This window comes from Paroedura picta, chromosome 5, assembly GCF_049243985.1.
Source record: "Paroedura picta isolate Pp20150507F chromosome 5, Ppicta_v3.0, whole genome shotgun sequence".
NCBI lineage: Eukaryota > Metazoa > Chordata > Lepidosauria > Squamata > Gekkonidae > Paroedura > Paroedura picta.
Window position 1 is genome coordinate 87,656,043 of NC_135373.1, and position 60,948 is coordinate 87,716,990.

Consider the following 60,948-nt stretch of genomic DNA (forward strand, 5'->3'; position numbering starts at 1 on the left):
TAAATTTGTTAATCTTCATTCCACTAACACTGCCATGTGGGATCTATAGAATCTGAACTACTGTGCTGCAGTTTGGAAACTGGACCTCCAACAGGAAGGTGGCAGCAGAGCTGATCATTCTTCAATGATTCAAGCAAAGCAAGCCACACTGTCCTATGTGTGTTATGTGCTGTCACTTCACATCCAATGTATAGTGACCCTATGAATTGATGACCTCCAAAACATCCCATCAGTTTGCTCACATCTTGCAAACTGAAGGCATCTTGCAAACAATCTTGTGTTGGGGCTTCCTTGGTTCCTTCCATCCTCAACATTTCCTAGCCTTATGCAGTACTTGAGAATACACAAGCAAATGCTTCCCCCTCATCTGAGTGATCACAAACCAATCTAACTTGGAAGAAAATCTCCTAACACTTGGCAATCAGTCAGACATACATCCTATCAAGTTCTTTCACACAGGATAGTTGTATGAGGGCTTAAAGGTAAAGGTAAAGGTATCCCCTGTGCAAGCACCGAGTCATGTCTGACCCTTGGGGTGACGCCCTCTAGCGTTTTCATGGCAGACTCAATACGGGGTGGTTTGCCAGTGCCTTCCCCAGTCATTACCGTTTACCCCCCAGCAAGCTGGGTACTCATTTTACCGACCTCGGAAGGATGGAAGGCTGAGTCAACCTTGAGCCGGCTGCTGGGATTGAACTCCCAGCCTCATGGGCAAAGCTTTCAGATGGCTGCCTTACCACTCTGTGCCACAAGAGGCTCATATGAGGGCTTAGGAATGGACATTTATCCTAAGTTTCCTGTGTTGTGTTTGAATATCACTCTGTGGTGGCTCAGAGTCAATGTGACTGAATTAGGAGCTGTAGTTCGAATAGTGACGAAACTCCCCTCTTCTCTGTTTCAGGCTGAATGCAACAGCCCCAGATGGTCCAGGAGAAACAGCTCTTATGACAACATCTACTGGTCTGATCTCCACCATGGTAAGGTTCGAGGCCCCTTCTAGCATAAGGCCACATCAAATTTGATGATTCCCATCTGGGAGGTTCAGCAACCATGGAATCCCAGAGCATTTATCCACAGATCTTTGAAAGCTCTAATTAAATTTGTAATCACGAAACATTTCACAATAAAAATGCCCAGGGTGGTATGCAACAATTGGGTATCATCTTTTTTCACTGAATGCCGTTTCTTTCTTCCCCTTCCCAGTCTACTCCGCAGAGGCGAGTACGGCTCTGTCCAGCCTGGATTGCTTATCCAGTATAGTGGATCGCATCTCTTCCTCGGCTCAGCCTGAGCTGCCCTTACAGGACTTGGCTTCTCTTTCTCCCGGTGCCAGCCCTGAATCCCAGCCAGGCACTCCAGAGCCTCCTCATCCCAGGCTCATCTATCATGTACTATGAGCTGCCTGAGCCTTGAAACCAATTTGGAGGACGTTGTTTGGGCATGTCAAGGCCTTCCCAGCAGCTGCAAGCGGAGAGCTCTCCACGAAGCGCAAGGTCCTTGGGAAATGGGACTGCCCCACGAATATGTATATAGGGAGAAGTCACTTTAAATTGTGTACATTTGTGAAAAGTTTTATAAGGGGATTAAAATGTGTATGATCAAGCCTCCATATTTTGATGTTATATATCATATGTTGTTTTTTAAATTGTATTACACTAAAATCTGTTCCACTATATATTTATGGTAAGGCCTTGGAAGAGGAGCGTGTCTCATGGCTTAAGTGCACTTAACAACCAATCAGGGCGGCTGTCCTGCCACTGAGTGCCTCCTCCTCCAAACAGCTTGCCTTCCATCCCCCCCCCCCCGACTCCCCCTCCTTCCACTTCCCTCTGGGGCTTGGAGGCTGCAGATCCCTGCCATGTGAGAGCTGCCCCTGCTGGTGAGTTCCCTAACAGCTGCTTGCAGCCTTTCCAGGCCCTGGGGGGAGAGAGAGGCCATGTGCAGAGTTCATCCACCTCACCCCCCAATCCAGCACCCATTGTTTTGAATGCAACGGGCTTGGCTCCTAGTCTCATCATCATTTGGAAGCAATAGACTCAGAAGACACTCCGATGTGTAATTTTTTTGAGGTTCTCCACTTCCCACATGCAATTGGACAGATTATATTTTTATATGTGTATTTTATCTCCTAATAAAGACCAGTTGTGCTGGATTGTTTACCTGCCAAAGAACAGTCCATAACATTAACCTAGTGCCAACCAAAGCAAGGTAATATGTTTTAGGGTCCATATTTTGGGATGCTACAGAAGGACAGAGCCTTGCCAATTGTTATATCTTTACATTTTTACAAATGAGTGTACCTTTTATTTGGCCTTGGTCATCCTGAGCAGTTCATGACTTCCGAATCATTACACAAAACACTTTAGAAATTCTGCATTCTTGTTTGCATTCAGGTTTTCTCTCAGTATGGGCTAACCTACTGAGATTGCAAATTTAATTCTGGCTTTTATTTTTATAGTCATGCTTTCAATAAATTGCCTTTACTGAACACTTGTGTACTCATGTTTGTATTGAAGGAATGCAAAACCCTAGAAGATCCTTGGTATAACTTGTAAACATGAGCAGCTCTTCAATGCAATGTAGGGATTCTTTAAAGCCAGAGGGCTCTTAATATTTCAAAGCACTTTTAATCTCTGTGGAACTCGGAGCCTGGGACATAACTGACACGCTGATCCTGTGAAAGGCATGTACATAAAGCTTTATGGTGGTGAATGGTTCTTCAGAGACCAGCTAAGCACTGCATGGTGGACAGGTCTTATGGAGTCAGTGTGTAAATATGTCTGCTGCAGACCTCTCAATTTATATGTAAAATTCTGCTCTGTGTGATTCTTTTTGACTTGGGGGTGGGAAAAATTGACTTGATCTCCTCCCTCGTCTTTTTCCAATTAAGGCTACAGGTTTCAAATTTTGTATCACCTATATCTATAATTAATAACCTTTATAACTACATGTAGCACCAAACAAGCACATTACCAACTCTAAATTAATGCTAAATAGGTAACAAGAAACAAGAATACTAGCAGGATGCCTTGACTGAATCAAGAAGGGCCCAGGTTCAAGCTCTGACATCTCCATCTTAATGGTTCTCAGATAACAGATGCTGGGAAAGACCCTTAGAGAAACTGCTGCCAACCAGGGAAATCACTCTGTTTCTTATGTTCAAAGCTGTATCTGGGAAAAAAGGCCACTCACAATTCTACACCAGATGTCAGAGGACTAACAAATAGAAGTGTAAAATAATTCCCTTAGGTGTCAATAACATAGCTAGCTTCAAAACAGCCCTTTCTCTATTAACATATGTTACTTCCTTGGTGGCTGTCAGGAAGCAGCTCATGATTTTGCTATGTACATACAGCAGTCCAAATTATGATTTGAGTTCTCAAATTTAGGGTTGAAGAGTACCTAGGATTCCATTAACCACCAATAAGGGGATCTTCCAATAGTGCTGGGGTAGGATTGGAGCCAGGGACAAAATTATCATGGTAATTTCAGATTTCTATGGAAAGTTAATTTGGGTCAAATACTGTCCAAAATATGAGGTATTTGTGCCACATCAATTTCCATTTGGGTTATTGAATATAAGGATAAGGAAGTATTACAGGCTATTTAATCCTCTGGGTCCAGGTAAGAAATAAAATGAACACTGAACTTAGCATGTGTACAACTTGAATCTACTGAGATAGCTTAATTCATAGTGACCAGCAGCATTTTATGACACAAATGTATAAAACCCTTAGTTTCCGTCTGGGGCTGCCATGACCTTGGCCAATGACCTTTTTCAAAGCATACAGTATAACACTGACAAATCACATGCTCGAAATATACACCACTTTCTGGCTAGCTGGCATTTCAACAGTCACAGCCAAAGTCAACACCTCGTTTTTTATTGGTGCAGGGTCTGCTGTGCATTGCTTAATATCCTGAAACAGCTGCAATGTTGAATCTTTGCTGGAGGAATATTTGCAACCCAGCCGAGGTAACCAAGGTGCTATATTGCAGAAGACTCCACATAGAAGTCGATATAACTGGCCATTCTCCCCTTCCCCCAGGCATGTTTTTGCCCATTTATTTAAAGTTAGGGAGAATTCCTGGGACAAATGACAGCTGTATTTCTATAGGGTGGCCAACCATCAAGAGATACCCAACATGGTATTAATATCTGTAGCTGAAAAAGGATGACGTGAAGAAGCCCAAACAAGGATTGCTGTCCAGTTTGGAGATGTGGAAGCCCGTGTCTTTCTGTATAATCCTAACATGACTGAATCCAGAAGTTTTAAGCTCACGCATTTTGAATCTGTCATTCCCTAGAGCTCAAATAATTCTTCCCTTTCTCTTTCCTCCACAATTAATTTTTCAAAAAGAATGGCTTTGTATATGAGATATCTTGACTTCTAGCTCAACATTTTTACAGTGGTCTCTAACTAAAAGTTTTACACACATACAGCCATACTATATATGTTAATTCCTCTTGCTTGAAGGGTATATAAGTACCTATTTAAGCAGCTATGGGAATAATTTTAAATTTAAGCAGTAATTGCTTTTACTCTTGGGCTACTGAAGAAACTCTTCAGAACCATGAAATCTCTGTTCATTTAATTGTGGGTGCCAATACCCAGGGCTATTATTCAAGTTAGCATATGGTAAAAGGTAAAGGTAAAGGTATCCCCTGTGCAAGCACCGGGTCATGTCTGACCCTTGGGGTGATGCCCTCTAGCGTTTTCATAGCAGACTCAATAAGGGGTGGTTTGCCAGTGCCTTCCCCAGTCATTACCGTTTACCCCCCAGCAAGCAAGCTGGTTACTCATTTTACCGACCTCGGAAGGATGGAAGGCTGAGTCAACCTTGAGCCGGCTGCTGGGATCGAACTCCCAGCCTCATGGTCAGAGCTTTCAGACTGCATGTCTGCTGCCTTACCACTCTGCGCCACAATAGGCTCTTTTAGCATATGGTACATGTGACAAAATTCAGTCACGGATCTAGAGTTATTGCTAATGATAAAGTTGAGCATGACTGTGATCAGCTAACACCTATTATTTGTTTCCACCCATATTCTTCAAGACTGAGGTGGCAAGGAGCCCATTTGCTCATTTTCCTGTCACTCATTTACTTCTTATTTAATTAGAATGTTGGAAATGTCAGGCCTAAAAATATTTCCTGGAACTATTCTTGTGATCTCAGAAAAACAACAACAGCTGAATTAATTTTAGGATTTGGTTCTAGGAGCATGTGGACTTCTCAATACTCCTGTTTATTTTTATGAGCCTTTCTGGGTAATCATTCAATAAATTATATCCGTATGCACCATAGCTGTGATGCAGTTTTTGCTGGCAACCCAACGTCTTTTCCACAGCCAGCATATGCTGCATCTCATAAGATCTAGCAGCTAATGGAGTTGTGTTTAAGTGTCATGGGCATCTGGGCTTGCTTGGATTTCCAGAAGCCCACATCTATGCATGAGTGCCACTACATAGAGAGAATGCTTGAATCATGCCCCACAATTGTGGGAAAGGAAGATTGTGGCACATATTGATTTCCTGAACATAAATGCCATGTGGTTGTGTTCTTACCTTCATATTCCTTAACTGATTATAACATTCTAAAACAGCCTACCTTCCGCCTCAGAGTTTGGTGGGCACCACTGAAGCCTGGTCAGGTGGCGGCGGGGCTCTTAGCTCTATAGGCGGACCCAGGTGGGCACTGCCGCAGCTCTGGCCTCCCTAGGCCAGTTCACCTGACTGCCAGCTCTTCATGGGGTGGAAGTTGGAGGGGGTCGGGGACAGGGTGTCTCCTACCTGATTGGTCCTCCGGGGGGGGGGTCAATGACATCCCTGAGGGACAATCAGGTAGCAAATGTGTTAGGTGCATACATCCTGGACATTATATGGAATTATGATGACAAAACTATTATATCTTGATGGTAACAATAATAAAACAGCTAGATTCTGTCATATTTTATACAGCCAGTTTTGTGAAGTGGTTAAGAGTGGTGATGTCTAATCTGAAGAACCGGGTTTGATTCTCCATTCCTCCACATGCAGTTAGCTGGGTGGCCTTGGGCCAGCCTCACCTACTTCACTGGGTTTCTCTTGCGGGGAAAGGAGGGGAAAGAAACTATAAACCATTTTGAAAACCCTTTGGGTAGTGAAAAGCAGGGTATAAAACCAACTCTTCTTCTTTTATGGTTGTCTGTTGCACTTGGCAGAAGCTGCCCTGAGATCCTTGGCAAAGCTAGTCTTCTGTTTTAATCATGACAGAAAGCGACACCTACTGGTAAGATCTAGCATTGTTACTCTGAGTTGACATGACAGCTTGTTAGTGTAGAGCAGGGGTAGTCAAACTGCGGCCCTCCAGATGTCCATGGACTACAATTCCCATGAGCCCCTGCCAGCATTCGCTGGCATTCGCTGGCAGGGGCTCATGGGAATTGTTGTCCATGGACATCTGGAGGGCCGCAGTTTGACTACCCCTGGTGTAGAGGCTCATGTCAGAAGGTGAAAGGCATGCGCTAACTCTGGGATTTATACAGATAAAAATGTGCTTTAACTTGGTAGCTGCTCTTGCTAATTTTGTTTGACTTCTAGAAAGTGCTGTTACTGCAACACCTTTTTCTTCCTTCTTCAGTGGGATTATGCCTAGGCTTAGGCCTCTTGGAAGGCGGTGCCTGTAAAGCTCCCCAGACACTTAGGTTTTTTTACTACCCAGGTCTTTTGTGGGCATCATACAACATAAACTCCAAACAACAATCCTGAATGTATCAATGATTTTTGACAGGGTTTTTTTGGGGAAAGAAAGCAAACTAGTTCAAGACTAGGGGAGTTATTGGGGAAAACCCAGGACTTTTATGCGATGATTAGGTCCCCTGCTTTACAACATACTCAAGATGTTCTTCACATGGGTTGTAAATGGAGTGTCACTGTGAATTATGGTGGTTTGTTTTATTCATAATATTGTAAAATTATTCTATGCAAAAACAATATTAATGTAAAAGCTATTTGGCTGATCTTTTGTGAGAATTTTGTCATGCTGCTTGTGCAGTTGCTTGTGCAGCAAAAAGCTGAATACTTTGGTGGTTTTGCTTGGTTGCAGTCCTGAGCAGGTCTACTCCAAATGCTATCAAAGTATACTCAATGGGGCTTTCTTCCATGAAAGTATCCTTAGGGTTGCACTGAGAAACACATATTGTCCTCTGTTGGAACTTCACCACACCATTTTTCACTCCATGAAGATGGAAATAATCTCTTTCCAGAAAATGCAGAAGTTATTACACCAAAGAAAATAGTTTCAAATCAGTACTTCACATTCTTGATTGTACAGAAAATGACACACTAAGGTCATAATGTGAGACCATATCAACAAGAATATTACTTAGTCTGTATTCATAAGAATGCCTTCCTCATTGGATAAAATGGGGCTTTTTTCTAAGTAGACCTTAGATTGGGATTTCTCTCTGAATTTATATTCATGTTTGGAGGTATCTATTCTAGAATCATTTCCCCAGCAAGCAGGCTTCAGATGGTTTACAATAAAAAATAATATAGATAAGACCCATACCCCTCCTGCCTCCTAATTTCCTCTGCCAGACTAACTGGACTGGGAGAATCCAAAAAACAAGGTGGGGGGAGCCAAGGAGAACGAAGGCCTGTATCATTTCCAGTCAGCCATGGCCTCAACCATAAGCATGGCAGGCCCTGCAGAACATGGGAACATGACAACATGGGAACTAGAAGAGCTGCCCAATCAGGAAACAAGACTTCTGTGTTGTTATGCTAAGAACTTTGATTGTTTTAAAGGTCAAGTGGGTGCTGTGGCTGATATGTTAGGCTAGTATTGAGGAGACCTGGGTGCAAATCTCCACTCTGCCATCGTTTGCTGAGGGATGCGAAACCAGCACATTCTCACAGCATTACCTACCTCACAGGGTTGCTGTGGCAAAGAAGGAAAATGCCATGCGTGCTGCTGTTTGAAGAAAAGGCAGGATAAGCATGTGCCAGATAGGGCTCTTATATCATGCTTGGGAAAAATATATGGAAGCTAGTTTAGCCAATGTAAACTTAACTGAAAAGTTTTATAGGGCTAATTCAACATAATTCTCAGGAATAAAATACAATATTTGCTTTCGTTGATCTCTTCACAATTATAGACAATCTAGAGTTGGAAAGTGTTGATTCTTCATGTGCTATGCTGGCTTTGTGCCACTAGATGGCTGTCATAACATGTTGAATTATTTAGACGTGCTCTGGAGAGTTTTTTTGCTTTGCCCAGTGTGAGCTGATTGGGAACTGCTGTGAGTCCATAGCTTATGCCAACAACGATGAGAGGATCCAAGGCTGCTCTCCACAAACTCCCTGATCCAGAATCCTTAGATTTAAGACAGTTTATCCCCATCAAATATACATTTGCAGTCGTAAAAGGTAACTCGTGAATTCTGCTCTTGGCATCAGGCTGGCTGTCCAACAACCCTCAGTTGAACTAAAATACTCTGACTTAACTTTCTCATGAACTGAGCTTTAATAAATCTTTAAAATCACTCTTTAAACTACAGACGGGGCAAATTGGAATATGAATATGAAGTTTGGTCATGTGGTACCAAAGAAGATGGTTATAGATGCCGCAGTTTGGCTTCCATTAATTTTTTACCTTGTGCATCCCCTAGTCTAAAATTTATCTCCAGCTTTGGAAGCATTTATATTCTTAAAGGGAGACCACTACTTTCCCTGCTTCTTCTGGGATTAAGGCAATGGTTCTCATTGCCGCAACCCTTTCCTCATGTTGTGGTGAACCCCAACCATAAAATTATGCAAGTGTTCTTTCACAGAAATTAAACTGAAACTCACCAATGGCACGAAGATCCATTGGTTATAAATTGTATATAAATTGGCAGGGGCCTTCAGGAGGAGTGGCAACAGTGGCACCCCTCCCCCCCCGGCCAAGCTGCTCGCCCTGCCATGACCCCTGTGAAAGGGTCATCTGATCCCTAGGTTGAGAACCACTGGATTAAGGGGTGCAAAAAAAACAAGAAAATAAAAACAAAACAAAACAAAGGTGCAAGCAGACACCTTTTGCAAAAAGCACATTTTTGGAAAAGAGGAAGGGAGCAAAGCATGATGGGAGAGTGCTTCCATCTGACTCAATGCAGAAAACATGTCATGAATTTCAACCTGGGAAATAAGGGAAGGCCCAAATGTAGAAAGGCTAGAGTCGACTTGCAGCATCCAATGGTACAATTAAAAAAGAATGGATTGTGAATCTTGCCTAACAGATGATAGAGTTGAAATCCTAAATACATTCAATACGATGAGATTTATTTCTTAATAAACACAGTCCCTTGAAATTTAAATATATACCTGCTAATATGTTTTAATTTTAATACATTAAAATTGGGGGCCCTCCAAAAAAGGGCAAGTAAACAGAAAGAGTGTATGAGGGCAGATTCCACCTGCAGCAGAGGATATGCCATTGGCTTCAAATTATATGCAGGGTGCACATACACATCACTGCTTACCAACCAAGCCTCAAACATGAGAAGTAAAATGGCAGCCAGAGGAAGGGAACTGGGCTGGAGGAAGATGTGAGATGGGAAATGCCATAAGGTTCCCTGCTGAGAGAGTACTCAGGGGCCACTCACTGGCTCCTGCAATCACAGAAGTATAAGAAGATTCCTAGCTGGAGTGAGGAAGGAAGAATGCTTTTGCTTGCATCAGCAACCTCACCAGTAACTTTGGAAGCCACTTTGAGGGTGGAACCTTTAGAAATGTTCAGTATGCAAAACTATTTGTATCTCTTTTTTTTGCAAAAATACCAGGCCTTTTACTTGCAAAAGCAGACCTGACATCTCCTGAACCCATTCACACAGCGACTTTACCTTCCTTATATACATATATAGCTTCAACATGGTAATTCATGGAGAGGGGGAATTAAAAAGCTGAGTGGTACGGTTGCCTGAGCTTTGCTGGCTATCAAAGCACCTAGAATGGCCAAAATGCTATTACGGAGGATAAGAACAAGAGGGGGCTGATAAAAGGAACTATGGAGACCAAAACAGTTGTCTTTTTTGCAAGAAAGGGACAGGATGAACAGCCATAGAAGGTGCCTCTGGAGGCCGGAAGAACAGTATGGGTCTGAGAGAAAATGACTTGAGGTTGATAGCCACAAACAAGTAAGTTTGGGAGCCACACAGAAAGAGGCTAGGGGCCTGCGGGCCTCAGGTTGGGGACCCCTGGCTTAGTCTATTGGCTGTTACAATGTAATCCTAAGAAGAACCCATAGACTTCAGTGAATTTAGAAGAGCGTAACTCTGCTTATGATGGCAACTCAATTTTGTTAAAACAGAGTTGGATGGTTTGGCACAGTCCTACATGTACAATATCTGTGTGTAGGTGCTTATTAGTGTGATGGGAACTGATAGGCAGTGCATCAAAATGGTGGTGACACAAGCAGATTGTGGATGAAAGCACATTGGCATGGCCTTCGCAAAACCAAGAAACGTTTATTTATTTAGAAGAACTATTTAGGAGATTTATTTATTAGAGGAATGTACTGATTTACAGAATGTATGTCATTTCTCCTGACACCTACTTGATGAATCTAGATGAAAACTAAGATTGAAACACTGGCCTGAGCATGTTGGTCAATAGTGATGTAACACAGCTTCATTCTACATCATGCTTCAGAAAAGGTGCCTCAATTTAGCATGTGCTGTTCTGCTATGCGTTGTTGTATGATTTTGAGCAGGGTCTTACTAGCACGAGAAATGAGGGCTATTTTATGGTAATTGGAAGAGTTTTTTGAGGCACCTTATTTGGTAGTGGGTTGAACACAGATAGTAGCCCCTTATGGCTGTGAAAGTTGGACGATGAAAAAATCAAACAGAAGAAGAGCTGATTCATTTGAACTCTGGAGAAGGCTTCTGCAGGTTCCATGGACAGCAAAAGTCACAAGCAAGGAAATACTACAGCATATAAAATCTGATATATAATTGGTAGGCAAAATGCTAAATTATGCTTACTGGATCACTGGTGCAGTTGTGATAGTTCAGATTCATGAATCCAGAGTCGCTACTCTTGCTTATTATATAATGTAAAAGACAGGAACATTTTTCCCCTTGATCAAGCAGCTCTTTTGAAATTGAAACTTTTTGGATTAATTCTTGAGTCACCAACTGAGCTAGAAGAAATCTGACAGGCTCAACTTAATCTCTCTGTGTCAAGCCATGCTTTAGTCCAGCAACTCTGCACTTGAGGCTTAATTTTGTATTGTGCAGTTTTGTAACTAGCATCAGAGAAATCTTATGCACCATAAATATACAAATGTACAAAACTGAAGTCTTGGCTGTCAGGGCTACCCAGTTATAGAGGTGGGTGATTCAGTGTGACAATATTTCAGGCTTAATGCCTTGGTTATTAGACAGAGTTGCAGCATGCCCTATTTTGGTAGCATTAGGACACAGCCTGTTTGATAGCAGGGACAATCCACATTCTGATCTCCTAGGGCAGGTTTTCTCTTTTGAGAAACCCTGGGGTTCCTTGATGGGCCTGGAAGGGTTTCCCAAATGGGTGGGAGTTAATTAATTTTAAAATTTGTTAAACATTTATTACATGATATGTATGGTCATGTCAACCCATGCCCCCCTCCCAAAATGGCTTGGAAGGGGTGGGAAGGTGAGGGGCCCTGGGTGAGTGTATATACAGCTATGCTTCCCAACTATATTCTGCGTGATTGTGACACTTCTGGGGTTTCTTGTAGCCTGAAGAATGTTTCAGGGGTTTCTGAATGGTAAAAAGATTGGGAAAGGGCACAGACATGGTTTTAAAAGGGAACTAATAAAGAAATGACACTCACTGTTTCAATGTAACTGAAGGAGTGTGCATCCACACGGGCCTAGGCTTTTCGCTCCCCCGTCACCAACCGGCTACTGGTCCCTGGCCCAAAAGAAGTTCGCCTGGCCTCAACCAGGGCCAGAGCATTCTCTGTCCTGGCCCCCACCTGGTGGAACAAGCTCCTAGAGGAGATCAGGACCCTGATGGGACTAAGGCAGTGCCGCAGGCCCTGCAAAAGGGAGCTCTTCCACCAGGCATTTGACTGAGGCCAGGCCAACCAACCAACATCTGCAGGGCCCCTGTCCCCCCTCCCCCAAGAAACCCACTAAGATTCCTGTACCTGTTTGAGTTACCACTGTTTATGTTATGATATACTGTTATGTTATACTGTTACCCGGTTTATCATCAATTAATAATATTAATGTTATCATATGTATGGTTTCATGTATAGTTTTAGTTATATGTAAACCGCTCTGAGCCCTCGGGGGGGCGGTATAAAAATATGAATTAAATAAGTAAGTAAGTAAGTAAGTTCCTTCTGGTACCCATCTTCTCCCATCTGTTTGTTAACTCTTGTATTTGTATGGTTATTTACAGCCAGTCACAGATCTTGAAAACCGTCTCCAAACTCAGCTATTATTGTCCAGTTTCTTATGCACCTTGACTCTAGTTACTCCTTCCTGGCAATTAACTCTCCCTTCCTCTCTACCTATACTGTTTTTGTACTATATCAAGGGTAGCCCAAATTCCTTAAATGATGGATTTGCCCAAACTTATTGTGAGGTATGTATTTTATGAGTAACTGTTATACGAGACAAATAATACGCTTAAAATTTATTAAATTACACAATCCAAATAATATTGCCAATACTCCATATTTAAACATGAATCACATTTTACTTATGTAATCTACTTTGTGAAATGTCCATTTCTATTTAACTTTCTAATGTATTTTGGTGATCTGAAATGCAGAAGATGTTATCACATTATGTTTAACACATGAAAACTTTTTACAGGGCATTTGTTATAACTGAGGCTGTATGGTTATAACGTAACCTAAAATGGTTATAATGTAACAGACTGTGTGGACAGTAATAACAGTGTGTATACACTCAAAACCTACATAGACCCTTAAACAATATCATTTAAAAGTTAGATATTTCTTAAGACATGTTACAGTTGGTAACTACAGTGAACTAAAACCTAACAGCAAAACATAGAATTCCATACTTAAGGTTAGGTAACATGGGGATATTAGTTTTAGGCATTTTGAAGCAATTCTATAATATAATTCCATGCAATTGTGGTTTTTCCCCTCCTAATTCTTATAAAGCCATGATCCAAAATATCATGCTTATAAACTGAAGGGCTGTGGCTCTGAATACGGCTTTTAGAAATGATTCATAAAACAATACATGCACAAATCATTCCCTGCCTTTCTTTGAAAGAAAGCCCCCCACCCTGCACTGCTGATGTGAGTCTTTGTTGGTTACAAAAGTAAATCCTTAAGCATATATTTGATAACCAATAAGATTCTATTAAACTTTTTTATAAATTATTTTAATAAGGAAAATGACATTTTTCTATCCAGTCATTCAACATAAGTATTAATATCTAATATTCCTGAAGTAACCGCCATATAAATTTGAACTGACATTTCAGTTTGATTTATTTTGAATTTATAGATTGAATCCAGTCAGAATTTGCATTAAATCTAGGCCAATTCTGCTAGTATGGCCTCCAGCCTACATGGCTTTTGTCCTTGGCATAGTCTTTTGGGATTGATCAAAGGAGACCTTTCCTTCCTTTTTCAGCTGCAGAAAACTTGGTCGGATCCAACCTCATCATATTACAATGGTTTAGATGGCAGCATATACAGTCTGCTACTGATTCGCCTGATGACAGCCAGTACTGATATATCATTTTATACTTCTGGTTCCTGATGGCTATTTGTTTTGTATGTACAAAAGTCCCATGTTAAATCCATGGCATTTTTAGTTGGAGAACATTGGGTATCAGTACTGAGACCTAGGACAGTTGCCACTAGTTCAGTTTCCTCTATCTGGTATGATTCCATAAATGGCAGAAGAATGGAATAGCCCTTCTTAACTATTCATAGCCACTGAATGAGAATTGGTCAACAATGCAGAAGAATTAAGTGGCAGAATCCTGTGTTGACTGAGAGGAGTGTAATTACACTTAGCAGATGTTATTTTTAATGTTCTCATATATTAAAAAATGCCCTGTAAGTAAAAAATCTACAACAATAATCAATTATTGTGCTAGTTTTCTGTTTTCAGAGAGTCACTGAGAAACACTGAAAAATGTTTCTGCAGTCCAGTCTACTAAGGCAGGATTCATAATTAGGTATGTTTTGATTTGATTTTCTAGCCCCAAATTGGCTTCTAAAGGGTTTTGTAGCAATAAAAAAGCTGACTACAAATCACAAAGTTAACCACAAAATATTCCTTGGGGCAGAGTGGGGGATTCCCTACTAAAGCTGTGTCATGGGTTGATGGAAGGGTGACTGCCCCCCCATTCTCTAAATTAAACCTTAGTTGTAAAACTGCAAGGAAACTAACACTACCTTACCAAACAGATGTGGTTCCTTAGGGAGGCCTGCCTCTCCTTTGAGAACAAAGTTGGATTAAGTGACGGTGCATTTAATCTAGAAAAAAACCTCTATGAAATAAATAATGCATTTGAAAAATAGAGAAATACTGAGATACTTGGTTATTTCTACTACCCTCCCCAAAGTTTTCTGTCATTAACATTATCTCAATAACATTTGCAATATAGTAAGCATAGATCCTACTTCTGGAACACATACATTCTGACAATATTTATATATATATTTATATTTTATAAATATACTGTATACTCAGTTATAGATTTCTGGATAATAGCTATAGTAGATATACTAGCAATATCTATATTTAAAAATACAGTTCTAGGGTCCTCATATTTTACTACTAACAAAAGATAGAATCCAACCTGATAAATAGACTATAGGGATACACCAAGAGTAAAAAGCCAAATGCTTCTACAAATGGAATGCTCTATAAATATATTAACAACTTTAAAGGGAAAAAATGGGAGGCTTATTATAAATGGGATTTCATATACAACCCTACAACAATGAGATGTGAAGATGTTATATATGAAGGACTTTCATGTGGTGACATTTAATGATGCAATTTTGCTTTACATTGTTTATCATACACACACACGAATTCACACACACACACACACACACACACATACAGGCCTCAATCCAGTTAGTGTCAGAAGATCTGCACACAAAAAGGGACAGCCACATACCTATCACTAGCTGGAATTACAGGAATGCGGTTTATCCACACATTTATTTTCATGGAAGTTGTGCAATTTAATGCACATTTTCATCTACATTCTGGTGCAGTTAATCACATATACCCCCCACTTGTGAAGCATATATAGAGGGGCACTGGGGCTGACAAACTCTGCACAGTTTTCTTCTTGGCACTGGTTTGTCTTTTATCTGTTTTGACGAATTCCCTATTACCAGTACAGCAGGGTTGGTTCATTCATTCATTCGTTCATTCGTTCGTTCGTTCGTTCACTCACTCACTCAACATTAATACTCAGTTTCATCTTTTCTGAAACAACTCCTTAAATTTTGAAAAATCTTACCATACAACAGGATGAGAGTCAAGTGACCCTTTTTCATCCTAAGACTTCAGTATACCGAAAAGCCTCCAAGAGAGAGTCGATTGTGGTGTTGGCTTGTCAAACAATTCTTTTGGCAGTAATTCACAGTTTGCTGGTGAATGCAATTATTGCATTGCCGGTGCTGCAGCTTCTTCACTCTGTGTTGGAATACGAAGCACAGCTTTGCTGTGAAGTTGCTGAATCATCAGAATTTCTTTCTGGAGAACAATCTATAGTAAAACAACACAAAGCTTCAGGCACACTAAGTAATGTTGAGGAACTGGCACCATGAATTCATCTGCAAGGTTATTCAGAAGGGAAGTCCCACGGAGTTAAAGGGGGGGTTACTTCTAAGTGTTGCATCCTTTCCCCTCTTCCTTTGCTTTCTTCTGCCTTTTTCTTTTCTCAGCTGTCCTGATTTTATACGGTGTGCTCTACTGGGGCTTGGGTGTTAATACTGTGTGTAATGGGAGAAGTTATTAAAATAACGCCATTCATAGTCCAAGAATCATTCATGAAGGGCCCTGGAGTCAATTGACTGTGCTTTTAGAGGAATCTCTTTAAACCAGAATTTAAAGTATGGTGTGGCTGAAATGGAAAATGGAGAGAATCAGAGAGAGGAATGATAGAATACTGTGTATTTGTGTGTGTGTTTGTGAGAGAGACAGAGACAGATGGACAGAGTCAGAAGCTACGGCTGAAGGGGGGACCCAGACAAAAACAGAAAGGAATGGCAGTAGCAGAGTGGTGTGCATTGAGGAATGACAGTAGCAATGACTGAACTGCAAGAAGAGTGAAGGAAACAGAGACATGGCATGACAGTAGCTGCAAAAGTGGGAGTGGGAGTGTGAGGAATGACAGTGGCCATAGTTGAAATGGAAATAAAGAGACAGAAACAGAAAGAAGGAATGACAGTGGAGGGGAGGCAATGGTGAAATGAGTGGGATGGCTGCCCTCCCTCCACCCCAGTTCCTTGTGAATCCCCACTTGACCTGTGAATGTGATGGCTTTCTTTCACTGTTCACCCTTCTTTCTTTTATCTATTGTCTCTACTGGATTGTGGGTCCACAGTACTAGGAAGTACTTTACTAATATAACAATGGGGCCCTCTCTTGAATAATGTGGGTATAAAGTGGTGTTATCAAGATCCACCTGGGAAGCTCCCATCGAATGGCAGCAACCACACTAATGTTAAGAACATACGAAGCAGTCCTGATCATGCCAAATGCTTGTGATGTGCCCGTCCTTTCCAAGGGTTGGCTCAAAGCAAGACCAATGAACACTCTCACCTACGACATATGGTTTTGCTGTGCATTTTGCTGCTGTTGCTGCTGAATTAGCAACTGTTGTTGTTGTCTGCGTCGTGCTGTCCTCAGTTTTTCAAAACGAGCCTCCATTTCTTCTAACACTTTGGGGGTATAGCGCACCACCAGCTTAACACTGTCCTTAGCAGCCTTCAGAAGCTCCACAGCCTTTTCATGGTGTTCTCCTTCCACACTCTGAATACAAAAACAAGACTGCAAGTTTAAAGCCGCAAGTGGTGATGGCAACAAATAAATAAATAAAACCACAAGCAGGAAGAAGCCCTTGAGCGGCTGTGAGATTTTAGATTAGGAGACTTTCTTGATCCTTTTCTCCTTCTGACTATACCTATTCATTGGTTAAGAAAAGTGTATATACCCAGAATAAAACTTTCTGGGTCTTAAAGGTACCATGGGACTCAAGCTTTTATCTTAGTCATTTTATGGTGAAAGAATGGTATATTTTTATGTCAGGAACTAGGTTTCAACATTATTGGTTTGACCACTGAGGCAGGCCAAAGTAGGCTGAAATGTGTTTGGTCAGGGTCAATAGGTGTCACTTTTGGATGTCATTACAATTTGTCAGTAATAACTGAGGCTACTGTAAGGGCCAATATCTGTTTTTAATTAATTGCTTAATGCATTTATTGTATGTGTTAATATTGGTTAATTATTATATTTTCAGCCAGTATTATTTGGCCTGCATGTCTATGTTTTTTTTTTAACCTTCAGGTACTTAACTGAAGAACTGAATGTATCACTGGGGCAGAAAACATCATTCCAGGAGCATGGAAATGATCAGGGCGGGCCACAGACTTCAGAGCTAAAATGATGCCATCTACATACATAAAATTGTGACCATACACCCTGACAAAATGCTGAAGGTTCCTATTGGTGGAATATCCCCCAATCAAGGCCAATTGCTGCTCTTGCTCAGGATTCTGCACACACACCCCGCCCCCATTACTTCAGGGCTGTTGTAAGGAAGCCTCTAACAGCCCCTGATTGAGCTGAGAATGTGTTTCAGAGAGCAACGCAGGGGAGTCTGTGGGGGGAAAGCTTTCCCCTTCAGCCTAACCATTGGCTGACAAGGAGTTCAGAGAAAAGCCCCTTCCCACTTAAAGTATTGCAGTAGCCAGCCTCGCTGCTGGAGGGAAGACACAGCCAAGCCATGCATGTCTCTTCTCTGCCACTCTCTGAACATTTGAGGCCTACTGCACAAGGCTGTTGCGAAGATGAAACTGCATGCTGTTGCAGGGGTTCTTTTGCCTCCTGTTTCATCTGCACAACAACCCTGTGCAGTAGGCCTCAATTGTTTCATCTCCATAACAACCTGTATGGGAGGCCTCAAGTGTCTCTTTTGCACAACCCTCCAAAGTAGCGAGTTTTGCGAGGAGAGCTGATCTTTATAGTCTAGAGATGAGCAGCAATAATAGAGACAATGGTAGAGGCGTCCCTTACCAGCAACAGTTTGTATTTTTTGTGCAGACAGACAGACCAACTGGATAGTAGAGATGATGACAGAGGCTTTCAGGCTGAGGTTGGGATGGAGAGATGTAAGTGTGTCCCACTTGGGCTATGGGCTCTGGCTAGCCCTTACCAGCAACAGTTTTTATTTTTTGGTGCAGACAGAGAGACACACCAACAAGGATCCCACGAGTCTGGAAAGTGCAGGAAGATCTAAATAAGGAATATTTAGACCCTGTAACTGTAAATGGTGAACAAGCAACTAGCTGATGAGCCATAAGGGCTGAAGTAACTTTGGTCAAGTCTGGCCTGATAAATAAAAATCAGAATTTGTTACGAAGGTCCTATGAAATATAAGGCATGCGGTCCAGAATTTCAAGTGGAGTTAGTTTGGGAGTTTGCATACAAAGGGCTTACAGGAAAGCAGACCATGAGAATTTGGGGGGAACAAGGTTTTCCAGTTTTATTAGGCAACAATTTGGCTTTGTGGACAATAAGAGGAATACAGTTGCCGGCAGTAGGCCTCAGGCTTCAGAAAAGCAGACATCACCAGCCAAACAGCAGACTGTGCTAGCTGAGCCCAGTGAAAGCAAGGTTTGGAAGTGAGGCTTCAAAAGGGTACTATGGCTCGGAATCCATCCTCCAAGGCAGCCATTTCTGCCTGGGGAGCTGATCTTTATAGTCTGTAGATTAGAAGTAATTCCAGGAGATCTCCAGGTTGGCTACCACTGGGCTGGAAATATTCCTTGAGGTCTGAAAGTGGGGCCTCAAAAGGGTATAATTCTCCGCAACTACCCAACCAGCCATATAGTTCCTCCGGCCTATTTTGGGTCAAGAAAACATTGCAGAAAGGAGGTAAGGTTGCCAGATAGGATAGGTTCATGTTTTGGAATTCCATTCTTCCTCGGTGTGCTTGAACCTGACTTGGGTCAGGACTGTGGTGCACAGCAAGACCTCATCTTAGGGTTGCCAGCTTCCAAGAGAGGCACCAAACTATGAGCTAGTGCTTGTTGCCTGTTGCACACAACGGCCTTTACTACTAGTCTTACCATAAAATCTGGGTGCCCACATGAAGAACCAAGATTTGTGTATCATGAATAAAACATGACACATAAAATCAGCTTTACACAGGAATAGTAAAAGAACTGCTTGGCTGAAACTGCCACTGTCTTCAAGGGAATTTGCTTCCAGGAAAGACATGGTTTGGGCTGCAGAGGTACAGAACATCACTTTATGGTTCTAAGCATTGTCTCTTGAAGCATTTTCCTTTGGAAGACATTCCAGGTACTTCAGATGTTCAGTCAAAAGAGATACGAACAAGCAAAGCCAGAAATCTGTGACATGTGTCCACGTACCACTCCATTAACAGAAAGCAGCTGGTCTCCACGTTTGAGTCCTCCATGCCTTTCTGCTACTCCTCCAGGAATGATGCGAGAAATATAAATAGGAGAATTTTGTTCTTTTCCCCCCATCACATTAAAACCAAGGCCTTCATCAGTCTTTGGCAGTTCTACCACTCGAGGGTGTGAATGGCCTTCACTTGCTGCAAAGGCAGCAACAGTTGCCTAGAAGGAAATGATATATTTAGCAATACAGATTGCAGAATTGCAAACACATTTGCTGATTTTGTCTGACAGGTTTGTTCACACAAAGTCATATTTTGTATTTCTTATGTGTTGCTTACAAACAGTGCATCACCTCTTTGATTAAAAAGCATTAATATATATGTTAGAAAATGTGTGCTCCACACCTTCATGCCCAGTTATGTGCTAGCTGAATAATTAGGGTGCCTTAATCCCAACGTGCAAGGATTTCAGGCACAGGGGTCCCTTTCACATTAACGTGTTCGCTGCACAGAAAAGGAATAGAAGCACCAATTGGCTCCTTGCACTGCTGCAGCCTTTATAGGCAGTGGAAATTTATGTGTGGATTTGAGTTTCATATTTAAGAGGAGTTTCCAGAGGGCAAGTGCAAAATTCTGCTATGTTCTCTAGACTGTGACTTCCTTACAACACCTGCAACTTTATGAATGTAAATGCTTACTGACTGCTGTGAAAGTAAGAGGAAAAAACCATTTTCTAGTTGATTTTAGTGTAAAGCACATTGATTTTTAAATAACATTTGGTTTTCCAAACTCTACGGGTTCTAATTCACACATGGAGCTCCATGCTAGCAAAGACATGCATCACTGATGCAGAATATAGTACCAAACTTCCTGTGTGTGTGCTGGAGAAATTGTACTGGATCACATTGGGTAACTGCAACGTTAAGCAGAGCTGCATCTATGGAACACTGTTTAGCATTGCCCTGTTGGGTTAGGAAATTGTTTGAATATGGAACTTTAATAGCTTTGGGTTACAGAGTTTTAGAAAAGCTATCTCCATAACAACATGTGAAATAAGGAAGCAAATGTAGGTTGCATTATTTGTTTAAAAAACTGAAGGCATACCTTATTTTTTTAAAAAGCAAACCAGTAGGCTTGCATTATAGAAATAATAGAGGAAAAAATTATGCGTGTGTGAAGTGCCATCAAGTCATAGCTGATTTGTGGTGACCCCTCATAGTTTTTTTGAAGCAAGAGATGTTCAGAGGCAGGTTACCATTGCCTGCTTCTGCATAGTATTCTTTGGACTTCATTGGTTGTCTCCCATCCAAGTACTAACAAGGGCCAACCTTGCTTAGCTTCTGAGAGTGGATGAGACCAGGCTAGCCTGATCTATCCAGCCCAGGACTGGAGAAAACACATGCAACTGTTTATTAATGTATTGTATATTTTTGTGTATTGTTGACTATAAATAAAGGGCTGGTATAGTCAAAGCCCCATTGATTTCAGTGCGAGAGACTCAAGCACATACTTAGATTCCCAACTGAATTTAATGAGGCCAAATCTGGCCTGAGAGCCTACAACTTAGATCACTTGGCAAATTTACCTTCTGATAGGGATTTATACTTAATAGATGAATATAAATTTAATTATATATGCAAAACATGTCATCATGCAAACTTTTGCTATCATGCAGACATTAAATGTCAAACATAAATGCACAAGAAGGATGCAATGCAGACAGCCCAGAAAAAACCAGGAAGTATTGTGATATCAAAACATTGTTCTACAATCCTGCTGTTCTATATGAATAAGAAATGAGAATGGCATATCTTCATGAGACTTCTCCCATTTTAACTGTACCACAAGGTGGTAATTTCTGCATTCCTCCATAGCGGAATCAATCTAGAAAACCCTTGTCTAGGGCTGGGGATGATAAACCTTCAATATTTGCAGTGTTCAGGTCAAGCACAAGCCACATAAGAATAATGGCAACATTCTAGTTGATAACAAAATGGGCACCTTTTTCTTGAATACATTTAAGGATAGGTATAACTATGTTAAAAGTGCTGTGTGGCTGAGTTTCTAGCTGCTTCAGTGCTATAATGTTTCCACTACGTTAAATCTTGGCTTATCTCTATTCAAAGCCAGTGGAATTCTTTCACTGGCCCTAACCCAAAGGAACATCAGTATTTATTATTCTGATTTGCTAGGAACAACCTTTTCAAATGGTATATGAAAAGTCCAAACAATTTTGTTAGTTTTCCTTTTTCTATATTATTCCTTTCTTACCAAAGCAAAAGAAAAAATTACAATTTATTAAGGAGTTTTAAAAAAGGGATTATTCCATGATGACATCACCATGGCGCTGTTTCTAAACAGGGAACATTCAAAAGTGCATTTCAGATCTCAGTACAAAGGGCATATTTGTTCTTGATACAGACAGCCTATATGGATTTGTAAGGCGATTTCATGAAATTTCACCAACTGATTGCATGTTTTTCAGACATGATGGGTACTACCATCCTGTTAACGTTATGTGTACTCAGCACATCTGAAAATAGACTTCTTGAAGTCTCTTCTGAGCTAATCCCAGGACCAGCCACATACAGTGAGGAAAAAAAAAGAAGAAGAGAAACACTATAGGAGAATTAAGTTGCAGAAGCACCACTAGTCAGGAGGGTGGATCCAACCAATCTTTTTTCACTTAATCCCCACTTTCTCTCGTTGCTACAGCACCTGTCTCACATAGCTTTCATGCATGGAGAGCCCAAGTTCCCAAGCATAGCCTCATACCTTCCTACCTTCTTCATCAGTGGAAAAGATGGTTGGACTCACCTGACTGTATGCAATGAGCTGGCAGATCCAATTTGGAAGCTGACTCCCCCTTCCACACAAACTTCTGAACTCTATAAAGCATTCTCTTTTCTTAAGCTACAGAAGCAGCACAAAGGTTGAATTTTCCATTACGATTGTTACCTGGAAGTAGCACTGGTTCTAGACTCTGGGCTGCCACTGATGTCTAAATTTTCTTACAGTGTACACACGAATACCTGAAACATACACGCGCACAGTCAATTACTAGGCCACTTCAGTAGTGTGTATTTTTAAAGATTGTAGTATCCTACCTTTGCAGTAGCCCTGGCACGAAATTCCGGGCAGCCATTAGCGTTTATGGTTTCATGCATATACTGGTATACCTAAAGGGATAAGATAAAATAGATAGAGACTAAGAATAATTGTTTACGGACCAGTTTGTTTAATTACCGGAATTAAGTGTGCAATACTCTAGAGGTGTTTCGTATCTTGGCAATTTTTCTTTGTACGAAATGTTGGTTTTCCAAGGATACTTAGCGGAATCTAGTTTGTACAATCCAATTGGCCTACTCTCATGACTCGACTGGTGTTGATATTACTAACTTCCAAGCATATCATCACTGACATTTTGTTGGACAGTGTTTGACTTGTTCAGTGATAAGCATCATGCTGCCTCTCTTTCTCTCTATGCATGTCATTTTCTATATAATTAGCCATTGGATAGTACTAGCTAAACAAAGCAAACCTAGATTCAAATTCCCATTTAGCTCTTGACTCTGAGTGAGTCATTATCTCTCAGCCTAAACTACATTTCTCAGCTGCTGAGAGGGTAAAATGCCCCTCTGAGTTTTTAGGGAAAGGGTGAGATAAATACTATTCTCTGGAGGCTGAACAGTTCCCTGATGCAGGATTCCAGGGTATAGGAATTTGCTTTACCATTAAACCACTAACAACTCTACTTTCCTCCCTCCCCGACCCCTTACAAAGATGTCAGGTCTTTTTTTGTGGGAGGTCAAAAGTAAAGGCAAGGCCAGGAATGCAAAATCAGGTAAAATAAATTTTATTGCTCAGTTAAAATTCCCAACGATCCCCTACATGTTTCACCAACAGACTTCATCAGGGGAAATGTACATAGAGATTTTTGGCCTTATAGATTCCTGTGGTGAGTACTCTTATCATTTTGTTCAATATACCCACATATTTTCTCAAAGACTAAAACTGATGACAGGATTGAGAATGTGCAAATTTTGAGATTTCTGAAACATCTGAGATCTCAATATTGGCAACGTATTCGGATCTGGGATCTTTCAGAAATTCTGATTTTGGGTACAGTAGATGCAAAATGAAAAAAAGGGAATCTTCTCCCCCCAATAATCCAGGAGTGATGAGGCCGCAAACATAGCTGAGTGGCTGCAGCACATTGCTTCTATTTCTCAATTTCCCCCAATTTTCTGGGATGGGATACTTTTAAAAAATCAGTATATATGTATATGTATATGTATAAAGGTAAAGGTATCCCCTGTGCAAGCACCAGGTCATGTCTGACCCTTGGGGTGACGCCCTCTAGCATTTTCATGGCAGACTCAATACGGGGTGGTTTACCAGTGCCTTCCCCAGTCATTACCGTTTACCCCCCAGCAAGCTGGGTACTTATTTTACTGACCTTAAAAGGATGGAAGGCTGAGTCAACCTTGAGCCGGCTGCTGGGATCGAAATCCCAGCCTCATGGGCAGAGCTTTCAGACTGCATGTCTGCTGCCTTACCACTCTGCGCCACGAGAGGCTCTTATGTATATGTATATGTATATGTATATGTATATGTATATGTATATGTATATGTATATGTATATGTATATGTATATGTATATACACACACCCTGAACATAACATGTGCACTGACTGGTTGTATCTGTGCATCAGAGACTTCAGGTAGAGTAAATATGTCTGGCTCTGCCATGAATATGGCAGTGCCTTTAATAAGTGTGAGGTCAATAAGGTAAGTGAGCTCTTCCCTTTACTTGGGCTATAAAAAGAACATGCTCTTTAATACTGATCAAAGAATATGCTTTGAGAGGGCCCATCCTTTTCTTCTTTTTTTTCCTCTTGTGGAAACAGCCTGCCTCTGTTTCCCATGTTATTCTGAACCTAAATAATGTACAAAGAATCTTCAAGTTAGCAAAAGTACCAATTACTGAACTGAAAGAAGATAAGAATTGTAATGAAATACACCTTACTGCAGCTAAGGAGTTTTAAAATCTGTTCTGACCTCATGCCCATCTGTTCTTTTTATGCTGCATGTTCATGTCCCCAGCACAATCCTCTGCCTGATAAATTATAGCTTATGATAAAAAATATTTTTGTTAAGCGAAAAATATACCAAACTGTCCTCAGTTTCATGAAGTGTAACTTTCTTAGTATCTCTGCTTTCTATTGCAGTGGTTCCCAAATGCTGGTTGTGGTCATGTCACAGGTCAATTTGAAAGCCAGGTGGGAAGAGAAGTAGCAGCATGTAGGGGTGTGCATTCAGATCTGGCAGAGCCAAAAATATACCTGAAAATATCATATTGATATTTTTGATATATTTTGGCATCAAAAATGTATATGGGTTTTCTTGGTAAAACCAGGGAGAACATCCTGAAAAGAGCCTAGATATATTCAAAAATTCCTGCTAGATCCAAAAATAGCAAGAGGCAGGAGCAGACTGCTTCCACCTCTCAGATGTTTGTCAGGCTTCTGCAGTCCCTTTAAATTTTAAATACACTGCAGAAGACAGCCTCCTGCTGGCTTGTCTTGAGATAAGCTGGCTTCTCCTAAATAGGACTGCAAGAGAAATCAGCCTAGGCTCAGCCAGGGTGGTGAGAGCTGAGAGCTTTATGCTGCCTTGGATGGAGCTGGGTCTTATTTTAATTCAGTTTAAACTGAGCTGCAAGAGACGTCAGCCCAAGATCAGCTGTGCCCACTGAAAGCAGACTGTTCAATATACCTGAACCACAAAAGAGTAAAAAAATTATACAGCCCTTGTAGGGCAAATTGAGAGAGGAGACTCAACAGCAAATTTAGGTTTGCTTTTGCATAATGGGTGAAATAGCTATAAAAAGCTATATGATACTTTATAGAATGAAATACTAGTAATGAAAAATACAATAGAAACTATTCAATATTCTGCTATGAGATTCTGGTGTAGTATGTTGGGGAAGATGCATGGAGTCACTCCTGAATGCGGATCCTGAAAAGTACAGTAGATTTAGAATCGAGTCCCACTCCAAGAACTTGGAGAACTATTGTGCTCATGGCACAGTATTTTGGTTTCGATAATACCAGTCTTTTTTTTGGTTACTAACTTAAAAAAAAAGTTACCACCATCTTGTAACAGAAAACATAGCTTTGACTTTAAACAATGTAATTTGAGAACAACAGGAAATATACTTGTGTAATTGAATATGGATTCAAGTAGCAAACAGTTATTACTATTTGTTGTTGAACAAGCCCTTTAGATATTTTCATTAACTGAAATAATCTATGGTTTGTATGTACAACTAGCTTCAAAGCCTGATCTTAAGAATGGGCTTTGAAAGGGTCCTCCCTATGAGCTTCATGGCTGCTTTCCAGGCCACCAGGAAGCGCTGAGGGCGAGGGAGGGGCCCCGGGTGTGCGAGGCCCCGAGTGTGCTTGGCAGGCCCCTGGGAAGTGCTCCCTCTCCCCCCTGTCCCCCCGCGGCCAGATTACTTTCCAGGGGCCTGGCACATTCACAATTAACATTAACCAAAGAGCCACATTTATTTCTGTTCCTTTTCTGTACCTCAGGGAAGCTTACAGTTACCTGTTCCTCTGATGACAGCTGTTTCAAGGTAGAAACTACCTGTCAACCGCAAGCTCTACTGTATAAGAGCCTTGTCCACGTTTCTGAAACATGGAGCAGATTGCTCATAAGAGCCACAAGTGGCATGCCAAAATGTCATATATGCTTCCCAAGCCACTGAGTATCACTGCCTTAATTGATGCAACACAATTTTTCCCACCTTGTGAAACTTCTTCAGTCTTGGCAGAGTTTCCATAGAAATTAATTTTCTTGTTGGTCTCCCACATGTTATAGATTAGGATAGACTCAGTTCTCAGAGGGCTGGGAATTTCTTAACAGTAAAATATTGAAGGATCAATCACAAACAATTCCCTTGAGAAGAAAAGATGTAAGGAGCCTAAGGAAGCCAAGGTGGCTCCATAAAAAGGTGTAAAACGATTTGAGGAATAAAAAAGAGTAATTTAGGAAATGGAAGGCAGGCCTTATTACCAAGGATGAGTATAAACAAATAACCAATTATTGTTGGGAGAGTGTTAGAAAAACTAAAGCTCAATATGAGCTTATGCTAGCAAGCAGTGGTAAACATAGCAAAAAAGTCTTATATTTCAAGTAAGAACAAGAGTAGGGATTCTGTAGGACCACCGCAAGGAAAAGAAAGTGAAATTATAACATATGATGATGAAGAGAGGGCTAAGCTGCTTAACTCCTATTTCTCCGCAGTCTACTCTTATGAGGGAAATAGTGCTCAATGTGGCAAAAATATATCACAACAGGGGGGATGGGAATAGTGGCCTAGGATCACTGTGAGTGCAGTCCATAAACACCTAGTTTCTTTAAATGAAACACCTAGTTTCTCTAAATGAAACACCTAGTTTCTTTAAATGAAACAAGATGAATTGCATGCAAGGGTACTAAAAGAACTTGCAGATATCATCTTTGAACCTCTGCCCATTATTTTTGACACTTCTTGGAGAACAGGTGAGGTGGCAGATAATTAGAGGTAGTCAAATGTCCCCATCTTCAAGAAAGAGAAAAAGGAGGATCCGGGTAACTACCGACCAGTCAGCTTGATATCTGTAGCTGGTAAAATTTTGGAATCAATCATCAAACCGTCGGTCCTTGAGCAGCTGGAACAGAGAGCTGTGATTTCTAAGACTCAGCATGGGTTTTGCAAGAACAAGTCATGTCAGACCAACCTTATCTCTTTTTTCAAGAAAGTGATTACCTTGCTGGATCAGGGGAATGTCGTGGACATAGTTTATCTGGATTTCAGTAAAGCGTCTGATAAGGTTCCACATGATATTCTTGTTGACAAGTTGGTAAAATGCGGTATGGATCCTAATTCTGTCAGGTGGATCGATAACTGGTTGACAGATCGTACCCAAAGGGTACTTGTTAATGATTCAACATCCTCTTGGAGAAGAGTGACAAGTGGAGTGCCCCAGGGAATCTGTCCTGGGGCCTGTGTTGTTCAACATATTTATCAATGATTTGAATGAGGGTTTAGAGGGGATACTTATTAAATTTGCAGACACTAAACTGGGCGGAGTAGCAAACACAACAGATGACAGAATCAGAATACAGGATGATCTTGATAGGCTCAAAAAGTGGGCTAAACTAAATAAGATGAAATTCAATAGGGACAAATGTAAAGTTATGCATTTAGATAGGAAAAACTATATACACCAATATAGAATGGGAGAGACTTGCCTTGGCAGTAATATGTGTGAAAAGGATCTAGGTGAATTAGTAGACCATTCATTGAACAGGAGTCAGCAGTGTGACTCAGTGGCTAAAAAGGCAAATGGGATTTTGGGCTGTATCAAATGAAGTATCGTGTCCAGATCATGGGAGGCGATGGTACGGCTTTACTCTGCTCTAGTTTGGCCTCACTTGGAGTACTGTGTTCAGTTTTGGGCACCCCAGTTGAAGAGGGATGTAGACAAACTGGAGCGTGTCTAGAGGAGGGCAACAAAGATGGTGAAGGGTTTGGAGACAAAGACATATGAGGAAAGGTTGGGGGAGCTTGGTCTGTTTAGCCTGGAGAGGAGACGACTGAGAGGGTATCTGATCATCTTCAAGTATTTAAAAGGCTGCCATGTAGAGGATGGAGCAGAGTTGTTCTCTCTTACCCCAGAGGGATGGACCAGAACCAAATAATTAAAAAGAAATTCCATCTAAACATCTGGAAGAAGTTCCCGACAGTCAGAGCAGTTTCTCAGTGGAACAGGCTTCCTTGGGCTGTGGTGGGTTCTCCATCTTTGGAAATTTTTAAACAGAGGCTACATAGCCATCTGATGGAGAGGCTGATTCTGTGAAGGTTCAAGGGGGTGGCAGGTTACAGTGGATGAACGATAGGGTTGTGAGTGTCCTGCACTGTGTAGGGGGTTGGACTAGATGTGCCAGCAGGTCCCTTCCAACTCTATTATTCTATGATTTCAGTGCCTTGGTAATTTTGCATCACAAAAAATAACCAATGATACCTGCACAACCACATTTTCTGAATCCATTTTAAAAAATTAGAAGCATCATTTGAAGCAAAATAATTTTGTCTACTGATACTGGCTAAGAAGGCAGGATTTCTGCAACTGAAACCCAACTTCAGATTAATGCCTCTGGGTCCTCAGTGCCAGTATTGGGAGTCCTGAACCGAAGTCCACATTCTGGAGGCCATGCACTGCACTGCATCAGGCTTCTTCTTCTTTTGTTTTTTGGACCTTCTATAATTTTATTCGCTCAATTAAGTCCAAGTGTAGAAATTGATGTATAGGAGATGCCTATTGGTATGTTTATTAAGTTTGAAATTGTAGTTCTATGATTATACTCCAAGGCTAAATCACTGCAAGAGACCCTCAGTCATTTCAGGCCTAAATTAAAGATCCATGACTTATTGGTGTGATAAATAATCAGGTTATTACAGATTTCCCTTGAACGTTTACTTCATGAAGAAAATTGTCAATGTTTAAATAATGTAAGAGCTCATCAATTAATTTTCAAAGCATCTGAGTGTCAGCCTGATGTGTTATTTATTGAGCTAAATGTAAAAAAAGTCATTTGCCTTGGAATCACAGAAGCCTTACACAGTATTCCCATTTCCTAGTTAAGGGGAAAATGCTGTTCAAATAAATTGATAACAAGAAAGAGCAAAATAGAAGTACATCTTACATGACATATTCATGTAGGTACATTTATCTTATTGTAAAAGGGTTAACTGGCTACAGCTCCAAGCCCAGGTATTAAGAGAGAAGAGAAGTCCTATATAAACTGAAGGCAATTAATGGCCAAAGAGGCCCAACATCTAACCAATGAGAAGGGGCCAAGTGTACCCGAGTGAGGCAATTCTCTTAACCCTTTCCCTCTCAGATCCTCTTCCATGTGGAGTTACAATATCCCTCACTACTGTGCTGTGCATCGGCAAGAAAACACATGGGGCATTACAAAGGTTGGTAAGAGCCACTGAATAACATGGGCTTTATATTTGAGTCATCCTGCTTAGGCTTGATCCCTGAGAGGCTAACCATGTATACCTCAGCACTGGGAGCAAGCAATGTCTTTTACATTGGGTAAGCAGGAGGCAGTAGCACTGGAGAATTCTGTAGGGTTCGGGGGGGGGGGAGCTGTATTTTGTCTTATGCACCCAGAAAAGCCCTGTTGCACAAGAGCAATTTTTTAATCAGCCAAAAAAAAAAAAAAAAGAGGAGAGGAGAGGGAGGGATAGGCAGTTAGTGTGTAGTAGTTTGTTGGTTTCTTTTTAACTTTGTGTGTGTGTGTGGGGGGTAGAACTGGTTAGTGCACAGTTCACAATAGCAAACAAGAAAGCTGTGAGAAATATCAGTTCTGTAAACATCTAGCTTTTTTGCAAGGATATGGATTAACTGTTAAGCAATATTCTCTGAACATTTTATTTTCAAAAAATATTTTGCTATAGCAAATAGATTTTGGCACACCTCCTCAATGCACTCATGTGGCATACAGGTCAAAGATGTTGCCTTTCTGCAAGGATGAACTGTTTTGTTCTGGAGTTGGCAAAGTTAACTGGCAAAGTTACTGAAGGCTGCCCACCTTCAGTAAGGAACTAAGCATCTGAATATACGCCCCATGAGTTCATTGCAGTTCTTTGAAAATCAATGGCTTTTACGGGATTGAAATCATAACTACAATAGCAAACTGCACAGCAGGGTTGATCATAACAGAAAAGCATTTCAAAATATTGTAGTCTCTTATTTCTCTCAGTTTAAACAGAACATCCGCCTTCCCAGGAAGCATGCCTGGCCCCTGACCTTACAGTCTCCAGCAGGGTAGTAATCTCTACCATACTTTTGATTTGCCTTAAAACTGACTGGATTACATTTTCTACATCTCTTCATGTGTCCCTGATGATTAATTTATTGTTGGTGGCTATTAATTCTGTAGCGTACTTGTTTTTGCATGATGATTTATGTCTGTCCAGTTTCCTCAATGTGCCCCCAAAAGCTATATATTTTAAATAGGCAAAAAGTAATAGAGTGAGGTTACAGCTTAGTGGAGGAGCATTTGAAATTATATATACTATTGAAATAATACATACCTGCTCATTGAGTATGTATATTTGTAGGCTAATGATCTAACTTGGTATAAAGCAGCTTCAGAGAATCCCAAAGCCGGTTTACTTGCAGAAAAAAATATTGTCTGGCTCATTATTTGACACAGCTTTAATTTAGGATTTGAAACTTGATGTGCAGGAATAAAAAAATTGTCGCTTTTTGTAGTGAGAATTTTGGGATTCTATTCTTTCATTAATCTGAAAGCAGTCTTGTGCTTCCTTTGGGATACTCTTAGCACCTTCCCTTGGAGACAAACATCTGCATCATTACACCAGCTGTCAGAACAATTGGAAGCCATGCAGTCAGCAGTGTGTCATTCTGCCTCCTGCTGTGAGGATGACGACTCATTAACAACTCCAACCTGCAATGAAGTGAATCTTGTTTAACTTTCTCAAGAGCAATGGCACTTTTAATTACAGAACATACAACAGGATAAACAATGTAAAAGGCCAGCAAATACAATATTGTATTTATGTGCCTGTGGGTCTGTGGGTGCGGAACAAAGATTTTTACCATTAGTTTTTTTTAAAAGGATCTTGTTGCATTGTTCTGAGTCAGCACAAAAGAGCACGGTGGGTTGGGCCCCTTCGAAAATATCTGTGCAGGTTAGATCCCTTGAACAAACAGAAATGCACTAAAAAGACCACCCTAGTGCTGGGATAAGCTTGCATTTCTACTTATACAAGAAACTGCACAAATTATTTTATGAGGAATGGAATCTATGGTTATTGATATACATATAGTGCTATTACTTGTTGTGAGTTCCTGCATTGTGTAGGGCGGGGGTCGTCAACCCCCAGTCCACAGCCTGACGGCCTCAGTAGTAGGCTGCTGGTGGCCACACCTGCCTTCCCCCCCTACAGCGAGAAGCTCACCAGGCCGCTTTGCTCGCGGCCGGCAAAGTGGCCGCTTTGCTCGCGGCCCGGCTAGCTTCTTGCTGCTAGAGGGGGGGGGGGAAGAAGCAGGCGTGGCCGCCGGCATGCTGGTGGACACAAACGCACATGCGCGGAGCTGCCAAGCATGTGTTAGCGCCCCCCTGGTGGTGAAAACACGCATGCACGGCATCTCCATGCATGCACATTTTCACCACCGGGGCGCTAATGCGCATGAGCGGTGCCCGGGCCGCCAGCTCACCCCCAGAGGCGGTCCTCAACCTTCAAAAGGTTGGGGACCGCTGGTGTAGGGGGTTAGACTAGATGACCACGGAGGACCTTCCATCTCTGATTCTATGGTTCTACTCATGCAAGTGGAACTAATGTAGTTTGCATTTCCATTCATGCACCACTGGATCCATCCCTATATTTGGATACTTCATTAAAGAGCTGCACTGTAAACAAAGTTTGCAGCAAATGATTTTGAACGGAGGGTTTTAATTTGAAATATCCATCTGTATTTTGGACATTCAGCATATATGAACACGTAACGTAGTCTATATGTTTCCTGTTACAAATTTGCACTTCCTCCCTTGTAGCAGCTTTGACAGGAGCAGGCAATAGTGTGATGTGTTCTAGGAGGTTTTGCTGAGAAACCTTTCCAAGGTGGATTTAATTAAGTGGGTAGGGCTGTCTAGCAGTGTGCCAGGGATTTTTCCATTGTGGCTCCAGCTCTGTAAAATGGGCTCCCTGAAGAGATGATGTTACCCTGGCAAGTGCCCCCATAAAGGAGGCAGTCTTCAAGAAGTCACCTCCATATGCCTGGCACATATTGGGCACTGCGCAGGCTGGTACACACAGAGATACTCGATATGGAAAGTTATTGGATACATTTCATGGTCAAAGAGGTCAGGCTGCACTCCATCCTGTCTGCCAGAATAAGATTGAAAAATTCCTTTCTCCCTCTAGGCCAGTCCAATTGACTCAATGGGCAGTTATGGGGAGCACAATAGGACCAGTGCTCCTCCCAGCCAAGCCATCATTGTCTCTAGAGAAGCCTGAATTAATTAAATCTTCTTATGTCTATCTCAAGCGAAGCCTCCTTTCACACCCTTGTACCAATGTCCAGTCCAGGTGAGAGCCTGACTCTATCCTCACCTGGAGTTTAGACCGACACTAATCCCATCAGCATCAAGGGCATTATATATACGATCTCTGACCATGAGTCACACTCTGAGCCCACAGCTCAGTCTGATAGTTCAAACTCACCTATCAGGTACTCATAATATCAGAGACCAATCACTGGTCACATACATCATACCTTACTCCCCAGTGGGCTGACCTGTGGGCAGCCTGGAATTTTCAAATCCTATATCCCAACACACATTTCCAAAGTGTGCTATGCTCTTAACACACCCAATGAGTTGCTTTGAGCTCAGATGCTGGTCATCTGAGCTCCCTTCTCCTTTGCTCGCCTGGAAACCATCTTTGACTCAGGATCAGGTGCAGTATAATTTCCTTTCCTTCCCCCACTTGCTAGCATCTCCCTTTTAGAAGTCTCTGTATCATACTGTACATGTATGTTTGCTATTTAATAAAATATCAAGGTTCAGAGAATCAAGGTCTGGTTTAATTAAAGGTGTCTAAGGAATTCCCATCTCCCATATACAAACGGTAAAAAGACCCCAGTTGCTCCTCTTCTCGCAAGCTAATTCCCCCTTCTGAATTAATAATTCCCCAGCAATTTAACAATGAGAGGGGGGCCCTCCTCCTTGAAGATCTCCAGGAGGTGCTGCAAGGCCTGCCTATTGTCAGGGCTTTTGAATAGCAGGCATCTCTTAAGCAGGAGAGGCTTTTTATTTTTGTGCGTGGGGGGGGGGGGGTTCTATTTATGTTATTTTTAGTTTCAGCTAACTATTACTGTAAGCCAGGATGGCCAGGTCCTTCCTGACTACTAGCAGGGGACAGGGGGAGGAGGGTTGCCAGTTACTGGTTGGGAAGCATCTGGGGATCTATGGATGGAGAAGCCTGGGGAAGACAGGGACCTTTTCCGCACCAGGAATCTGCCCCGACTCACTGCTCGTCTGGTGGAGGGGCAAATTCCCAGTTCTACTTGACATTGACACTGGTCATGGGTGAGGACTATCCCAGGCCTGGCCCAACTCAGGCCCTCATTTGCCCTGGGACATGGGAGTGCAGAGCCATGTTCCTTTTTTTGCCCCAGGCGGCAATGGTGCCTATGTCAAGTCTGGGCTGTCTGGAATGGAAAAGTCGGGCCATCCTGGCCTGACTCCTCCCCACCCACGGCTGCGAGTACAGCATCCTGGAAAGGACAAAAAATGCCCCAAGCAGGTCAGCCGCACAGTGCAGTGTGAAAGAACCCCCTGCCTAAGGAGGTGGTGAGCTCCCCCTCACTGGCAAAGGTTGGATACACACTTTTCTTGGATGCTATAGGATGCTTTGGGCTGATCCTGCGTTTAGCAGGGGGTTGGACTAGATGGCTTGTATGGCCCCCTCCAACTCTATGATTCTATGATTCTAATTCATATTAGCTTTTTACCACCCAAGGGGGTGATCTAAGCAATCAAATGCAACTGGTACATACATAGCTAGCAGCTAAGCATTTTTTTTTATTACAATTGATTTTTTGGTCTTGAAGTCAATAGGGAGTTCTGATTAAACACCAGATCTCTGATGTGGCCCTGGATGCGGGAGTATTACATTTGTGATATGAAAACAGCATATAAAATGTTACATTAGTAGTCTTTTAAAGATCTCCTGTAGTGAAGTCATCAGGATATAGTAACTGTAAATAGACTTAACAGAGATTTTTCAAAAAAGCCTGGGTCGCCTAGCCCACTCATGTAATTGCAATTAATGAGAGTAATCTGAGTCATGAGAAGGCAATCATTCCTAGTTTTGATTCAAGCTCTTCAAGGCAAAGAAACAACTGCTTGTGAGGGGAAAAAGGATCCCTTTCTTCCCCTAAATTTGTCACATGGCAACAGATTTGGTTTGTCTTCTATTTAAACTACAGAGAATAAACAGAAATGCAACGCTCCCCCTACTTATTACACTGATTTATTCTAGCTGCCCAATTCCATATTTTCATGCTCAAAGGAGGCAGCAAAGAAGGTGCATATATTTCCAGGGAGCCTCAATTTCCAGTCATGCCCTTAGATACTTCTTTTTTGCTTTGGAAGAGAGAATACAAGTTTTGCCGATCCCTTTGTAATAATAATTCCCATCAAAATTGAAGACTTTCTCGATCCTCTTAAGAAGAACTTTCCCAGAAAACATGAGGGTTTACAGGCACATGCTCTCAAAAGTAATGATGCACATACTAAAATCTATCAGCTCTGATTACCTGTTTGGCTGGGAGAGATAAGTACATAGTACACCTTATTGTAAACCTCTCTGGCTTCACACAGACTGAATGTAATATACTAAACTTCATGTATGGAGATTTTCAACCCCTGGGTGTGATATGTTTTAGCTTTGACCAGGCTCCTATTTCAGAACTGCTCCAATGGGGGCCAACAGCAGAGTGAAAGAGATGCATTCGAAAAATCAGTTCTTGGTCCAGTCCTTTGGCAGTACAAGCCTGTAAATGCTACAACTTTTACTGCTCTAAAACTCTGTACAACACAACTAGTAGCACTTTAGGACTTTGCAAGGGAAAGGGCATGATTAAGTTGCATATTATTAAGAAAACAAATACAGGTACAAAGGTGGTAAAGCCAATTCAATATAGAAAGCTTTTACGTTAATGTCATTTGTTGTGCTAAGTGATTTGCTGGTTGAATGACTATTTATAAGAGCTTCTGTGTCCAGACATCTTGACCAGCATGACTTGACTTTTGACCAGTGGATAGAAAAAGCAGTATGGACACAGTTTATTCAGAGGATCTCTACACAGAAAAAAGCGGTGCATGATACAAAATACACAGTCCTGACATAAACAACACTTCAAAAACCAAGATACAAACTGATGCTTTCTCTCTTTCTGCCTTTTCAGAGACATCAAAGGCGACTAGGCACACTAGAAATTTTGACAATCCATCACCATTTTTAAAAAAGAAATTCAGTGTAACTTGACTTTTAGCCTGGAAATACTCATAACTAATCTGACAGAAATTATACCGTGACGGAGCTGTGATGAAAGAGGATCCCCCCCAAACACTGATTTGTGTTTGCTTGCAGAACCATCCTGTGTAAATCCTCTACACAGAAGGGATCTCATTGGTTATACAGAAGGTAGGAGTTACAGAAGCTGGAGAGGAAAAAAAGCTGCTGTGGGACTCATTCCACACTGATGGAACTGGAGGCCTATTTTTTGTTTAAAAATGAAATGAAAAAAAATGCCCCCATTGACTGGGGCATTTTGTCCGTTCTGGGATGCTATAGTTGCAGCCACTGGTGGGGAGAAGTCAGGTCAGGGTGGCCTGACTCTTCCCTTTCCCAGGGCCCAGTCCTGATATAGGCCCCTTTGATGCCTGGGTAAAAAAAGGGAACACAGATGTATCTGCATTCCCTTGATCTTTGGTGAACAAGGGCCTGAGTTGGGCCAGGCCCCAGCCCAGTCACAATGTCATGTGGAACTGGGAATTTGCCCCACCACTGGATGAAATTCCCAGTGTGGAAAAGGTCAGATGACTGAGGGGTTTAGACAATGAAGTCTATGTTGGGTAATAATCCTGAACGTGAGGGAGGCGTGCTCTCACAGGGTGCTTCTGAAGGAAGAATATAGAGCAGTGGTTCTCAACTACCCTCACGCCATGACCCCAACTGCAGTGGCAGGGGTGATGCGCACTCACACGTGTGTATAGGCACACGTGTGTGCTCAGGTGCACAGCAATCTGTAGGTGGCCAGTGCCATGGCTCCGCCAACTCTGCCTGCTGCTGGCCACTGCGAGTTACTGCTGCGGGCCGCCGCAATGGCAACCAACATGGCGACCCCACAGGAAGGGGCCAGGTGACCCCAAATGGGATTGGGACCACTGACAGAGAGGGACTAGCTAATGGAGGAACCTGGGAGATTATCCCAAACCTAGGCAAACATATGAATTATCTTCTGTGAAAAGAAGGTTTGATTAGTCCTGTGTTCTGACAGTAACAATAAGGGATTCATGGAAGACTAGAAAGTTGTCTTTATATCAATAAATGTATTTGAATAGGCATCTACTGCTAAACCTATAATCTACTCCTGACTTTTTTATTTAGTTCCCCCCCAAAGAGTTTAATAAATTTTATTTTCTCATTTGCTAAACTTTGCAATGCCTCGTGTGTGTGGGCTCACTAAAAATAAAGGCTGTGGTCAATTTTACATCAAGTGGTTGTTCCGGTGTCTTTATCAAGGCACGACAAATACCCCCATACATGGCAAACACAATAAAGTCCTGAACAGAGAATATTCAGAAAGGTCACTAGGATAACTTCTGGACAAGGGATTAGGTTGCAGCTAATTCCCATTTTCACACAGTTTTGGGTCCAGGCCGGGGTGGTCCCAGGCCTGGCGTGACTCAGGCCCTCAGCTGCCTTGCAGTATCCCTTTATTGTCCCAGGATCCATCAGTGTCTGTGTCGGGCCAGAACGTGTGTAAGGGAGAAAACTTGGGCTATCCCCAGTCAGGCCTTGCTCCACCCTCCCTCCCAAGTATCACTTCCGTCATCTATCTTCACAACCTTTTTTAAAAAATTCAGATCATGTACCAACGCAATTCCAAAGTTACAAAATAGCAACCCACCCCCTCACATGGAACCTTTCCTTCCTTCTATTTTTCCGTGGTTTTATGGTGATCGAGGACAGTCTGTGTGTGTGTGTGTGTGAATGGCTCAATAAAACAGCCCACAAAAACACAGATTTACAGTTCTTTTTTTTTCTAGACACATACAACTAATGAAAGTGCCATCTCCATGTACTGTCATGGTGAACAGATACAACCTATCTCGGCTACTTAGGCAGATTCAGACAGCCAAGCTACTTGTGTGAGGACTGTAATCTCTTTCAGGCATTGTAGCTCAGCTATTTTAAAATCAATTAAATCTGCATATTGATGTTCACTCAGAGACATACCCTTTCAGCCACAAAACAAACAAACAAAAACAGTCCTGGGCAACAACAGTCACAGTCTCTCTAAATCTTTCTTCATTCATAATTGCCAAATGAATAGCAACAGTCCCTTCGTTTAATACATTTCAAGACAACATAATCTGATAGTTTGATGAAAAGCTTAGTGAACACGAAGATGGGTGTTTGTTTTCTCATCTCATTAACTATGCAGAGCACACCACTTTTTCAAGCCTGTTTTATATGCAACACAGATATGGTTTAAGAAAATCAGTTTTGCCAATGTAGGAACTTGTGTGACAATTTTAATAATATCTAGATTCCTCTGGAACAACCATTTTAATAGCCTTGTTATTGGGGCTTGGAGACAGTAGTGGGTATTGTTAATTTGTGAACAGGCCCTGTGATTTTAGCCAGCAAAGGACCCACACTTAATTTTCAGAATTTAAAAAAAGATCAATAACAGCTTCTTCTGCAACTTTATTGAAAGACTTTCTCCTAGAGGAATAAAACTATTCCTATGAATAGTAATTTTGATATATGTCTCAAATGAAATATGCCACAACTATTTATTTTTTAAATAGATGCATATATTCTTATGAGCTGGAGACCAGCGGAATAGTTTTTAAGTGGTTCTTTAGTAACACTAGCAAGGTGTGGGGTGAGATCGCAGAAAAAGAGGAACCTGCTTCTGAAACTGCTACTAAAAACATAAGATTTGCTCTGCTGGATGAGACCAGTAGTCCAAGGTTCTATTGAACACAGTGGCCCCAGAAGACTCAGAGCAAAGGAACAGATGCCAAAACTTCCCCTTGCAGTTTCCCTGCTGCAACTTGCATTTAGAGATATGCTGCTCCTGAGTTCAGGGGTTCAGTTCAACCATTCCATGACCTATTCCCATTCCTCAATGGTACAGCCAGATATGAACCTTTGACTGGATTTGGAAGGGAGAAACTGTTGTATTCTGGTATGGATTACAAGTTAGCTATAGACTTTCTCTTGAAATGAAGAGTTATGCTTCACCATGGGATGCAGGTGATCTTGGTTACTGAATGTGAAAAATAGTGAGATGTCATTATACTACAGTTAGCTCTAGGATGGTATGTGCACCCTAGCAACTAGGGATAGGAAGTGCTCCAGCTGCTGTCTTCCTGCTGCCTTCAGACAGCTTGGCTCACTTGTTTAAGTCAGCTAGAGGCTAAGTCTCTGCAAGCATCCTCATTGCATGTTCTTTGTTCTGTTTCTGGCAGACGGGATTATATACGTTTTATGTAGGAGGCTGACTTCCTATGCTCCACAGTAATTATTCCTAGATTGTGTATAGACTCCTGAAAGAAACTGCAACTCCTACCAAAACAATAGTGAGTATTGTTTGCTCTTTGCTTGTAGCAAACTGCTTGTAACAAACAAACAGCCAGGATTCTGTGGTTGGCTGATAACCTTTTCAGATGGCCCTGCCAATGCTTTGAATCTAGCTTTACTAAAATGTAGCTGTTAAAACTGATGTTCAGAATCAACAGATGTTGTCATCTGTCAATTAATGTCTCAACACACACAGCTCACTTATATTGAGTCAGATGAGTGATTTATTATTATTATCTGGGCTGACTGGCAATGGTTCTCCAGGGTTCCAGGAAGAGGTCTTGTGCATCACCAGGCACCGGATCCTTTTAGCTGAAGATGCCAAGGACAGAACTTAGGACTTTTGCATGCAAAGAAAATGCTCTATCATTAAGCCACCTCAATATCTCCTATCTCTGCAAAAGTTAACACAAAAGAGAAAGATAGCGATTGTCACTTCCAGTTAGCAGTCTGAAATTTTATTTAGAAACTACTTTTGATTAGTTTACAACATGCTGTCCTTCAGTTTGACAGAAGTCTGAGCAATAATATTTATGGAACTGAGAATGTCATAGTACAAAGTATCTGAACCTTGCCAGAAGCAGGGAACTTTAATTATAGACTTATGCCATATTTCTCAATGAACTCTCTGTTAAATGTGGCAACGGAGAGATACAACTTTGGCTCATCAATTAAAAACAGCTCATCTAGCTAAAACCAAAAGCTCTCCAGGCAAGCTCAAAAGTATTCAATCTGCTGTAAACTGCAAAATAAAAATAAGAATTGTGAGCCTCCTACGCACACACATGACTTTGAGGCTTATGACAGCTCTTGTTTTCACTGGGACTCAAGTAGGTTATGTACTTCTGAATCTTTGTGGCTGCCTACCAATTCACAGCATGACAAGAAATGCATATGCATTAAGCCTGCAATACAGGAAAAACAGATTTCTTTTTTAAAGGGATAATGAAGTAAAATGTAAGATATGCCTATAGAATCAGCACTCATTTAAAAATTATGTATACGCTAGCCTTTGCCCTGCTGCAAAGAATGGCTGCTTCCACAATGAGGTGGGGAAAGGCACCAAACTGCAAAAGAAACAGGGAGCGGGGAGAAAGTGGGAAGGGACGGCTTCTGCACACCCCATCAGCATGGGTTTGCTGCTGTCCCTGCAACATCTCTGTTGTGCAGATACAAACATACTGACAATTATGCATGGCCCTCCATGGCCCAGCAACCCCATTCTTTAGCCTGCCACATCTGTGTCACAATTAAATAATGTGAGTCTGAAACCTGTTCATCTATGTACAAGAAGAACAAAACATTAGAACTTACCTGAATGTTTCTTGTCTTCAGTGGGGCAAAGTAAACCAAATTGTTTAGATCATGCCTTCTCTCGCTCCAGGCAGGGCTATGCAAATTTGTGTAGACTGTATTGGCTCCCAAGGAGGCTGACCCTCCAGGCTTAGTATAGCCCAGCTCCATAATGGATTTTTATATCTGACTAGTGTTTGTTGTTGTTTGCAGTAGGGTGTGGATGACATCACCTCATTGAAGAGAAGAAACCTTCAGGTATGTTCCAGTGTTTCACTCTCCTTCAGTGGGGGAAATCATCCAAACTGCTATTATGGCCAATCTACAACCTGGGTGGGATACCTTTAGACCAGATGAAGGTTCCACTATAGAAGCATCTGCCATTGGCTGGTCTCCAGTGCCTGGAATCTTGGTTGGGAGAGGCTTGCATTAATGGACTTGGAGAAAGGCCCCATTGCCAGCCTTAGAATGAATAAATTATTTTTAAGGCTGGTGATAGGGCCTTTCTCCAAGGTGTTACACCATCTTCCATACCAATAAAGCAATAGTTTTCAGGAAAATGGAGCCAGGCTAAAGCATCCTGTTGGAGAGGCAGGGCTATCGAAACTGGAGGGTTGGTCAGCCTTGCTCTGAACCAATGCAGTCTATACAGATCTGCATAGCCCTGCCTGAAACAAGAGGTGGCATGACCTAAGCAGTCTGGAATACTTCCCCCACTGAAGAAGAAATGCTAGTCTAAGAGAAGCAGAATCCCTGCCGAGAATAAATTATCCAGGAACAATGAAAAAGAAGAAAAAAGAATGAGTTCTTCTCAAACTGCAATCCACTACAATCTCAGTCCAAATTGCATACCTTCAGTCATGGTGTATTATCATTTTGTATTTCCCCCTATAATTCGTAAAGCACTATTTTAATTTCCTTTATTCTCAGGGATCATGCTCATGTATGTTTAATTCTTTTGTCAGTACAAAAGTAGAGAGCAGATTATCTGCTCCTTTTCAAAGAGATGTATTACCGTTCCTCCATTCAACTATTATTATAGCAAGTTCCTCTTTATTATTTCCAAAGAAGCCCGGGCCAAAATGACTAGTAAAAATGAAAGCAGCAAGGAAGTTCAGAATAGCCTCAAATATTTCATAGATCATAGCTGTATTTGGAGGCAAATATGCAAAGAACAAACAAGCCCAGGAACAATGAACTTGCTCTTAACTAATTCCAGCAGAACTATTTAAAATTATTTGCTTTCATACATGTGGATGCCAAGCTGAGAACAAGCTGTCTCAATACTTTCTGCCACAGATGGGGTAGCCCTGGAAAAGGGCATCATAGGGAAGGAGGCTGGTAGCCAAGGCAGAAGGTGTTGCCGGCCAGTTCCAGATTGGTCCTCCTAGATCCAGCTGAAAAGGCAGCTGGACAGGAATGTTTCCTATTTCAGCCATTATCCTGGAAACTGCTTGGAATAGGCAAAAGAGATTCAGAGGTGGCTATGTAGTTGCCGGAGGCAAAATTTCTTCAGTCTTTCCCTGGATGTCTCTGATAAAGCATCTGTGTCTCTTTGGCCTGTCACATGCAGATGGCAAGGTGACAGTTAAACCAGGAAGTCACCTTGCTGGCTGTGTCCTCATCACAGCTGGTGTGGATGGGGGAGAAAGACTGATCAGCTCTAGTGAGGGCTGCTACTGAGATAAGAGGCACCCTAGCAGGGAAGGGGAAACGAGGATGGAGAACCTCTGGATAGGGCTGGAGCTCAGGAACAGGGAATCCCCAGGGCATCGGCCCATCTGGAATTTCCCCAGAAACTTTAATGGTCAGAAAGCCCTTGCTTTACATCCAATAGTGTACCCAGAGTGGTCGCAATGGGTCGGACACGACTTTGCACCTAACAACAAAAAACACACAACAATCATTTCAAACATAAATTGAACCTACATATAATATTACACTTCCTCTCACTTGGGGGCCAGACAGCCATGCAGAGGAGGAAGGGGAGTATAAAAGTACACACAGGCAGACTTGATGCTGTATGTATGCCTTGTAACTAAAGATTTGTATCAGAGTGCAGAAAGCATGGCAGGCTAAGAATCACACCAGTGACTTACACTGAAGTCCCTTTCATTCACCCTCTTCTTGTTGTTTTGGGTTGTAAGTTTTTGTCCATTCTTAGTTCAAACTCTTTACTACTCTTTTTCTGCTAGCCATGATTTTTGAGAGTCAGTTTGGTGTAGTGGCAGCCTCTAATATGGAGAACTGGGTTTGATTCCCCACTCCTCCGCAGAAGCTAGCTGTGTGACCTTGGGTCAGTCACAGTTCTCTCAGAGGTCTCTCAGCCTTCCTCACCTGGGGAGAGGAAGAATAGGTGATTTTGAGCTGCTTTGAGAATCCTTTGAATATTAAAAAACAGGATACCAAAACGAGCTCTTCTTCTATATTCTTGTGGTGTGTTAGGAGCAAATGACCTTCCAAAACATTTGGTACTCTGAAAACTGTAGCATTCAGACTGCAGTCGTAATAATCAAGAGGCTTGGCATACGGGAAAGCTACCATGCAGTCACTCCAGATGCTCACCTTTTTTCCCTGTGAATTTCCTTTCTTCCATTAACAGCAGAAGTTTTTTTAAAAAGGCTAATGGTTGCCAAATTTATGCCAGTTGGCACGTGATATCACTACATCTTCAGAATTCACAAATTACTGCTTAAATGCCTAATTATAAGTGTCTTAGAGTAAATTGGAAGGGGGGTGTACTGATGGGAAAAACAATAGTTGCTAAATAACAGCACATAAAAGCTTCACTTGGACAGTTGCACCGTTTTCTCAACATCCAGCTAGATAGCTCTTAGTTTACTCAACCACCAGCAAATCATAATCTAAGTAATTTTCTGGTTTCCTGGGTTTTGCACCTGTTACAAAAGGTTACATGTTGGCTGCTATCCAGAGTATTTCTCTCTAATGAATATCAATATCATAGGATTTTCTAGTGCAATTGCAGAGACAGTAAATTTTCTTTTGTTGAAAAGAATAAACTATACTGTATGTATTACAGAAGAGTATTCATTATGTCCAGACATCAATTAAAGAAGCATTTCATACATACTTGTAGAGAGGACCATTATTTACCAAAATGGAATGTTATTTCTCTTAAACAATCTTAAAACATGAACTAAATGCTTATATTTCAAAGTAAAGGCTCATTTGCAGGGGACAAATTACACTAATGCACACTGCCTTTTCAATTTCCAATAGCCATCCAAAAATCCCTTAATTGAAAACAATGCTTCACTCTATGTACTGCACCCAATTGTTTGATTGTGCTGCTGGTTAAACAAACAATATGATTTCCACTGAAATCAGATAGTGGTAGACAGAAAATACAACAGACCAGAGATTAAACTTCAAACAGCTGCCGTTTTCAGGCGCAAACTCCCCCATCTCCCTGCTGTTTTGCTGTTGCAGGGCTTGTCGCTTTCCTTTTTTCTAGTGCCTTAAACCCATGCCTCTCACTGGATACATATCTGCCTTTCCAAAATTCTTCAGCTGAGAGGCTGATAGTACTTCATGCTGCCATTTAATTATTAGCTTTGGTCAGGCCTTTACATTTCTTTTACATTGTCCCCAACCATACAAAATTTAAGAAGATATAATGAACATAGAGGAGGAAAACCCATGAATTCCGTTATGCATAACATGATCTATTACTATTCTCAAGTTTTCTTAGTCTCTGCAGGCAGCCATCTAACAATGTGGAGTCCAGGAAGAACTGCATTCCCACTGTTTGCGGAGACTACAGCATGGCCAACTGTGGTAGAGGCCAGTAAATATTTTGCTTCTCTCATTCCACCCTAGTTTTTGTACCATTTCAAGCTGCTTGTTAGACAGCTGTTTACCCAATACAGTTGTCCTGCTCATGGGCATGCAGTAATTGGTACAACTCTACCAGGGACGCTATGGTCTGTCCATGTTGTTTGCAATGATAGAGGACTCTTGCGTTCATACAGGATTTAGCAACTGCATTCATCTGACTTGCTTTCAGTATTACTGATGCTGTCCAATAAACATGTGAACTGCTCCACAGCTGTGTGTGACTGGACTTGATGCATAAAGTTCCCAGTCCCATCAGTCCATGCACATTATTAACAACTGTCTTCAGCATGCTCATACTGTGAAGGGACCAACCCAATGTGTGAACAGGTCTGCCCTTTTAAATGAGAGAGGGAGGACTTCCAGGTTTCATGTTCTCCCAGATCACTGCTGGTGTTTGAAAAGCCAGGCAGCTAGCATGGGATGCAGAGGCTGCTGGGATGGATATTGGGAACAGGTGACGGTAATGAGCATCCTGACTACAGTAGGAAGATGGCACAAAGGAGCTTGCTGGCCAGAATAATTGGCATATGGAGCAGTCAGCATGAGCAGCTCATTCCAAGTGATTGTGCTTGACTGAGCAAAATCTAATCTGTGGTTGAAACCGTACCAGATGGCTCAGAGCTAACTCATCTGGGAGTTAAAGAAAGGGCATTGTGCATGCTATACTTGTGACTTTGTGCAATGTGCTTTTTCTTTGTGATGTTTCCTGCCCTATATGGATGGTGTGCACTCTGCAGGCTAAGAGTCCTTGAGTGTGTGAGTTCTGGGTTTTAGCCCAGTATCTCCCTGCTGTTTTGCTGTTGCAGGGCTTGTCGCTTTCCTTTTTTCTAGTGCCTTAAACCCATGCCTCTCACTGGATACATATCTGCCTTTCCAAAATTCTTCAGCTGAGAGGCTGATAGGATTGCTATTGTGAAGGTGTGTTCCCTTGCTGCTGCCCCAGTGTCTATGTTCCCCTTGTATGGCAAAAGGCTGGTGTTCTGGAGTTCTGTGCAGCCCAAGACTTGAACCCTCTTTGTGGGAGAGGTCTTGGGCCTCTGCTGAATGACCTACAGAAATAACTGAGCGGTGGAATGGCTGTGTTTCCTTCCCAGTTTATGTATGTGACTAAAGGGACCAGGTCGTAGACAGGGAGTTCCCTGAAATATGTTCACTCTAATGTTCCTCCTGGTCATTCCACCATGCTCTGAGTATGCTGTGTTCCCTAGTTATAATCCATGGATGGGTGCAGTGCTCTGACATCAGAGGCATAGCCATTGGCAGCATTGGGGTGAGTAAGTTGGCTTTAAGTCCTCCTGTCATGGGGGTACTAATGGCACACTGCTCTTGAATCATGGCTGTTACAAACTCCATTACAACTGCTATGCTCTCTGTACCTGGCCAAAGGATGTTTTTGTTACTTGTTGCCCCTCTGCAGAATAGGCATCAGTCAGCATCAGCAATACACACTTGTTGGATGGGGTCTTAGGTTTGGAATGAGCCAGCTGAACTTATTTAAAAATGACTTTTTAAAAAGCATGTAACTGGCTCAGAAGGCAGTACCTCTTCTAATATGTTGCCCGTTATAAAACAAGCCCATTATAAAAAGTGTGTACCTTTTTCTTTAATCTTTTTTGTTTACATGTAAATGTATGCTTTCAGTCAATCATTAAAACTCACAAAGTTAATCAGTTAATATTTCTTTATCTAGGCAACAACCAGTGAACTGCATTTCACCACAAGGTCTTTCTAAAGGTCAATATGACAGAAATCACTACAGCACTGACACTTATTCAGAAACATTTTATGGTGAATCTGAAACCACTTATTGAAAATATTTTGTTAAACCAGAGCTTATTTGCCTGTGACATTACATTTGTGTTCTCACTACTGCAATGATTTTATTCAAGCCAAATGAATGACTCACAGAAAATCCATGGGATAAAGTTCACTCAGTTGAATGACACAGGGGACTTGGCTTGAGCTCCTTCCTTCACCCATGTCAAAAGCAGCACTATCCCCAACCCCCACAATGTTTACCAGGGCCTCATTACCATACCTCTCTGATAGCTGTGCAAAACTCACTCTGCAGTACTTTTTTAAGGGACTGTAGCTTGTGTCCTGGTACTTCTCCAGATTCTTGTAGCTTCTCCAGCAGTTCAATGGCTCTGGCAACATCTGAATACATAAAATAGGGCAAATGGTCAAGGGAAACACATACCTTATGATTCATGTTTATGTTCCAGCTAGGCAGAGAAGTGACTCTGAAATAATAATTTGAAATAATTTTCAAATTGCACAATGAGCTTTTCCCATAGAATCACAGAATCATAGAGTTGGAAGGGGCCATACAGTCCATCTAGTCCAACCCCCTGCTCAACGCAGAATCAGCCCAAAGCATCCTAAAGCATCCAAGAAAAGTGTGTATCCAACCTTTGCTTGAAGACTGCCAGTGAGGGGGAGCTCACCACCTCCTTAGGCAGCCTATTCCACTGCTGAACTACTCTGACTGTGAAATTTTTCCCCTGATATCTCGCTTAAACACATTACTGTGCGTCCTTTCCTCTGCAGCCAACAGAAACAGCATCCTGCCCTCCTCCAAGTGACAACCTATAGTGATTTTCATTATTCTCCACTGTAATAACAAGATCAAGTTCAGCTTTTCATTCTCACTTATTTTAATATGCTGCATGTTATTTTAATCTGCAATCTTAGTCTGCCAAATGTATGGGAAGCAGAAAGTGGGCACACAGTTGAAGGAATATATTGAATCTTTTTACTGAAGCTGATCATCCAGTTTGTGTAGTTCTTGATTCACAAGCTAGGAGTTACCTATTATGGGTCCTTGGCAACCTCCCTTCTCCTCCAGTGGCAGCGCAAGGAACAAAAACCAACAGAAGTTTGAGTTCCCAGGGTGCTGTATCCATGACTGGTAGGTTGTGTCCATTTCAATATATACAACCTGTGCAGGTCTGCTTCAAACTATGTGTATGCTATTTAACCTTACAACCATTATACCTTTTCCCTGGAATGAGGAGGGGAAGGGGTGTTGGCACTGGAATGTGGGGACAAATGTGATTTTCCAAAGACGAGCCAGCTTGAAATGAAATCCTTTGTCCATGTCATAAAGAGTTTTTTTTTTTTATGTGTAGAGTGTCTAAAGTGATCCTTTATGTATTTGGAAGCTAGATGTTGGCTAGGTCCTCTCATGATTAAGGAAGGACAGGAGTCTTCCTGTCTGGTCACTGAAATATGAAACCAGCCTACTTTTTATTATTTTGAAAAGCTGAGTCATTAGTTAGGAAAAAATTGTTTGCAGAAGGCTCTGAGATCCGGGAGAAATGGCCCTTAACTGAACCCCTTTTAGGGTAGGTTTGTGCAAGCCTGATAAAGAAACTGTCCTGCATTCCTTTCCTTCTTGACGTGACTCACTGGCTTTTGATATCACTTTAATTGAGGCTTCTTCTGTATCACTTTTACACTGCCATTTAATGATTAGCTTTGGTTTGTAGGTGTATGTATGTATGCAAGAGGCAATCCATAACAAAATGGGGGTCCTTGTGGGTCGAGGGTCTTGGAGGCATGACCCTTTAGCTGAGGAGCTCCAGAATCTTGTTGGGCTCCCTGATAGTCTCCAGTTTCTTACCTCTTCCACCTTCAGGTATGGACTATTCATGCTGCATTCTCCTTGGGGTTCTAGTTGGGCTTCCAGCAATACCCATGTAGAGGAAATACATTGATTATGATCTGGATTTATGAAGTTATGAATCTTACTTCATTTAAGACAAAAGTCTACCATTTGTACTAGATGAAGTCTGCCAGCTAGTTATTCTTTATGGAGGACTACTACATTTTTGGTAGTAAAACCAACGGTCCCTGTGCAACAGCTTTGACCAATTCACAGTACAATCATAAGGCTCAAGACCCCAGATGAATCTAATATCTGGTATGGGAACAAGTATGGGCCATGGTGGTAACACACTAATGGCTGTCCATTCTGAGCGATCTAGATCAACAGGAAAGAAAATAAACTACTTTCCCACCCCAATTCTTCCAATTTGCATAGATCTTTGGCCAGATAGAATTTTAAATGTTGTCTTCCTTGTGAAAATAACTTTAGGGATGGAACTGAGTAGTAATATGGTGCTATAATAATATTATATAATATTATATGATACTATAATATTAAAATCAACCCAGGGACAGTACTTCTGTCTTGCACTACCACATGGATGACACAGAACTTCGTGTTTTGTTTGCAAAATGTAATGCTGAAGATGACTATCATGATTCCAAAAAAAATTATTTGGAGTATTATGCTGCTCTTAAGTCCCCATGGCTAAAGCATCATTGTCTGAAATTTTGGGACCTTAAAATTGCAAGTCATTTTAGGTAAAGGAAGCACAAGCTCTCTAAAAACAAATAGCAAACCAGCTAGCTGATGGTCTGAAAGATACTGGTCCAAAACAGGCTACTTCAGGGTTGCAGTAACAAGCACAACTCGTGGTCCACAAATTATCATCTAATTTTGTGACCTGCCGGGTACTTGACAATGCCTCAGTTTTTAAACTACTGCGCCAGTAGCTAAAATAGGTTTTTCAAGACCGTGGTGGGGGTTCTATTCATATATTAAATAAGAATTTCATTTATTTTGAAACCTTGCTATCTAATTCTAACATAGGGATTCCAGTTCCTTGGTGGGACCTTGGGATACCCTGGAATTATAGTTCACCTCCAGGCTAAAGAGATCAGTTCCCCTGGAGAAAATGGCTTCTTTGGAGGGTGAATTCCAGAGCATTATACTTCACTGAGTTTTCCACAGACACCCCACTCCTGCCTACTCCTGGCTCCACGTCCAAAAGTCTGGGGTGGGGGTGGAAAGAGAGACAGCTTCCTTCAATTATGATTTTTTTTATTTGCACCTTTTCTCTCTGGTGGGCAGCTTGGTCATTTCTGATAATGCTAGTCAGCATTATCCCAGAGCTGGCAACCCTATTCTAACAGTTCAGCTGGCCCAATCAAAATGACAAACTGAATGCCTAAGAAATTTTTAAGAGAAAATATTTTGATTAACTATGTACATCCACTTGTCAATATTTGCAGATATGTTTATTATGTAAATTACTATAGCATCCTACGAATAACTGTCTTGCCGACTTCTATATCAGTCCCATATCTCATGTGCTAATCTCGTTTGCAGAGACTTCATAGGGACAACTGCTAGGGGAAGGATAATTAATCTTTATTTTTTTCTAATTCTATTTAACATTCTATTTTACTAGTATCTAATGGCTTTTGGCACACTCTGAAATTCATTTTAACAACTCTATAAATTATAAAAGAATGAGGACTTTGAAAAAAATCCAACTTTAGATTTTAATTTGTATGTTTGATTTGTATTATTTAGAAGGATATCATTAATGTGAAACAGCAAAATAATAAAATAAAAATTGTAGGAACACACCAGGACTATGATCTAATATTGTTCAAAATGGAGGAAAAAATAAATATAAATGTGAGAAAGAAACATTGGCATTGTGAAACCCAGAATTTTTTGTGTATTTCTTACTTTCCTAGCTTTGTTCTAAAGATTTCCATGTGTGTTTGAATTAAAATGCATTATGTACTGATCTTCATGCACAGCAGCAGCCTGCATGCGCTATCTCTTCACCCAACAGATGGGTAGTATTCTAAACAGCAATGAGAGGGGCAGAGGTGAAGGAAATCACTATAAAATCTTTTCCGAAATGATGACTGGCATTATCAGAAATGACCAAGCTGTCCACCAGGGAGAAAAGGTGCAAATAAAATATATCATAACTAGGGGCAAAGCCCGTTGTCTCCAAGAATACAACAGGCGCTAGAGCTTGGCAGTGGGAAGAGGAAGGGGAGGAGTTGTCCAGTCTGTAAGGGCATGGGGTTGTCATGTGTGTTGTGTGGGAGGTTGTGGTGGCATGGTGGCAAATGAGGCCATGGGTGTGGAGATATGGGTGTCAAGAACCTGTGGTGTGGAATGTTCATTGATTGGGGGAGAGGACTGGCCTTTGGGAATTGTGGCATAGTGGTTACAGATGAGCTTTCCAGAGCCATGTCCTCAGATATGTGAAGGGAAAATCAGACTGGAGACTCTTCTTAGGGGAAGATTACATGGCAACCAATTCCCCCCAGTTCTGCGTCATTTCCCTTCTTGTGTGAATTAGGCCACATTCACCGAAATGCCCCTCTGCCCTAATACACATAGGGTAGTCACAGTACACAGGTGTCCACCCTGTTCCTTCTGTCTCCCATATTTTCACTGTTGGTAAAATGTTATGTGCCCACATGCTTCTTTCATGGTTGCTCCTTAGAAGAACGGATTTTTGTACCCTATTGCTTACTACCCAAAGGAGTCTCAAAGCGGTTTACAAACACCTTTTCCATTTGTCTCTCCACAATAGTCAACCTGTGAGGTATGTAGGGTTGTGAGAGATCTGAGAGAACTGGGAATGGGCTGCAGTGACCCAGCAGGCCTCAGGTGTCTCAAAGCATGTTCCAATCGTCTTCCCCTTCTCTCCCCATAGCAGACTCCCCATGAGGGAGGTGGGGTAGCGAGCCTCACAGGGAAGCTGGCAACCCTAAGAGGAAGACTGTCTGTGCACAGCAGTCTTGACCTTAGTAAGGTTTTTAATACTGTTTTTTTTTATTTGCCAGGCCAAGGTTATTTGCCAGTTACTATTTCAGTTACGATGTGTCTCCAGACATTTACTTGTTCTCTATTTAGTTTCAGGCTGTAAATATTTATTTAGATCTTCCTGCACTTTCCAGACTCACAGGACTGATGCTGGTCTGCCTGTCTGTGCCCCAGAATACAAATAGTTGCTGGTAAGGGCTGGCCATAACCCATAGGCCAGGAGAGACACTCCTGCACCACTCCCTACCAACTGCAGGCAAAAATGGCTCATTTGAAGGCTGGACTCTGAGGCATTGTACGATTTTGAAGTCCCACCTCCAAACCTCCAGGAATATTTCCAACCCAGGGGTAGCCAACCAACAGGTGTGGCCTGGAGAGCTCCTGGAATTACAGCTCACCTGCAGAGTATAAAGATCAGCTCCCCAGGCAGAAAGGGCTACTTTGGACAGGGTTGTGATAGAGAAGAAACATTTAAGGCTTCCCACACAGGTTGTTGTTGAATTGAAAGACTTGAGGCCTACTGCACAGGGTTGTTGTGCAGATGAAACAGGAGACAAAAGAGCCAGCTTCCTCTGCAGAATAACGCTGTGCAGTGGCCTCAAATCTGCAGAGAGTTGCAAAGAAGAAAGACACATGGCTTGGCTGTGTCTAACCCCCGGCCAGAGCAGTATTTTAAGTGAAAAGGGGCTTTTCTGTGGCCTCCCTGTCAGGCAACTGTTTGGCAGGGGAAAGTCCCCCCCCCCTCAAAAGGAAGGCCCTCAGGCTCCCCTGCGTTGCTCTTGGAAAGGCCTCCTTCCCTCAGTCAGGGCCTGTCAGAGGCTCCTTCACAGCAGGCCTGAAGGGGGGAGGGGGAGCACTCTGCAGCCTCCTGCCAGCTCTGTCAGGTTTCTGAGGCAATTTACAGTTGGACGTGGCAGTTAGGACAGCCTTGGGGTGAAAAGGGCTGGCGCAGCCTGTCCAAGCCTCTGTTCTCATCCCCCTTGGCAACCTTGCTGACCTCCTCTCCCTCCGGTGGTCAGGAGCAGACTGGCAGCCAAACTGGGCTGGGTGAATGGAATTTTGGTCTGTCCTGGTGAGGGGCCAATAGGAAGGCACTTTGCGTGCCTCCCCATTGGCTGCTTGGCCCTGGATGGACACTCGGAGGGCGCAATCAGGAGCCGCTTTGCGGCTCCTGATTTGGCCCTCTGAGTTTTTATCCTGGACAGGGCCCGCCCTAACTCCTCCCCAGGTGGCCTTACTCTTTTATTTAATAGGACCCTGTCCTATTTAAAGATTGAAAAAAGCTGTCTCTCTTTCCACCCCCACCCCAGACTTTTGGAGGATGAAGAATTCCTGGATCCTTGCCTTCCTACCTTGTGTATTGTAAAGGCTTAATTCCGAAAAGGTAAAGTATAACTAGAGCTTTAAGTTAAGGTAATTCAAGCAGAGGACCTGTAAAGACTTGCAGAGGGTATCTTTTTCTTTTTCTATTTCTTCTTCCCCTTCCTTGAAAACCCCTATGGCTTCTTCTCTTTTCCTGCCTCAGTCCCTCCTTCCCACTCACCACCCAACCTATCTTTAATTGTTCCCCGCTTCAGCTTCCCCTCCTTATTCCTGATAGCCTCTCCCTGGGTAAAGTCTGGCCAAGTTGTGTAGTGCTGGCTGCCAGGCTTGGCCCAGTTCTGAAGGGGCTGGGGAATCACGGACCACAGCAAGGATTTGCAAGGTACACTTCCCTTTCCCTTGTTTTTCCTTCCCACTACTTCATTTTTATCTTCTTGGGAACACCATATCCTCACCTTTCCTTAGTTTATTCTCTCCTTCCCACTCATCAATCAGCCAACATTTATCTGTCCCATCTTTAACTATATTTAGTATTTGTTTAGTACATTTATACCTTGTCTTTCTCAGCAATATGGACCTGCAGCAGTTGCGTGGCTGAGATGACATGGCAAAGAACTGATTTGAACCTGCATCTCCCCGATTCTGAATCCGTAACCACTACTGCTGTTGATCAATAGCAAGCAGGTAGGGGTGCACTAAAAGAAGTGGACTTGTTCCCAGGTATGCTGACCCACCTGATCAGTGAGTCTATTTGGTGCCCCTGTGAAAATTCATTAACTTCCAAGCTACGATTAACATTTGATACTTTCAAGCTATGATTAGCAATTCAGAACTGAGCTTCTAAAATTGCTAAATAATTTTCCTCAGTGTGGACTTCACTGGAAACAGGCAAATTCATGGACAAAGCCATTCACCTATTTCCTGTCCAAGTTGGCATGAGTTGCCCTTGCAGTTGCCACCCAGGTGCTCCTATTGTCTCAGGCAGACCCACGTTCCCCTCCTATTTTATCACTAAGATATATATCACGAAGAAAATTTCAAATTCACGGATGTTAATGTGGATTCTGACATTTCTCCAAAGGAGGGCACGGATTCTAATATTCACCCAATCGCTAAACGCCCCTGAATTCTCCAATCCCAGGCCAGATCCAAAAGTTGGGCCCAGTGGAGGATCTTAGATTGTGACCAATGACATTTGGTCTCATTAGGGAGTGCGGAGCTAAAAGGAGCCAGCAAGTTAGGTTTGGTCTCACCCTGGGATTGCTTCTCTGTTGCTGGACCCATTCCAGCAGAAGACCCATTCCAACCCTTCCTGTTTCTGACCAATGCAGCTGGGTTGTGACTGCTGGATCAGGCAATGTATGAAACATTCTGTTCTGTCTTTTTGTAGTATTGTAGGTCTGCACACTATGATCATCATATTATAGAATTCTTTTTTTATGTATGTCTTCTGAACTTATTTTATATAAGCCAGCTTGGTGTAGTGGTTAAGAGTGCTGACTGGTGAGCTGGATTTGATTCCCCGCTCCTTGGGCTCATCACAGCACTGATAAAGCTGTTCTGACCGAGCAGTAATATCAGGGCTCTCTCAGCCCCACATACCTCACAGGGTGTCTGTTGTGGGGAGAGGAAAGGAAAGGTGATTGTAAGCTGCTTTGAGACTCCTGTTTGTATTACTGAATAGAAGCAATACTTCCTCTGTCTCCCAGCCACAATGTTAACAATTCCTTTTGGGTGTTGCAATTATTAGGTCGCTATTAAATAGCTTTGCTTCATAGATAGCTGCAAATTAACTGCCTTCCAATTCTATCTGACAAACAGTTCTGTTTTGCTGATGGAACCCTCTTCAGAGGACTCAAAACATCCCGCACTAGGCACAGTCAGATAAAGCATACATATTTTCATAGCATTGGTACCTACATGTGCAGGGCACTTTTGATTTTAACGCACTGGAGTCAGTAAATATTGGCACTTAATGAATCCGCTGGCATTGGACTGTGGCTAATGATATGTTTTCCTTCTCTTCTTACACTCTGGTATGCTTATCTACATCCTCAGTTTGCCCCTCGCTATACTGCATCATTCATCCTTGCCTGCTATGTGCCACATGATCTTCTGCCTTCCAAATCCCTTAAACCCGGGAACATCTGCAATTCAATCTCATGGTTAGCTGAATTGCTGTGTGTCCCTTGCTCTGCCAGCCCAGCTCCAAGCAAGCTTGTGTTAAACAGCAATGCTTGAGAGATTAAACTATAAAGTACTTTAAATTCCCTTTATTTTGGAAACGTGTTTTACACATCAGAAGTATCCTGCTAGACATTTTTGCAGGTAAGAAGACACATGCTGACAGGAATTAAATAAAGTAATTTTTGTGCTTCAATCTTAAATCTCCTCACATTAAACTTGATTTTAGGCATCTACAGCAGTGTGTACATGAGGAGAAAGCTTTTCAGCCATGAGTTACTTAGTGGTATTTTGGACTGGCATGTATTGATCATAAATGTCATTGTGGTATTTGGATAACAATAGAGCATAGTCTCATGTTGCTGCTGGTACCATCAGGTACCAGGGTAAATAACACATGACTAGCCCCTAGAAAAGACTGACTGCATAGTTAAGTTAATCGAACAAGGACATGTGACAACAGTGTAGTGAGGTTACAGTGGTATATGGGTGTTGTTAGAGCATTGCCAGGTAGATGAAACTACAGTGGAAGAAGTAATAGATGAATTTGGTGGTATGAAAGGATTGGTTGAATAATTTGCATTATTCTTAATTTGTATGCTAACTTCCTCCTCGATAAAGCTCTACTTTTTCAACTATGAGATGGCTCAAGCAGAGTTGTCTGAAGCTCAATCCTTCAAAGACAGAGGTCCTGTGGCTGGGTAGGAAGGGTCCATGTGATGAAGTGCGTCTGCCTACCCTAGTGTGCAGCTCTCAATGGCTCACTCTACCAGGAACCTGGGCGTGATCCTGGATGCTTCCCTCACAATAGCGTGACTGGCATTCTACCACATTTGCCAAGCCAAACTACTAGCACCTTACCTAGCCCCAGAATACCTAGCCACAGTGATCTATGCAATGGTCACCTCTAGACTGGACTTCTGTAACTTGCTCCATGCAGGTCTGCCCTCAGCCTAGATCCGGAAATTACAGCTGTTCTAAAATGCAGCAGCTAGGGTCCTCACAGCAACACCATGGAGGGTTCACATTCGGCCCATTCTCTACCAACTATAGTGGTTGCCAGTTGAATTCCGGATCAGGCTAAAGGTTCTGGTAATTAACTTTAAGGCCATACGCAGTCAGGGCCCAGTTTACCTGAGAAACCGCCTCCCTTCCTATGCCCCTCAAAGAACTTTATGCTCTGCCACCACCAACCAGCTAGTGATCCCTGGCCTTAAAGAAGCCCGCCTAGCTTCAACCAGGACCAGCGCCTTCTTGGTCCTGCCCCCCCTCCCCCCCGGGGAATGAGCTCCCAGAGGAAAGCAGGGCCCTGATGGAGCTAAAACAGTGCTGCAGGGCATGCATAAGAGAGCTCTTCCACGAGGCATTTGGTTGAGATGGAGCGACCAGTAACAACTACAGGGCCCCTGCTCCCTCCCCTCCTAAAAATTTCACCCATGCATTCTGCTCCAGACCTGTCGCATTGTTATAGTTTGCACCTTACAGTTTAATGTTATTACTGTTGCATGAAAGTTGTTATGAAAACTAAGTTCTACGTACCGTTTCTACATTTTATGTAAATTGCCCTGAGCCTCAGGGGATGGCGGTATATCAATACAAATAATAAACAAACAAACAAAGTAGTGTAAACTTAAAACAGCAAAATAGGTGCCCTAAGTAAATATGGAGAATGGTACAGTATAGCCCTATCTTGTCAGACTTTGGAAGCTAATTAGGGTTAGCACAAAGAAAGGCAATGGCAAACCACCTCTACTTCTCCCTTGATGGGATCACTATAAGTTGGTTGCCACTTAATGGCATATGCATACATACATAAATAAATATGTAGTGATTTAAGACAATGGAGAGTCAAGACAGCTGCAGTCCACCTTTTCCCTTTCCACTTCCTGTCCCCACAGCCGTCATGAAGAACTCCAAACAAACTAACTCAGCAGCCATTCATAGCAAACAGGTAGCCCTAGGAAGAAAACATAGGTCACAACAGTATGAAGCTACATTACTCTGTCTCAGCATTAAAAAACTCCAGGCAAAGAAGTGGGGACTATGGTGACTAGGACCATTAACATAATGGTCCAATGCACCAAGGAATATCTCCATGCTAAAAGGCACAATGAACTCTGAAAAACAAACAGTAAAGGAGAGCAATGAATGCATAGTAGTGCCCTTGCACAAGTTTATAGCAAGCAATTGGGAAACATAAGCTAAATCAACGATCACGTCTCTTTCTTCTTTTGTCTTCTTTGGTATTTAGCTAACAACCATTACTGATAGCTGGAGAGGCTACTTCATGTACCATCAACAACTAACCCTGGATGCTTTATACATAATAATATTTATAATATGCAAAGATGTAAGTCATTTAGCTGGGGAAGGCACTGGCAAACCACCCCGTATTGAGTCTGCCATGAAAACGCTAGAGGGCGTCACTCCAAGGGTCAGACATGACTCGGTGCTTGAACAGGGGATACCTTTACTTTTATTTTTAAGTCATTTAGCAGCTACTGGATTATTTATTTTCAATTAAAAATTCAACAAATTTTGAATTTGATCAGCACATTCATTTGCAAAATTTAAAACAGTGAAAGTTTTAGATGGCTTTGCAGAATAAAAAACTAAGTTTTGACCTTGGTGCTTATTATAACTGTGGCTCAAGTTTTTTGTAATAGTCACCTATCTTTTATTGAACATCAGAAATACGTTCATGTATATACCATCATGAAAAATTCAGCAGAAACCTAAGTGTAGAAGGTGGAATTGTAATTATATTTAACTTTCATCTACTCTCTTTAAATAGTAATGCTTTCCTTTGAAAAGCTCTGCTTCCTAATGGATTGCCATCTGTTAAACCTTTTGCCAGGAAATATTTATCCTGCTTAATGTAGTCAGCACTGGGGGAGAGCTGCAGATTACTCCCTGGGATTCTGAATACTTGGGAAAAAACCAACCATCTCCTTCTTAAACAATGTTCTCCTTTCCCTCTGTTATTTTAGCTAAACTGTTCTCTTACTTGCTTTGGGGATAAATATTTTTGAAAGGCAATATCAGTGTCTATATGACATAATTGGCAAATAGATTTCAAATGTCCAATTTAGCTTTGTTTACGTGTTAAAATCTGATTGTTTAAAAAAACAGCCATAACATATCTACCTCCTAAGTTAATCATAACAAAGAACAGTATAGCATGTTTTTGCAATTACAGTCTCAGAGATGAAGAAATGACACAAGAACAGTCATCAATGCCAAATTAGATATTTTTAGGTATATACATTTCTCACAGTGCTCATAGCAGCAGCATCAAGTTAGAAGATGACAGGAAAAGGATGGACTGGTGAGTTAAAATTAGCATGTGAAATTCAGAAGCCCATCTCATTCCACTCCATTTTGGCCCTCTTTGCCTAATTAACATGAGGGGGTTCAATAATAAAGGGATGGTAGAATCAATAATGACTAATATTTTCCCCTTAGGAAGGCACAGATGCCTTATTATTCTAGGGTTGTCGCCTAATGTACACTTAACGGGGACCCATCATTTCTCAAGAAAGTGCAATTTAATTCTGGGGATTGCACTACAGCCCCTTCTCCTCGTCCCCAATCCTCAAGCTACTTTCCCCAAGACTATCTTTTCAACCTGGCACCTTTATTTCACTGGGTTCTTTATCTCACTGGATTCGCATCTGGGTTAACTCTTGGGTTCCCTTCTTTCTGAAGCCTCTTCCCAGTGAGCTTTCCTATCACCTTCTCCTTCCCAGGGCTTTTCCAGGTTAGGTTTTAATTTCAACAAAACTGCCAGGTATTCATTCAGTCCCAGGAATTAGACTGTGAACATTGACAGATTTGGAATGTTAAATCAGTCTGTGCCCCAGATCAGCCAGCTGTTATCAAAAGATGCCTCCTCACAGCACAACATAATATTGATTGTTGTGTTTCCACCATTAACATATAATCTAGTTTGGGAACAAGCCTTCTCTCATCTTGCCACTGAATTCTACAGAAGCTGGAGGGGAGGGGAGGGGCAAAATCACTCACCCCAAAGTAACCTAATTGAAAGGCAAACGTAAACCAAGTAGTACTTCTGCAGCTGCAGCAGAGGAAGGTTCATAGACAACAGTGCAGTAAAGATAGACTGGCAAAACTGTGCTGTAGCTATATATAAAAATAAATTCAGCATACAAATAGTCGGAGAGCCTAGCACAGAGCGGTCTGCCTCGGGCTATGTGAATACGCAGACCATCTTTGGAGATTTTTAAATACAGGCTGGATAGCCATCTGACAGAGAGGCTGATTCTGGGAAGGTTCAAGTTCATGGCAGGTTACAGGGGATGAGTGATACCGCTGTGAGTGTCCTGCATAGTGCAAGGGGTTGGACTAGATGACCCAGGAGGTCCCTTCCAACTCTATGATTCTATGATCCTATGACCACATAATTACCCTAACATATTTTACCTGCTTAATCCAAAAGTGTTTAACAAAAAACAAACCCCCCCCCCCCGCCATTCTTCCAGTAAATATTTCATGTGGAGCCTGGTCCGCGTTTAATGATGGTTGGTCTCGAAGGCTATATGGGCTGTTTGTTTCCTTTCTTTTCCCAGGGCGTCCTTGGCGTATCTGCGGGCGGGCTGAACCCCTCTGGTTTCCTCACGGCGCTCTTCCGACTATCCATCAGGGCGAGCGGAGCCGGCACGCGCGGGCAAAGTTTCCCCCCCCCCCCCCTCTTCGCAGCCCTCTCCCGCTTCCTGCCAGCGCCCCACTCATCTGGGCGGCCCTAAGCCCCCCGCGCTGACCTGGCGGCAGGGCTAGCCCAGCTCGGAGCACAAGCGCTTCCCACAGCCCCTCCAGGCCGGCCACAAGCAGGCTCCCGGGGACCGGGACTCAAAGGGCGCCGATGGCAGCCCGCTCGGGCACAGGCTGGAGCGGCACGGGGCTTCGGTGCCTGCTGCGGCGGAAAGGGCGAAGGGGAAGAGCGGCGAGCCGCCGAGGCTGCCATGGCCAGGGCAGCCGGGGAAGGCGCCGGAGCCGGCCGCTGTGCTGCTTACCTCTGTCCAGGCTGAGCGGCTGGACCACTGTCAGCGTTGTCGCCATGTCTGCAGCGCCACCGGAGCGGGAGTGACGCTCGACTCCAGCATCAGCCGGGAGAGGGACTGGGAGGGGGGGGGGAGGAGGGAAGAGGGTGGGGCCTCGGGCGGAGTGGGCAAGGCGGAGAGGCGCGCGCGCCTATGGGTGCGTGCGAATGGGAGGGCGGCGGGGGCATAAGGAGGGCGCAAGTGCGCGCGCGCAGGGAGTTGGTTGGAAACGCTGGGGAGAGCGCAAGAGACGGGGGTCAACCGTAGGCCGGCCGCAGCCCTGAGCAGCAGCAGCAGCTATGGCGTCATCCGAGACTAGGGCGTTCTTGCAAAACCTGCGCTGTCCTTTTCCCTCTTAGAACAATCCGTGGAATGTATAAATAGGAGTATGGTCTTGCTAGAATCAAACTTGTTAGTCTTTAAGGTGCCACCCGCCTCAGGTTGCCACCTTCCAGGTGGGGCACAGAGATCTGGAACTAACAATGGATCTCCAGATGACAGAGATCAGTCCCCTTGGGGGAAATTACTGCTTTGGAGGCTGGACCCCCAAATCTCCAGCAGTGTCTCAACCCAGAAGTGGCAACTGCACACTCCTGCAGACTGATACAACTACTGGTCTTGCACTGCCTCAAGACTAGGCACTAGTTTATTTAAGCAGGAGCAACCAAGGGGTAAAACATTTAAGTGTCCCAAGCTTGGCACTGCACAGGAAGCATTAGCAACTAGATGGAAAGTTTTGAAACAAAAGCTCATAGAAAGTGGCCTTTGCTAACAAGTTCTCTTGTGACAGAATCTTCCCCATGTCAGCAGCCACAGATCAAGTAAGTCACACAGTGTGGTCTGCCAGGTCTAGTAGGAGCAGGAATGAAGGTGCTTAATGTGCTTATTTAACCTATTCCATTTAAGCAGCAATATCAAATAAATATTTTCTTTTAAAGAACAGAGAGAGTTCACGTCTATGACTGTGTGATCCCACCTTATGACACCTGCATTTATGAAAATAACTATCAAAGAACTTCAAAAACATCTTACTTGGAATAATGGTTAAACATCCAAAAACAACCGACTAGTAACAATTCAGGCTGGTTATATTTGGGCTGACCAGGGCCTCAGTCTTTGACTTCTGTCTGGGCAGTCCCTTGAAGATATACCAATTTGCAGCTATGCTCTGTGCTGGGAAGTCTTCTGTTCTTCACAAAAAGTCTCTGGTATCCTTGAATGCTCAAGATGAAAGACATCAGGATTCAGATAACAATACAATTCTTCACCTAAATGTTAATATATGGTTTTCATAGAAAGGAGTGATTCTGAGGTGAAAATACTTTCCCCTGGAGCTTCAGGCCCTCCAGTCCCTAAAGGGAAATTTCTCATTTGTTCCCAACTATATTTTACTGTCTTTGAATTGTGCCCTATGTCTACAAATATACACATTAGGGACTAGGGATATGATTTCTAATAAAAAATGTTCATGGAGTTATTCTA

At 42.3% G+C, this 60,948-nt stretch overlaps 2 protein-coding genes across 5 annotated transcripts in view; one reads left to right on the forward strand and one right to left on the reverse strand.

Annotated features, from left to right (window-relative positions):
- Positions 1–2,556, forward strand: part of MYF5 (myogenic factor 5) — a 5,383-nt gene extending 2,827 nt beyond the window's left edge. Inside the window, exons 2-3 of the mRNA XM_077338913.1 lie at positions 902–977; positions 1,204–2,556. Of these exons, the coding sequence (XP_077195028.1) occupies positions 902–977; positions 1,204–1,397 (270 nt within the window). The 3' untranslated portion in view covers positions 1,398–2,556. The remainder of the gene's footprint in view (positions 1–901; positions 978–1,203) is intronic.
- Positions 2,557–12,635: 10,079 nt separating this feature from the next.
- Positions 12,636–59,559, reverse strand: LIN7A (lin-7 cell polarity scaffold A). 4 transcript variants are annotated; one of them, XM_077338916.1, is made up of 6 exons: positions 59,440–59,559; positions 46,315–46,407; positions 22,727–22,798; positions 19,630–19,839; positions 16,796–17,005; positions 12,636–15,736 (listed from the first exon to the last, which is right to left on the reverse strand). In XM_077338916.1, exons 2-5 carry the CDS (start codon positions 46,405–46,407, stop codon positions 16,796–16,798), a joined length of 585 nt encoding a protein of 194 aa, XP_077195031.1. In that variant the 5' UTR covers positions 59,440–59,559; the 3' UTR covers positions 12,636–15,736. The 4 variants fall into 4 exon arrangements, 3 of the variants coding, with proteins under 3 accessions (XP_077195031.1, XP_077195030.1, XP_077195029.1); XM_077338915.1 differs by having other exon boundaries at positions 12,636–15,664; positions 46,289–46,407; positions 59,440–59,553; XM_077338914.1 differs by having other exon boundaries at positions 46,289–46,407; positions 59,440–59,553.
- Positions 59,560–60,948: the final 1,389 nt, after the last annotated feature.

Bases quoted from the DNA above. Each gene is read 5' to 3' on its own strand.
- LIN7A (XM_077338915.1), bottom strand. From the start codon at position 59,485: ATGGCGACAACGCTGACAGTGGTCCAGCCGCTCAGCCTGGACAGAG. The intron at 22,799-46,288 runs GTATGGTAATGA...TTATCCCTTTAG, and splicing joins TTTGCACAGCTATCAGAGAG to GTATACCAGTATATGCATGA. The intron at 17,006-19,629 runs GTACGTGGACAC...TTTTGTATTCAG, and splicing joins TGCTTTCTGTTAATGGAGTG to AGTGTGGAAGGAGAACACCA.